At 37.1% G+C, this 63,117-nt stretch overlaps 3 protein-coding genes and 1 non-coding gene across 7 annotated transcripts; all 4 read left to right on the forward strand.

Annotated features, from left to right (window-relative positions):
- Positions 1–3,098: 3,098 nt before the first annotated feature.
- Positions 3,099–7,292, forward strand: cd83 (CD83 molecule). The gene is made up of 5 exons (XM_041988631.1): positions 3,099–3,241; positions 3,367–3,503; positions 4,256–4,481; positions 5,061–5,227; positions 5,381–7,292. The coding sequence occupies exons 1-5, from the start codon at positions 3,193–3,195 to the stop codon at positions 5,540–5,542; spliced, it is 741 nt and encodes a 246-aa protein (XP_041844565.1). The 5' UTR covers positions 3,099–3,192; the 3' UTR covers positions 5,543–7,292.
- A 3,181-nt stretch (positions 7,293–10,473) lies between these two features.
- trnas-aga lies at positions 10,474–10,555 on the forward strand. The gene has a single exon. It is a non-coding gene; the product is annotated as a tRNA-Ser (tRNA).
- Positions 10,556–11,437: 882 nt separating this feature from the next.
- On the forward strand, positions 11,438–27,237 carry cfap418 (cilia and flagella associated protein 418). The gene is made up of 6 exons (XM_041989276.1): positions 11,438–11,651; positions 12,259–12,361; positions 13,164–13,228; positions 13,626–13,691; positions 13,942–14,037; positions 24,911–27,237. The coding sequence occupies exons 1-6, from the start codon at positions 11,509–11,511 to the stop codon at positions 25,068–25,070; spliced, it is 633 nt and encodes a 210-aa protein (XP_041845210.1). The 5' UTR covers positions 11,438–11,508; the 3' UTR covers positions 25,071–27,237.
- Positions 27,238–43,469: 16,232 nt separating this feature from the next.
- Positions 43,470–49,954, forward strand: wdr73 (WD repeat domain 73). Of its 4 annotated transcripts, none has more exons than XM_041989281.1 (8): positions 43,470–43,634; positions 44,249–44,316; positions 44,778–44,863; positions 44,958–45,046; positions 46,286–46,353; positions 47,124–47,294; positions 47,412–47,777; positions 48,404–49,954. In XM_041989281.1, exons 1-8 carry the CDS (start codon positions 43,567–43,569, stop codon positions 48,670–48,672), a joined length of 1,185 nt encoding a protein of 394 aa, XP_041845215.1. In that variant the 5' UTR covers positions 43,470–43,566; the 3' UTR covers positions 48,673–49,954. The 4 variants fall into 4 exon arrangements, with proteins under 4 accessions (XP_041845215.1, XP_041845216.1, XP_041845217.1 ...); XM_041989282.1 differs by having other exon boundaries at positions 48,407–49,954; XM_041989283.1 differs by having other exon boundaries at positions 43,471–43,634; positions 47,130–47,294; positions 48,404–49,953.
- The last annotated feature ends 13,163 nt before the right edge of the window (positions 49,955–63,117 follow it).

Consider the following 63,117-nt stretch of genomic DNA (forward strand, 5'->3'; position numbering starts at 1 on the left):
CATCCACATCAAAAGCTGTCCAATGATGAGAGTCAGCACCTGCAATCCAACACAACCTACAGTGGAAAAAAAAAAAACAACAAAATCCACTCAGAGCAGTTCTGGTGCCTCCATTTTTTAATGACTGACTGAATTCATTTCAGCCTCATCTATGTAGACGAATGTTAACACAGCTTTTCTCTTCAGGCTCAACAACTACGGTACAGCCATGAAATTTTACTGTGACTGCATTGTTGGAATAAAATGTTAAAAACTAACATTAACATTGTTAGCTTGCACAATGTTCCATCTGCTTGACTTTATTGGTAAACATAATTGTTAAAACAGTTCAATCAAAGGAAAGATTACTGTCATTATCACTTCAGAGCTTTAGAAAATAAACCAACGTAGTCAGTAGATTTAAAAGTAAATTTCCTCTTGACATTACAATCTAAGTTCAAAAAGAGCTTGGATCTATAATCAATATGTAATTTTTACTTTTTTAATGACATAAGACATACGCTGTGAACGGCTCAGCCACGTCGTAGGCTGTAGTTCAGTCACAAATCAGACTACAATTAAGTTAAGTTGACTTACACCGACTTCCAGGTTTCCCCCCAGAGGATTGGCACTGATTGCAGAGGTAGCGGATTATCGTCTCTTCTGGCCCATTCTTTGCCTGTTAACAGATCAAACCCAACAGTTTATACGATATGACTTAAACGCCATCTATAAAAGGAGTTAATGCTGTTACATATTCCACAAGAACACAGAACTTTCTTCTTGTTCTCAAGCTGCCAAGAACAAAATAACATCATTTTTTCTGGTTTGGGTGTTCTTGCAGCTTTTTTTTTTTGGATAAATTAGCAGAGCAGAATTTTTTTTATTTTTTCTCGTGTGGTGTCCAAGAACAATTGTATGATTAGTCGGAAATGTGAAAGTGGGCATGGTTCATGCAAAAAAAAAAAAAAAACGTGAAGCTCAAAGTTGTCTTTTTTGCTTTTCTACTTATGTGAAAGATTTAACAAAGTGGAATGGATGGTTTGAGTAACAGCTGGTCAAGGTAGTGAGAAAGTATGAAAAGCTATACAATACGTATCATATAAATACAAGGATACCCCACCCTGCCATTGATTAAGTTTCTTGTAAAGCACGACCGGGCCAAAACTAGCTTTGTTCTTGTTCCTGCCACCTCACGAACAACAACAAAGTTCTCTGTTCTCGTGTAACAAACTTTAGACTGATAAGAAAATGGAAGACATACAGTGCTGCATATGATGGTCACATTGACTGGCAGGCAAGAATCTAGGACAATCCAGACACCATCGAACTGCTTGCAAGGAGACACACATTTTCTTGTGTCATCCTTAGTGTATGCAAAAGTCTGCAAAAATCAAAAGCACAAAAAAACTCTATTAAACAGCTGATCAATTTACTGCTACCTTAAAACGTCATTCTAGACTTATAAACCAAACAAAACTCCTAGATTTGATCTATGAGGAGCCATGAAATTGCTGTGAAGCTGAGATACAGTGCATGTTAGTATAAACTTGAAGGCATAATTACCATGTCGTTTCTGCTCCAAAAGTGTTCACATGTTGGATCAAACTCTATTCTTGCACTGCCACAACAGGAACAGGAAGAGGTCTTCTCCTTCACCTCAAAGGCGCTACATACAGACATCACCAAGACTGAAAATACAAAGAAGAAGAAATGGAAAAACGTGTGATTTGTCCAAATTCACTAACCCCCTTCATCAGCTTCATTTTTATTTCATTATTGGGGATTTCGGCAACAAACTCACCATTTGGTGGGGGGAAATGAGATTACTGCAACACCCTTTGTATCTCTTTCAAATGCATTCTCATTTAAATGATTAATTATTTTACAGTAATAATATAGTATTATTCTTGGGGATGTACAGACATATTGGCCTAAAATCAGTGTCAGCCAATATTTAAAAAGGATAGTATTACCTGATGGTTTTTTTATATTTCTGATATCCCATTTGTGTAGCATTAACTTTGCCCTTAAACTGACAAGAATAATTTACAATTAGTTTTATTGTGCAAAAAGAATAAAAAGTTGAACCATGTAAGCACAGGGAAGTCTGGTAACTGGTTTTTTAACTATTTATTTTCTTTTTGTTTTCTAATAAAAGGGTTTGGTTTTATGTGAAAGATTCTAAAAAATGTTGTAAATACATTTGTATGAATGCATTTCTGCTCAAATATGATAAATAACAGACATATTTATTTATTTATGGTTGTAGTAGTCTTGTAAAACAAGCAAAAATCCGTCTTTGCATCCTGTAGTTTTAGTTTTAGTTTTTTGTTTTTTTTTTTGCTTTCTTTGTTGTTTACACTTTTGTTTGTTTGTTGTTAATATTTTTGTTTGAACTAACCACGTGTAGGCCAATTAGACATAATATTTACACTGCTCGTGCGGGAATTTCCTAACCAGTTACTCTCTTTCCTTTCACTTTCTGGAAATTACGTCATGGGGGAAACACGGGGAATCCCTGGACATGCTGCTTTCGCTTTATAAGCCTATTATTTACCAAAACGATTAGTCTAAAAAGATTATATTACTAAAATTATGTTCAATGTCGCATTTTAAATACGCAACTGTAACCGAAATTTAGTTTTTTTTTAGTTAGCTGAAACCATGAATACAAATTCATGGAAAAAAGTAAAAACAAACAAACAAAAAGTAAAAGTAAGAGTTGATTTTTTTTAAGCTTTTGTGCCCTTACATCATCTACTAGGAGAATAAAACACAAATATCACAAAATAGTGAAGGATTGTTACAACAGCCTATTTTTGCCCACGATGAGTCAAGCACAAAATAACACAAAGTGTGTAAAGATTATGACATCATAAAAAACATGCGACAGTGCCTTAGCCATGCCATAACCATAACCTTAATTATTTGAATACTCACTCAAAGCTGTCAAATATTTAAAATCAGGTCGCATAGCTACTTCCCGTAAATGTAGTAGCTACTATCGATAGATAACTGTTTCCCTGGCTAGCCAAATCCACGACGTCACGTGCCACCTCCTCTGGTAGGTCTACGTCATCGCGCATGTGCTAATGGGGAAAAAAAAACAACTTTCAGTTCCTGATGTAGGCTACTATAAATTCCCTTCCATCGTTCGCTTTCGTTCTGTTACTCCATTTGGGTTTCTGTGTGCCGCCCTTGTGCATCAACATGACGATGACTCCTGATCTGTTGAGCCTCGCTTTGCTGTTTTCACTCAGTAAGTTGTTGCAAGTCACGTTTGTTATTTTAAACTTTTAAGAGACGTGGAGCTGCTTGTGTTCCTGTGATTTGAAGTTGAGCAAATACGATTCAAACTAAAACCTAGCTATTCTCGTGTCTCAGGCGTGAGTCTCGCGGTGGGCAGGGCTGTCAGCGCGGACATGGAGAAGGTTGAAGCCCTCTCGGGTTGGAACTGTACTCTAAAGTGCAGCGCTACATACAAGCCCGGAGTCCACTACTCTGCAATCAGCTGGTACAAGGTAAAGATCACTGCGTTTACTTAATGTCTTATCTGGTCTCTGACTGACTGACTGCAATCACTTTCTGTTTGCTGGATCGCATTTCAAAGACAACATGGTATAAAGGATGTAATAAATGATATGTTCATACAGTGTAAGATCATAGCGTGTTCGAGGTATTTATAAAGTATTTTGGAATATTAAGGTGTAAAAAGAAAAATCAGTGCCTCAAGACTTGTGTTTCCTGTTAAGAGCAGTAGCAATATCAATGACAATTATTTCAAAGGAGCCATCTTCTATTACTTTGATGCCATAAAAGAGTCAGAATCTGTATCATTATCATTAAATAGAACCTAACCTTTACTTATATGTATTGGAGCTTTTAAAATGTCCACACAAAACTTGTTCAGTGCAGTGATTACATTTTGTGTCCATTCTGAATTTGATCCTGCAATCCAAACGTAAAAAAATAGAAAAGTTATTGCAAAACTGGATCAGAAAAATGCAGCAAATCTGAGAAACAGTGACAAAGTTTTAACTTATTGATGTAAGAAACAGGGAAATATAATCTTTTTGTCTCTTTCCCAAATAATTAATTTGTTTGGGCACTGAAATGAACAATATACATATAATTTATAATATATTGTTTAAAAATGAAGACAATATTAACAGAGCTGCTAATAAAATAAATAATGATATTAGATAAAGTAGTAATAACACTGATGTCAGATTTTTGTGTCGTTTCTTATAACCTGTTACTGATGGTTTTGCAGCTCAGGGAGAATTCGGGTCGTCCTCGCAGTGGCCTTTTGCGTAGTGACCTGAATGGCACGACTCTTAGGTACTCAGGCGTGGACAGAGAGATGGAACTGCTGGAGGATTCCCACGACATCTTCCTGCCTAATGTGACCTGCAAGGACAGCGGCGTGTACTTGTGTCACCTGGCTGCACCTGTAGGAGAACAGAACCAGGAGGGGCGGGTTCTTCTCACTTTAACAGGTAAATGTTCATCCTTGGTGTCTTCTATTTCACAATCAGCTCTTATTTACATTCCTCAAGCAGATTTTCCTAACTTCCCATGCTCTCCAAGGCATCTGTGGCTTAAACCAGGGAACTTCCAGACTTATTTTGAGTATTGACTTTAGAAGAACATCAGTCTTTGCCACAAAACTCAGGATGATGTGCTTTTTAACCATCAAGAATCAGCTCAGCTTTTCATTAAGACATCAAAGATCAACCCCAAGCAGTGCTAGAAGGAAAATCAGAGAGTCAACACTCAGTCGGATATTGTTATTTGAAAAGTTAAAAGGGTTTGTGGTGAGAATTCTGCAGAATAAATAGTCCTGGAGCATCAAATGATAGTTGCTTTTCATGTTTTCTTTCTGGTCAGGAGGTCTTTCTTTCATGTAGATGTCTTTCTTCTCTCTGCATGACAGATTAACTGCCTGAACAACAATGCATGTGATATATTGTCATTATTCAAGAGAAGAACCTCTTTGCATGAGAACATTCAAAATAAGATGAGTTTTATCAAACTGAATAAAAGAAGGTAACACTGATCTTTGTTTCCATCTCCAGATTGTCCAGCTCACCCCACAGATCTTCCCATTGAAGCCAAAGATAATCTTATTGACCTCCATGATTTTCCAGTTGACTCCACAAAAGATCAGAGCAGAGATATTGAGTTGGTTGTCACTGCTGCAGCAATTTTAATGGTGGCACTCATCATAGGCATCATTAGCTATGTAAGTAATGGAATTTACTTTAAACACACTGTTATATATGTAATATTGTGATTTTAGGACATGAAATTATGAATAGATTTATGATTATACCTTAAAGATTTTGTTTACATATTTAATTTCTAATTTAGATGTTTTTCTGCATCCCCATCACAGACATGCACAAAGAACACTTTCAAAGAGAGCAAACAACAACAACATACAACAAAAAAAGAAATTTTATTGGATGCCCCACTCAAGCCGCTTGAGAAGAAGGACTTGAAGTTGATCTACACTTTGGGTCCAAAAACAAACACTGTGAAGCAGGTCATTGTTTGAAGACAGTCTCATGAGGAAAACAAAGTATCCTGCTGCCAAGAGAGTCCCTACTCAGTGGTCTGAAGAGTGGGGTTCGGGACATGGAGCTGGCCTGGCTGGCTACTCGGTCTGGGGCTTCCCTTGACACGAGGTTGAAGGTGCTTCTGGGAAAGACTGGAAGCTCATGAGAGTGAGCTTGTACTACTTGGATAACTTACATTGCGTGTAACTATGAACTGAAAATCACTTGGTCTGACTGCTTCTGCACTGCACTGAATATTTTGTCAAAGTTCTCACAGCACTTTATTGCTTTTGTTTGTATCAGTAGCTAAGGCTTGCTTTGGAAAACTGAATAGGTAACAAAAGATGAGGGCATCCATATGCATGACCTGCTGCATGGTCTAAATGAAGATGTTTAAGTGGTGTAATTATAATCCTGTGGGCTTAGAATGGGTGGGTTTTACTGATGAAGTAGAAGTTGTGTTATCAGAATAATATTTTAACTCAGCTTAGTTTTTAGACACCCTGTGATGGACTGGCAGCCTGTCCAGTGTGTACTCTTGCCCTCGCCTAGCAGCCACTAGGACGGGCTCCAGTGCCCTGCATTGGAACAAGCAGGTATAGACAACAGATGGATATTTTTAGGTGTTTTATGTTTTCAAGTTCAGCATTTCCTTTTTAAAAAATTTCTTTTCCCCTTTTTAGAGGGAATTTAAAGAGACCAAATCCCTAAGCTGGTCCACACACTTTGAAATGTGGCTCCTAATTCATTTATCTAATGTGTTGAAGAAAGCCTGTGAAAACACATGAGTGCAAAGACCTCGATTGCCCTTTGAAAATAGGAACTGAGAGATGATGACTTGTTCATACGCCTCTGCTCAGGTTACTTTTCTAACCTTCATTTGAATGTGGGAAAGTTACGGGGCTGGGTTTGTACGGTCTGGGCTTTTTTTTTTACACTGAGCACTTCTCTTTTTAAAATGATGACCACATTTTATGTCACATGCTTTGAAGTTTGAAGTTACTAAGCAATGTGAACATGTCCAGCTTTTAATTTGACCATTTCTTGCTATAAGGGTGAAAAAATAAATCATCTATATGTAAAGTACTAATAGAGGAGGAAGTTATAAGTGTAATTTAAGAGCTAAGTATCGCTGTGGCTGCCATTCTATGAAACCAAGCAGGAAAAGGAAGTCTTATTTGAATGCTTAATCAGAAATGTTTCTGAAGGTGTGTTCATGTACTCTGCTTTCTTCACTTGGAACACACTTTAAAAAGAAATTAAGCTCTTTTTAAAAAATTTTTAGCCTCCATTAGTTTAAAACTCCTGTCGCAGACATGTTGATGGGAGTTTTTTGCTGCATGATATGCTTTAAATTCATGAATAGTGTTTGTTGTAATATTATTTTAATGTCTTAATGTGTGTTTTAATGTTGTTAGATATTAATATGTTGTCCTGTATAACCTATTGCTGCCATGTTGGCCAGGCCTTGCTCACAAGAGGTCATTTGAGTACAAAAGTAAACAAATGTTAAATAAAATAAGCTAGCAATAAAATATAGCCTCTTATTAGTTTTGGTGCCATTCTAAAACTTACAAACAACTCAAAATGTGAAAATTTTTAGAAAACTAACCTCCAGTCATCTGTCAGAGTTTATTTTTTGTTGTGTGTATTTGATGTGCATAATAAATCTTACAAATAAATTATATTTGTTAAAAGTTTTATGTAACTGTGTGTAATGCAACTTAATAAATAAATGACCACCTTTAATTGAGTACGGATTTGTGTCTTATCCTCAGCAAGTTTGTCAACATCAAAGTTTATTTCTTTATTCCTTGTAGCCCATAATACAAAGTTGTAAAATACAGCTGTTTTAATCTGAAGAAAGGAATAATTGACAGTTAAAAAACAGAGTTTCATTAAAATACTGGGTGACTAGCTGTTTCTCAGTGGTGGTGTCAGCTTCCAGGATGATAAAGCATCAATTCACACATCAGAAAGGGTTAAAACTAGAACAAAGAACACAACAGTGTTGAAAGATTCTTGGATTCCCACAATCATCAGAGGACTTCTGGGAACAGGGTATCTTTACAAAGGATTCTTGCACATTTAGACTGATAAAGTTGGAGATAAAACTATCAACCTTCCAAATAAAGAACGACCTCCACCTCCTGAGTTAAAGCTGTCCAACACTGGATGCTAAAATTATTCTTCAGAGTGCTGTTATTATTTTGTTGAGCCTATGAACACACAAGTTTAAAGAGGACCTTCAGCACTTTTAAGGAGTTTTGGGTGAAAACTGATGTAATGGTGGCACAAACACACCCAAATCAGGACCAGAAATACTTTATTAATTCCAAAGGTAAGTTACTGTACAGGGCTCAAGATAGTGAATGAATATAGTGAAATACGACAAGAAATTAATAGAAAATAGAAGGTGAAGTTGTCCAGGACATTGTGGACATGGGTATGAAGGACTGTCCAGTACAGCTCTGAACTTAAAAACATCCTTCTCTGACACCATGATCAGGGTCCAGCTCAATTTTACTGACTTTTTGGATGCATTTAAATCTGTTGGTATCAACCACTTCAGTCTTTTGTCCCAGCATACAACCATATAAAGACGGGCACTGGCCACCTTAGAGTCATAGCATACCTTATCACTGGGTCGCCCCAGAAATAGCGTCTGGGTTTTTGGAGAATGCAATGATTTGTGGTTGTTTGCATGTTAAAAGTCCAATTTAATGTTAATAAAAACTCTCAATTATTTATAAATCTGCAGTGTAAGGGTCCTACATTTCCCAGAATGCATGACAGCGCTTGAACGGTTGTAATTTGTACTTACATCTTGCAATTCAAACACAACTCTGTTTATTGTCTTTTTTTGTTTTTTTATCTAATGTTTTTTGTTTTGTTGTGTCTTTCAGTTTTGAGTTTTGTTTAAAATGTGTGACCATATTTGCCCACGCTTCTTGCGTGTTCGTGCATGAGATGCATTTAACCATGCCAGGGACTTGCGGTGAAGTTTATGGTTGGTGAGGCACTGATTTATAATTGTACAATTGTAAGAACTGAAAAGAGCATCTTATTTCAATATTCATTCAACAGCATGCAACTACTGGTAATTCTTCATATCCTATCAGCATTCCTCTTTCAATTACACTCACACACCCACTATTACTAACTCTTCAGTGAGAAAAGTAGCTACTGGCTGTCCTAAAAGTCGCTAGAAGTCGCTAAATGACATCATCTAATGTGCATAATAGCCTGGTACATAGTAATGGAGGCTGCTGTGGAGAGGAATGTCATGGGAAAGGCAAAAATGGACGAAAAGACAAGCTAAAAATGTTTAAAAAGGCAAAACTAATAAAAATAAAACAAATTCTTTGGTTAATATTTTTCTTTTATTCTAGTTTAATTTTATGAAGTGTGGGTTGTTTTTTAATTAGGAGGCTGCAACATTTCACAACACTTGTTTTCCCCAGGAGAAAGGAGAGGGGCCCGCACAGCAGCACCCACTCCTCATTGAGAAGAATAAAATAACAAACTACTTTCATATACACTCACACACCGTGTTGGTGTGTGAGTGCGCCCCCTTGAGTTGAGGCAGAGTACTGTTTGCCTCACCTGCTGACTTTTCTCTGCACTTTATTGTACGATAAAAGGGAATATTTCTCTCACAAATACATTAAATACATTACACAGACTGTAGAGAGTCATGGTGTATAACAAATATTTCTGTAAAGTTCATATTGGCGATATGCTGAGGAACAGAAAACGGCACGTGTCATGCAACCCAGTTTGTATTGGATGGCACAGTCAGAGCTGAGGCACAGCTCGCCCGTTTCTGCACTGGATTTGATCGGGAAATACTCAAATTTGACAATTTTTACTTAATAAACTGTCAAAAACGTGTTAGAGCCATACGGAAAATGCATTTTGAACTCAGATCAGTGGAAAATATGAATATTTATTGTAAGTTTAATAATAAGAAATACTTTTACTGTGTAGTTTTCCAGTAATTAATTGTCAAAGTCCTTTATAGATAACTAAAGGAAGCATTATCGGCTAAATCTGAAGTGCAATAAAATTAATTTCTTCCAAAAGTAGTCCACAAAACCATTACTGCTATACTAAGTATGCCATCAACAATTTGCAAAAAATATTATGAAGTATTTTTACTATGTACTGTTGGCTTAATTAATTCTCAAAAACCCTTATTGATGGCTTTTATTACTATCCATAAGGGAATTTCACAATGAATTACTCCAAAAGTACAAAATAACTGTATATCATTGTACTTTTTCAAGTAGATGACTATTGTACTTAGTACAACAGTATAGGCTTTGGGCACTATGGAAATTAATTTCTAAAACTGCACAGTAAAAGTGTTTCATATTATTTGTGCAAGAAACTTTAAATTGAGACAAAATTGTATCTACAAAGGACTTTGGCATTGAATTACTGAAAAACTATACAGTATAGCTGATAATATTTGTGCAAGTAATAAAGTACTTAGTCTTGTAACACATATAGAGCTACTTACGGAATAAATTTGTTTAAATTAATTTCATTTATTTATTTATTTTAATATCACTTAGACAAAATTGCTAGTTATTGCTCTCTGAAAGAGACTGCAAGACAAGACAGACAGCGACAGAAAGAGAAATGCTTTATTGTAAAATCAGGAAGTAAGCGGTTGCTTTTCCCACAAAGTTGAGAATAAAAGCGCACTTGAAATACAGCGGCGGCTGTCCACAGATACGAGATAGGCGACTGGCTTGACCGCAGTCAATATAGTCTAATGTGTGGCAGCTCAGCGCATCTCTTCATATTTTACACAGTCAGAAATGACCCTATAATTTAAACAAACAGCACAACCAATTCCTGATTTCGAAAAATGCCGGATGATGCCCTTCAAAATAAGGACTTTGGATATTTATGAATATCAGTTGTCGTGGCCGAGTGGTTAAGGCGATGGACTAGAAATCCATTGGGGTCTCCCCGCGCAGGTTCGAATCCTGCCGACAACGAATTTATCTTTTTCTATTTATTTCTCATTTATTTAACAATTAAACCTACACATTAGCACCTCCATGTTATCATTATAGTGATTTCTGGAATGTTATCCTAATGTGTTAAAATAAATGACAGTACATCCTGTCTCATTTTCAAACTAAAATTCTAGGACTTTATTGTGAGAAGGATTTTCCCCATCTGTAAAAACAAAACTGTACCAGCACTATCATATTGCGATATATTGCTGTCTCTCCAGAGCTAAGGCCAGTGGTGTAAGTTTTAATTTGTAGCCTACTGAATTTTTCTAAGTACATTCTGTTTATAAAAGTCAATATGATGTCACAAGGTATGACAGTGATATAGTCAACAGTTAGTATAAGCCATTTACTGACAAATTTTGGTTGATCATACCATAATCAAGTCACTTGTGGCTTTCTACTATTTGTATTACTCAATAATGCCAGATAATATTGAGTTTGGTATGTTTAAATAATTTAATGAGCCAGTCAAAAACAATAGTACAAATATTTAATCTATTTTATGGTCAGCTGATCCATGAGACAAAAGAGACTGCTGTATCATTTGCAAAATGCTTTTGTCAATTCATCATTTACTAGTTATCTTGTGAAGATGAAATATTAAGAACTGTATTTAGTATATTTCCATAGTTTGTTTAAAGCATTATATTGAGTACTGTGTGTTATTTTCTCATGTTTCTTCTTTCTTGCCAGTTATCATAATTTTTTTTATTAGTAATCATTAAAACATTCTTGGAGTTGGCTTTGTTTTTGCCTTGTTCAGTGTTTTTTTTAAAAAAAGAGATTAGTTTAATTTCGACGTTGAAGTTGGGTTGGTGCGTCATTTCCGCTCTGCTACTTAGCAACAGTAAACGCTCTGATTAGCAATGGAAGCTTGCGTGTGTGCCTGCTAGACCCAGAACTAGGCAGAAAAATACCAACGGTCTGTAATGGCCGATGATGATCTGGACGAACTGTTGGATGAAGTTGAGAAAAAGTTTTGTCGCAACGTTTCCGTGGCATGTTCCCCTCGCGCCGACTCGAGTGAGGCTATAAAATGCGGTAAAGGCAAAGATGAACGAAGAAAACACAGGTAAAACTGGCTAGCAAGAATTAGCTATGAGCTAGTAAATGTTGCATAGCTTTAATCACGTCTAATGTTGTCACTTCTGCTACAAGTTAGCGTAAGCTGATGAATGTAAGTAAACTCAGCTTTAATTCTGAATAACAGCGGGTCTGTTGTTAAGATTATAATTATAAATTCACTAAGTTTACTTTGAGCATAAATTTGATCATTGTTGTTGATATAAAAACTAACTTTATTAGTATATTGTTGTACTCATTAATTGTTGGTAGATGGGTAACCAGTAATAACAGGCCAGAAACAGATAAAATCCCTTTAAACAAGACCTGGTGCCAGAATTTTAGAAAAAAAAGATTGATGCAATGTTGTCATTGTCCTAATTCAAGAAATGTTACTAGGTATAAAACATGTTGATAAACAGTATAAACATTCTCATTTGGATTTATTATAATGACAAATGTTGCTGTTTCTCAGTTACAGTGGCTCCTCCTTGGGGCAAAAATCTTGTTAATTTTATTATTCGGGGGATTCATTAAAAAAGCACAGCAAGCCACTATAAGACTAAAATCAATGTTTGCAAACTGCCCTAAAGCACTCATTTTTATTTCTCCCTCAGTGCTACAAAACCTGAGCAGCCGATAAGCAGCATCTCAGAGGATATTGATGCCCTGCTGGAAGAATTACTTGAGGATGATTACAGCGATTCCCCCCAGTCAAAGGTGAAGTGGCACAACTTAGTGCACTTTGCTGCAGTACTGCAAAGAGAATTAGGAGTTACAAGAAGGAAAAGCATAAAGTAAAACTTTTTAAAGGAATGGCACTCCTCTGTGTTCTCTGTAGCTGTTGTAAGAGGAAAAACTTGAGTAAATCCAATTTACTGCCATATTAGTTTATTAAAGAAAAGTCGTTGACAAGCTAGGTAATCTAATACTTCTTTCAAGAACTGACCCTGTTTGATAAAAAAATTATATATATATATATATATATATATATATATATATATATATATATTTTTTTTTTTTTTTTTTTTTTTTTTTTTACAAAAATCCATTTTATGAATTATTTTACAGATTGTTTCAGCCCAGTAAAGTAGTGGAGGTTCTTAGCATATGAAATCCATCTATGTACAGGTATGTATAATACCAAGCAGATTGAGACCAGGTGTAGGTTCTAAATTGAAGCCCTTATCGACAGTCCCATGGCAGTACCACAAAGTTGTAATTTGCATAAACAAATTACATTTTTTTCTTTCATGAATTTTGAGACAGACATCATTATCAAGCAGTTGCCTAATCTCCTCTAAGTCTAAACGTGCATGTGAATAACAAACAGAATAATACACATGATGAAAATAATACACAGGCACCACCCAGGCTTGTTTATTTGACAAAATTCCTGTCTGTGTTCTGTTTGGATGTGTGCTGAACAAAAAGAACAACAGGTTATAAATTAAATATTCATGGTTTTATATAGGAAATTTCATATTTCAGTGTACTTAAACTCTTAAATAATTCATTCCAGACTGAAAAGTTTTCTAAAGAAGCAGAAGGTGAGAAGAAGCTCTCATTTCAGTCTGGAGGAAGAAAGTAAGTTATTTTGTCTTTTCACAGTTTATGAGTGGACAATATGAATGTTTGTAATAATCACAGGGTATAATCAGAGGGAGGAAAGTGTTTTTAACCTTTTGTTGTAGCTTTTCCATTGTTAAGAAATATTCAGCCAAGCAAGTCCACTTATTAATGCTTTGGTAATTAAAGCAGAATATTTATGATATTTACTCAGTTGTTGCTGGACAGTTAATACAAACAAGAAAGTCTGTGCCTTGGTTCAATATATATAAATCAAGTAGGAACTGTGTCATTTTTTGTCATTTCTCTCAGATTTTGACATGAAAGTGGCAATGTACCTGTTGCTATGGAAACTCTGATTTCCTTGCACTTTTTTTTGATTTGGGAGACGATCTGCACTCTGCTCTGCATCCAGGTGCTGTCCTGTTTTTGTTGGCGGGAGTTCAGTCACATATGGCGTTGGAACAGCCACATCCAAGAGGTGGGAAAATAGCTTCATGCTGATAGCGTCGTCTATGTTCATGTATTTCTTGGTTTAATAAGATACTGACATTCAGTATTCTCAACATTATTGGTTTATTTGGGTCATGCAGAGTTTGCTTGTTAAGTATTAATGACTGTTGAATGATCGCTAAAGTACAGATGAATTTCATGACTGAAAACCTTTTTTTTGTTATTGTTTGTTTGTTTTGTTTATAAAAAAAAAACATACTGACCATGTGTATCAATAGGTCATGCGACCACCTGAGATGTATATCTTGTGACTTCCGGGTGCTGACGTTTGATGATTATGAGTGGGATGCGTCCTGTGATTACCTGTTCTTCAGGTTAGTTTAAAAGCTTCATGTTATGCTGTTCTGAAAGTGATATACATCCCAGATTATTGTTTTTGTTCTGTACAGTTATTTTTAGTTTTATTCTTTTGTTGTTAAATCAAACTGTTGAGGCCATTTGTGACAAAAACAAGAAAAGTTGCTGCTTTGCTCTTCTTCCCATAAAGAAATATTCTTCAGTCTTTTTGAAGCCATAGTAGCATTAATGCCACCCTCTTTATAAAACTCCATTGCTGCCCAAGCCTAAAAGCCAGGCAGTACTTAAACACCCTGCAGAATGGATTCTCATGCTCATGATCTCTGATCTGTGATGAGATTCATGCTGTTCCTGATCCAATGACGGCAGCAATATGGGCCTGGCTCCTCAACATGATGCAGCCGCATCCAATACATTACTTTTCTCATTTTCACTAGAGCATGACAAACAGTTAATGCAAGCATTTAAAAAAAAAATGTATTAGTATTAGTTTTTATTACCATTATCTTGCATTTAGTCTAAAAATAGCTCAGCTTGGTGGTAAAATGTTTTCTTGTCTCTATATAGTGTTTAGGTGTCTCATAAGGCAGATGCTAGACCACAGTTTAATTTCTGACTACATGACCGATATGACTATGTTGTTTTAAGGTATACTTTTTTTTATTTAAATTCCCACGTAGACCTGAGCTGGATCATACAGCATGGTTTGAATCGTTCTCTTTAAGAAGACAGGGTTCTCTGTTGGTATTTACTAAGAAAATATCAATATTTCTTAAAAGAGTATATCTATAAAAGCCTTTTATGTCTTGTACTATGTTGCTGAAACCTTTAAATATCTCATTACAAAATCTGCTCCTGAATAAACTATATCAAATGATGTGCAGTGACAGAAATAATTTAGTAACGTAAATCAGTATGTCTGGAAAAGTTTGGGTCGTTTCAGATTATGTTTTATTAAATATGGCCAGGAGGGGGCAGTATTTAGCCATGGAGCTGTTTCTGTCTTTATCTTCATAGTTCTGTCTTTCCCCAATATTCACCCAACTGCAGAATCTTAAAGAAGTAAAGATAAGTAAAAATGAGTTGAACATGTTTGTAAATCATGCAAGAACCTCATTAAACCGCTCGCATTCAGGTCAAACCATGACAGCAGAGAGATTTTCCTCCCAATGGTAACAATTCTGCATCTGCAGATCAGTGTGACTTGAATATAAATAAGCAGAATAATTGTTATTTTACACCAACTTGCATCTACTTCCTCGTTAAAATCCAATTTAAGAGTCTAAACTTGAGACACACTCTGTAGATACGTTGATTTTCTTCCCCTATGAAATATAAATCTTTACATAATATTGCATTTTTCCTCTTCTTGTCTCCTGTCTTTTGATCTTTTCTTGACAATGCTCACCTTTGAGGGAATATTGATTACCCAATCTTTCCTTTTCTTTTTATACTAACCCCAAAACATACTACTTAGTTCTGTGAAGCAAAAAGCAACTCGACAGTGAGATTTTAGGAAAAAAAATCACCATGTTTAATTAATAATAAGCAATAGCGGGAAAAAAGACAGCAAACTGAATACTTGATTTGTTCATTAACAAGTAATAAAATTCACACATCTCTTAACATCCTGAACTGTCTCTGAACTTGCAGAAACATGAGTTGGATAGCTTTGATTTGTTTACCTCTCAAAGTTTTGTGATCAGTAGCAGGTTATAACTCAGTGTAAACAGTTTACTACAAAGCTCCTTTTTCAGATTAAGAATGAATCCTTTGAGCAGAGTCAAGTCAACCCTGAAAAAGTATTGATGTTCCCTACCTAGCCTCACGTTTTCATCCAATTATGATAATAAAATTAAATGAAAGAAATTAACTCACTAATTTAACTAATTTGATTGCTTGCGCTGTATAAAATCATCCAGAGATCACTACACAAAGTCATCACGATGACTTTCATTTCACTTTCCAATTATACCGATAATAGCCTAATTTTGTGCTCATGTGCAGCAGCTGGAGGGAAAAGACGCTGCTTCATTTGTGACAGCTACTGTGCCTGACAGCCACAGCAGAACACAAACACACAGATGATGAAGGCGTGTGCAGGTGCGTCGAGATTTTGATTGAACACTCAGCTGGGTTTTGTCTTTGGTCTTCCTCTGAGAGGGTCATTCACTTTGTGCTTGTCAACACACCAACTGATAATACACCACAAAGGACTCAGACACATGTCACAGAGGTTTAGTGGACCTTTATATCAGAGTTTATTCAGTTCAAAAGCAGTTCAAAAACTTTTAAACACAGTAAGTTATAGATTAATTTAAAAGAAAGTAGATTATTGAAAGGTAGGGGGGTGGAGCCTACCCCAGCAGCTATTAGGCAAGATGGCGGTTTACACCCTGGACAGATTGCCTGTCCATCACAGGACCAATGCACAGATAAAAACCACTCACACTCGGAGTGGGAGAATTAAGAATCAACAATTAACCTAACATGCACATTTTCATATTTGGAGTGTGAAAGGAAGTATCTGGTGAGAATCCACTCATGCAGGAAAAACATGCAAACTCCACACAGCAAGGCCCTAGCTGATGTTCGAACCGGAAACCCTCTTCCTATGAAGCAACGGTGCTCTAATGTTATGTAGAAAATAGTAAAACATCCCAACTTCTCTTTCTCTCAGTTTTTTATCTCCTTCAGCGTCAATCATGAACACATGACACTTGTCAACAAGAGTTAACACAGACCCAAAATAGGAAAAAAATATACACACATTAAACAGCCAAAGCCTCTCACGCAGTGAAACTGAGAGGAGGAACCACCTGCTGATACTAAGAGACATGATGGACCCATTAAACCAGTCTGCAGAGTGGCTGCCAGCTCACTCTCAGTCCTGCTGAGTTTGGCAGGCTCTCCGTCTAGTCAAAAATAATGCGAATGAATCATCAAATACCATCTTTTCCTGTTGTAGTTATCTGGAGGGTTTTCTCTGTGAATGAGTAGTTACCACACAGCTTCTGATGATGGGAGCCAGTCATTTTGTTTTATTTTCACCAGCTCTGCAGCATCTATTTGGTCTTGGTTTTAGGATCATGTTTTAGCTCCAGCAGCAAGCATCTGTTGATGTTGGTTTCAAGATCAACTGATGTATTTTTTTCTATTGCTGATACTGATCTTGATTCTCATGACCAATGTCTAATGCAGATTTATTTTATGTACAGCAGCTTCCCATGTTAGATTATTTAACAATAGTTATTATTATAATTATTAACTTGATAAATATTATTTATCAAGTTAAAATACTGTTGAATTTATATTTAAACAAGAATCTGTTGCATTGAAGGTCCATTATTTCATCTCATAACTAATTAAGAAGTTGCATTTAATCATCAGACGGATGAAGTAGAGTAAAAATTTTGGGTGGGACTGCCCTCTTCTCAGATTGTGTGGGGATATAAAGAAGTGCATTATCAGTTCAGTGTGTAGCATGTTTGAAACATTTGGAAGCAGTGTGAGTGTTTCCATGGTTTCCTAAAGTGGCTGCTGTCAAAAGATTCATCATAATTAGATGCAGATTGTTATGTTAATAGTTATGTTCCCTGTGATTGATAGTTACGTTTCTCAGTTATTCTTAAATTATATAAAGCGTCACTGACTTTCTTCTTTGCCACCACTTTAATTGGCACTGGTATTTATTTATTTATTTAGTTAGTTAGTTAGTTAGTTAGTTAGTTAGTTAGTCTGTCTTGTGATGGTCTATCAGCCTCATGGGATTATTTTGATGCAATACCACAAGTGAGCACTGGGACAAACTGGTACCAGGTCTTAGCAATGAAACTGTATGCAACTCCCTTAAAGCATCCATGGAAAGGGGCTGTCTTGTTTATTTGAAACAAACTATGGACACAGTATTCAGGGGGTCAGATTTTAACTTCAGCATCAGAACCTAGATAAGGCCGGGGAATAAAGATGTCACAGACACTGATAGTCCTATGCAGTGTGTGCAGCAGAGGAGAATCTTTAGTGTGGAGTAAAAAGAAAATCAGCACGGTGTTTAGTTTACCTTAAAATTCTTTTTTTTTTTGCCTGAAAATGTGTAAATCAATAATAGACTACAACTGTGCATCACAGCCAGTGGTTAATTAAACTCCTCACTAGCTATCCTTACCTTCCATTTCCAAGGGTCGTGTTGTATTGTAACAAAATTTGTCCTCAAACATAAAATATTACATTATTTGCTTTGCTCAGATCACACCTCCTTTTCCACCTCCACACAACTGTCCGGTCACACCTCAGAAGTTACAGAACAGATCTGACGCAGGCAGGAACCAATGCTGCTTGACATCTAAACGTGGTTCAGAGGATGGATACTGCCACTTATTCTGTGTTACTACTCTCACATGAAAGTTTTTCTTTTTTTTCTTTCCAGTTTCTGTGGCCAGACAACAAAACAAGTTTTAAATGGTGGTTTGATTGCAGCTCATGCCAGCCTACATTGCAATTAAATCATTGTCTGAGAAAAAAAATGCCAGTTATTACTGTGCTGTGTGTATTATAGATACACCCAAAGGGTTGTCTTCCAAAAGTATGAACAAAAAACATCTGCTGTCATATAAAAGAAATGAAAATGAAAGGGAACTACCTTTTCAATTTGCAAGAAATAGTCTTGAAATGCAGATGAAAACACTTATGTTTTCAAATGTACCCTGTGGAAACACAACTCCAATTGTAGCAAAGTAGGGATGCTGTATAAAATCTAGATTAAAGCAGAAAACCATCATTTTCCAAACTTGCAAAACAATGTTTTATATCCACCAAAACAAACAAAAAAAATGTCAAATGTGGAGTTTGACATTTTACTTTATACCATTTATAGTTTTATTGTGCTGCAATTCCCTCGTCTTTTAACAACAGTCTGAAAACGTCTGGGAATTGGGGAAACCAGTTGTTTTCTTGGAAGTTTTCTTCAGATGTTTTTACATATCCCTTTTCAAGGTAGGACCAATGCACTTCTGAGGTTGGCAAGGGAGATAGTGATAGATGTGAAATATGCCACTTTGATGTGTGCTTGCTTACATAAAGGTGGAATAGCGAAGCTGACCACTGTTATCACTGGTGCTGTCATTGCACAGTGCAACCTGAGGGGCAAAAGATCAGAGGCATTAATATTGATCTTCTACCATGTCCCATCCACTTAAAGTCTTCAGATCTGTTGATCTTTTGGTGATATCATGTACTGTAGATCAGTGGTTACAAAATCTTTGAGCATCGACCCTCAAGATAGCATATGTTGGTCTTTATGACCCCTAGTTTGATAAAGGCTGCTGTAGATGATGGAATATGCCGTCTTTACAGTTTTACATTGAAGAACCTCACTCTGACACTTTTTTCTGGATTTTTTAACTTTGCCCATCTTTACTTTGGAGATACTCTGCCTCTCCAAGGTGCTGTTTTTATACTCAGTAATTTTTCGTATCTGTTGACAATTTCCCTGATTAGTTTCAGTATGTTCCTCCAGCTATTACACTTTAGTACTGCTTACTTTTCCAGCCTTTTGTTGCGTCGTCCCAGCTTTTCTGACATGTGTTGCTGTATTTAAATTCAAGTTGAGCTTAAATTTTTAATGAAATAGTAAAACATTTCACATTCAACATGTTTTTTTTTTTTTATAATTATAAAATAAGCAAATTACTGCTAATTATCTTTATTTTAAAGAATGGCTCTAACTAGAGCATAAAAAGTTTTAGTTTTAAAAAAATCCAGTTAAAATTTTTTTTTTTTTTTTTTTTGTTTTTTTTGTTTTTGTTTGTTTTTTAAAGAAGTCCTAAAAAATGCTTGAGAAGGGTAACAAAATTTCAGAATAACCTGACCGCGAGTAAACTTTTCACACAAACTAAAAACATACACATCAAAACCATTGACATTTTACCACATAGAATTTTTCCTCTACAAGTGTGCAATTTATTTTTAGTGTAATTTTAAGTTCAGAGCACTTTAAAACACTCAGGAGCACTCAAGATGATGAGTTTGCCCTTCATGTTACGTCAGCAACATCACCCAGAACGTTCCTGTGGCAGTAGAGCTCTGACCCTCCTGCTTCAAATATTAAAACAAATAAACCAATCAGACAGAAGGTGCTAAAAATATGTGTTTACTGGTACAGCTTCTACTGTATGTGAAGCCAGGGACAGAAATTTGACAGAGATTGCATCCTTTAATGCCGGCTTCTGCTATTTGAGGGAAATCAATGATTAAATCTCTTGATACAGATTTAGCTAAAGGTCAAGCTGCTGAGCTGTAATCAGAGATCTCACAACAAGTAGGTCACTGGTTCAAACCTCAGCTGGGTAGAGGGGTTCTAACTGTGGCCTTTCTGTATGGAGTTTGCTTGGGTTCCTTTGGGGTACTCAGGCTTCCTCCCATTGCCCAAAGACATGTATGTTAGGTTAATCATGGGACAATATAAGGTCACACTAATGTCTGTAGTAACAGATAATAGGACAAACCTATATCCTTGCTCAAATTAGTCTTCAGCCTAATCACTATTCTGCTCCATGTTTGTTCCATGAGTGGTACTCAAACTTTTTGAGCCCAAGATAACATACGTTGATGTTTGCGACCCAAGCTCCATGAGATGACTTGGTGATTAATTGTGTGATATATCAGATGGTCATCCTGCAGTATCTAAATGTAAGGCTGGAAAACTTTCAGAATCTTCATAAATAAGGAGGATAAAGCTACTTTTGGTGGTTCACCACTGTGAGTTGACACCTACATGCTCAAAACCAGCTTCTCTTGCAGCAATAATGTCATATTCAGATTTTTATTCTATTCTATTCTTCAGTCATTTGGCAGACACTCTTCTCCAAAGTGACTTACATCTGAGAGTAAGAACACAACCAAGAATTTAAACAAGATGGGACATAATTAAGTGGTATTCAGACTGCTGTGAGTCCAGTTGGACCCAGGTGCTGTCGTGTAGTGCTACAGGCAGTGCTTTTTTTCCTCCTCTCTATAATAGTCCTTTGTTTAATTACAAGATCACGATTTCATCACACAATACCATCTTGGGCGTAAGTGCACGCACCTTATTCAGTGCTGAGTTGAGCCAAAGAGCTGGACAAATCTTTCTAACTAGCAAATCAGCAACCGAGGCAACATGGTCCTTGAAGGTCAGCTGGTTGTCTACCATGACACCAAGATTCCTGGTAGAAGACGTAGGCACAAGCGTGATAGAGTTGAGCTGCACGCTTATCTGTGGAGGTAAGGAAGGATTGGCTGGACAGACAATTAGCTCGGTCTTGGACAGATTTAGCTGAAGTTGGCGATCCTTCATCCATGCGGAGATATCAGCAAGGCATGCTGATAGTCGCATTGAAACGGTTGTGTCGGTTTTTAATATGGCATATGTGCTAACGTCGTTTATGCGTTAATGTGTTAAAAATTAAAATGCTAATTTCCGAGTTTTATCTTTTAATTAATGGTTTAATTTTGACAGCCCAGGTGAAAATCCCGAACATATTTTATAAATGTATGCTATATATACTTTTTTTTTTTACAATCATCTCACTTTGAGGTGAAAGACTTTTCCCCTCCTGAATCTTTTTAGCTACATAAGAACAAGGTGGTCCCGAACCGTATCTGTCTGAGCCATTAGTGCTGTTACAGATCACATTACAGTTTCGACTGCTAAGACACATTTCTCAAAAGCATCTCTCCTATTCTCCAAACTGAACACAAAACCCAGTTTTCAAGCTGCATTCACAAAACCTCAGGCTCTTCTTGCAAAATCAAACTTTTACCTCAAAACAGTTCAATCCGTGCCCAAAACTGAACTGTTGTCAAATCATCAAAATTAAACACGACTAAGCAGTCACTAAACACTACCTAGAAAACTTAAAACACAATGCTTGGGAGATAAAGCTGTAGAAATAAATGTTTATTGTTCACTGTAGGCTAAATTATTGTTGCAAAACAAATAACCTGTGCACTTAGCACTTGTATACAGTAAGCCCACGTAAAAATAAACATATACAAATTAGAAGTGCATTACTCAGCCACAGCATCATTTCTCTGTGCTGTGTCAGGCCACAGGACTTCATCCACATCACAGGCCACGTTTTGTCCGGCCAGGCAGTGGGGGGGAAAAAAAGACCCCTGGCATGCCGTATCCAGGCTTGGCATGCCTCCACACTTATTTCACCACAGGCTAGTTCCATGTCTTGCAGGAGATTTACCCTGGTGTAAGGTTGGTGTTCATATACCTTCCACCGCCATGAAGAGAAGGATTCTTCAGTGGGGTTCAGGAAAGGGGAGTACTGTGGAACGCAAAGATTGACAAAACCTTGGTTCATACTGAACCACTCTATCCTGGAGGACTCTAAAAAACTCCCATTGTCCCAAACAACAAGATAGATGTGATGCTCATCCTGTTGCCCTAACAGAGCATCCTGCATGTGATTGAGGAAAATAAGCAGGTGAGAGTTGTAGGACCCCAGGTTCGCATGATGGTGGACAACCCCGTGATTGCTGATGGCAGCACACAATGTGACATAGCCACCACAATGCCCAGGGACACCAACTAAGGCCAGGGCCAATCACACTTCAGCCTCAACTTGTCTTTTTGGTGTAAACCCAGCTTCATCCATGTAGATGTATTCATGGAGTCTTTCCATTGCATCCAGTTGAGAAACTCTGTAGAAATAGTTTTGTAAGTAATACAGAAAAAGTGATTTTAGGCCACTAAAGTAAATTACTACTTACAGTAATCAACATTGAATGTGTCTGGATATATACCTACATGTACATACTGGAATTTCTGTTCTTTGACTCTGAGCTGCGATCAAAGGGTACTCTGTACAGCTATTTCATGCGCAGTGTGTCGCACTTGAGGACACGATCAACAGGAGAGATGCCGACACTGTTGATAGCCTCGAACGTTACATGGTCCTCAATGATCTTCTGCTGAATTTCACACAGTTTAATGTTGTTCTCATGCACCATATTGACAATTAGGGTTTCTTTGTGTGGAGAACATACCTATCCTCCCAGCGCTATGAGGCAGTCTTTTAAGTCTACAAAAAGAGAACATGCAGACAAACATGGAATATTTGGCCCATAAACAGTTAGACTAGCGCTCCATTACAATACTACAGTACACTGGCACAGTGATGTACTGAAATATATATTTACCTACAGTATACTGTGGTACAGTATATAGTATAGTCATACAGTAATTGCGGTCAACATTTACACACCGTAATGTCAACTTGTTCTCTTCGCATTATAGTGGACACAGTTAATCTACTGATGTTTGGTTGTACCCTTCCTTCATGTTTCCCACATGCTCATACCATAGCCAAGAACATCATCAATCACAGTAGCTCTGATTTCATAAGATAATACTGTTCTTTGTCTTCACTGACCTCTTCTCACATAAACTCTCAGATTTCTATCCATCGTAGTGCCTCACAAACCAGTGCTTTCTGAAGTGTCTTATATATGTTCCCTCACATCATTAGCCACAAGTGTGATCAATTTTGAGTTGTTGTGCTCAACTGGCGACAACTGTGCTTTAATTGTGTTTGACTTTTGCCACCTGTGCTCAACATCATGCAACACAGGTGCATCACAGTGAAAATGTGTTGGCAAGTTGAGTCTAAACACATGAAAAGTGCCGAAAGAGAGACTGATTCAATCAGTGGATTCAGGCAACGGAGCATTTGGTTCAGACAATAAGGTTTAGTGTTTTAGCAACTGAGACTAACTGTAAGATACAATGTGGGAGAATTGCCCATTTTAGGAAGAATATTAAGAGGAAAGAGATACCAAATGCTATGTATGTTTCTCAAGACTGTTTTTTATTCAAATTTAAGACTCTGTCTGTCTTAACTAGGTTGTGAATACTTTATTTTGGGAATAGATGATTAAAGCTGAATTAAATATCTTAGGAAGCAGAAGCCTGCTTACACTGAGTACTTTATGGAGAAGACCTGTGCACCTGCTCATACATGCAGTTAACGAATCAACCAATCATGTGGCAGCAGGGCAGTGCATACAATCCTGCAAATAAAGGTCCAGAGTTTCAGCTAATGTTTGACAATGTGTTTGGCTCAGAATAGAGCACTATCAGAATTAATCCAAGTTTAATCAACAGTTCAGACAAGTTGTGGTGCCACAGAGAAGAAATTATTTTCTGGACAGACTTTTGTTCAGTTTTTAATGCCACAAGCTAAATTTGTTAAAGATTTTTAGAGATAAAGTTTGCTAAACTTCTACTAAACTTAATTTCTGGCAGATTAAAATAGCACTTCAGTAGAATATTTAAATATTAAATGGCTTGTTGACTTGTTAAAATGCACATTAATGTGGAATACAGATGAAAACAGATGTTTCCTCTATGTCATCATTCAAATATCCTGATTTAAATGGTTTGCATTGATAATCTTACCTTCATTAATGGGTTGTGAACATTTATTTTAGTATTTTCTGACATTCATAGCCAAACAGTTTTGCATTGCTAAATCAGTAGTTTATTAATAATCTAAATGGTCTGCTCCAGCTCTTTAATAGTATGTAAATGATTTGTTTCTGATTGATGTGGATTAGCTGTAATTTTTGTAATGAAATATTTCCATTCATAGTGAAGGTTATCAAAGGACAAGACTGTTTCTTTTCTCTCCACAGCTCAGAAAGTCTCCACAGTCTCCTTTCAGCAGAATTTTAATTACCAGCCAGCACATATTATTAAATCTGTTATTGAATTTGAAATGAAAGAATTAATTTGGTGTCCCCCAGTAAAGAGTTGTCTCTGAAAGTTGAAAATGCTAAGGTCATGTCCTCAATAATGATTAAGCATTTTCTCTCATCCTTTCTCTTCCTGTCTGTTGGCAGGAACAACATGCCAGACCGGCAGAAGCTCAGGACCAAGCTGAAGAAGAGGAGAGGATTGCGGGCGTACGCCTGCCAGTGTAGCTGGTTGTCCACATTAGAGCCAGCTCACCTCAAGGATCGACCTCAGCTCAGATGGGTCTGTGGCAAACATCAGGACTGATGTTCATTCCTCACAACTACCAACACACTCTTCACTGATGGTTCAAAAGAAAAATGCTACACTCTTGTTCATTTTTCTGTTTAGTTTAGGTTGTTTGGGGATTTTTTTTCCACTTTAAATCTAACAGAGACATCCTGAATACTCAAATTTTATTTTTCTGTGGAACACTAAAGCTGATAGAAATGGTCCCGATGCTCACTGAATGGTTTAAGTAATTAAACTGTGTTTGGTTTTGGGATCAACATGATGTATTGTGGATGAGGCACTCTCCTTCAATTTCAGAAGAGTGGTGTCCCATTTATTTACTAAAGTATCACAGACTTGTAGAATTGATTATGTGACTGAAGCTGTTCTAATCGCATTATGTGCTTTAGGCTCATAAGAAGTAAATATAACACCCGACATCATACATTATTTTGTGAACCGAAAGTGATCATATTTGGACACTATAGTGGAGCTGGAAAGTGATAAATGAGACTAAATGTTTATGAGAGAGACTTAATGGCTGACATTTTGCTGGGAAGTTGTTTTTTTTCTTGTCTTTTCCTTAGTACTCTTTGCGATGTGTGTATTTTTGATTGATAACTGGTCTAATAACCCTGCTTCTGTGTATATCATGTCATGATAGCTTTAAGTTTTATAGTTGAAGTGCACAGTTTCACATTCATCAAAAACAATTTAATATAAAGTGTCGTCTGTAAAGTGTCATCAGCTTAAACAGGCGGGGCTGTCAGAAGCAGCAGGGTGTCAGGAAGAAAACATTTGCATACTGAGACAGAATGAGGATTCGGGTGGGATATGTATGTCAATATTTTATCCTAACTGTTATCTTCTTTATCTCAGTGAACTAGAGGATCTGAGGGAAACTCGTTTCAATTCAGTCTACAGCTCTGTGTTTGTCAGATTACTTAGTCACAAGCCTCTTTCACATATTGGATTCGCCTTCACAGTAGAAAAAGATTTCTTCATTAACTTGCCTCTGTGTCGTCTTGAAGTTCACACATGCCAAACAAAGACGGGTCAGTCCGGCATCACTGTCCTGACACACATCGAGTTGCTGCATCAGCTAAGTGACGCAGCACTGTTGGTTAGAGCGGCGAAATCTGCGATGCCATCTTGGTGTGTGTAAGCACACAGAAGAGGAGGCTCTTATGCTTCTGTTACAGTCTCTTTTGCTGGCTCAAAGATGCATCAGTGGTAGATCAACTTTGACTCTTTGTTCTGCCTCTTTACTTTCACACATGGCACATATGCATGCAGGTGCATCAGTTCTGGCTTAAGAAGGCATAAAAACCACTTGTATTTTCTCAGCTTTGTTTCAGCTCCTCATTGTCTGTCACTTAGATCACTTTAAAATTTGTCTTATCTCAAACAAAATATTTTTATCCCTCATATTTCTAAACTAAGTGCCACTTCAAGGCCTCTGAAGCTCCAAAATCCTGGTGCAGTCAGTTTGGCTTCAGAAAACAAATAGCAGTATCATTTTGAAAGAAAAAAAGTAGTCAGAGATTAAACCTTGTGTTTACTCTTCTTGTTTTGTTTGTTGTTTCTAACAGCTGTTAACAGAATAATGGGACTTTTAAGCTGCTAAATGCTCTAGTCTGTTCACCATTTTTTCACTTCCTGCATCTATTTGATGCCTGATGATGAGGCAGGTGGTCTGCTGTGGCTTTCTGAAGGTTTTTGTCTGAAAACAGCTGCACACAGAGGCTGAAAACAACACCACCAGAGCAGTGAGCGTAAAGTCGAAACACTAGATAAACAGACAATATCAATCAGTCCTACATCCTATAAATCTGCGCAAAAGCTGAGCCGAGCAGCATATTCAGCAGTTAATAATCAGCTAATTAATTATCATCAATTATACAATATTCATGGTGACATAATTCCGATCTATTTAGAAAACAAAACATTAGATGTTCTTGTTACTTGTCTATGTATGTATCATTGTACAGTTTGTCAATCAGTTATGCATAAAATAAATAATACCTGCAGTCTGAAATGAAAACTTTTATGTTTCTAAGCTGTACTTGTTTTATAAACCAGCAAAATTCTAATATTTATTCAGTGTTGTATGTCTTCATGTTTTACTTTGATTAATGTCTCATATGCAGATATCATCAGTAGTTTGCGTGGTAATTGCATTAAATCATTTACTAGCTCCCAATCACGCCCCTCCAAGTCTCATTGTTCAAAAATGGTTGGCACTCTAAACTGCTGTTCGGTACATAAGCACAAACAACAGTCAGGACCCCTTCCCTCACCCGATGGTGGAGGGAGGCTACCCAGATTTCTCTCCAGGTTGGAAATAAGGTCCTGCCCTAAGTGGAGAAGTTCAAGTATCTCAAGGTCTTGTTCACAAGTGAGAGAAGGATGGAGCGGGAGATTGACAGGCAGATCGGTGCGGTGTCTGCAGTGATACGAACTCTGCATGCTGGCAAATGTGGTTAGTCTGGGCTTCCCTGCTTAGGCAGCTGCCCCTGCTACCAGACCCTGGATAAGTGGCAAGAAAAGGGATGGATGGCATTTACTAGCTCAATAGCTAATATAACAACTTAAAGTTTTAGTGTTAATCACCCAACTCATCCTGTTACTATTTCTGTGTTTTGATCCTGTGACATGACAGACCTGCAGTTTCCTGCCCTCCAGATCTTCAGTGTCGGTTTTTGAAGTGATTAAGTCATGTCACAGTTGGATGAGATTAGATTTTACTGATAAGCTTCTATGATCAGTGAGTTTAAAAGCTTGTACTAGCTTTCGAGCATCACTCATAACAGATTGATTGTACTACAGGTCATTTAAAGAGGCACTACTGAACCTAAGGACGGCTAATTTGGTCCGTCTTACGTCCCACCTCTTCTTTGAGCTCTGTCCAGCCAGTAAATCTAGTCTAACGCTGAATCTAGTCTAATCTCTTGCTCTGTCACTTTCTCTCTTTTCTTTTCCTCGCTTCCTCCAGTAATGTTCTCTTCGGTTTATTTTCTGAATCTGCCATGTTGCTAGAGTGTAACACAATGCCATAAAACAAAATAACAGTGGCCCTTTATTTTTCTATGAAGGCTAAAGAACGTGCATAACATATTTGCACAGGAGATGTGTAAACAAGACTCATCCATATATAAATATTTAGTAAATGGACTGTACTTATATAGTGCTTTTCTAGTCGTTTTGTCCACTCAAAGTGCTTTTACATTCATACAGCACTTCCTGGAAATTATCTATAAATTCTATATATTTTTTTACGTGGAGTTTAGTATCTTGCCAAAGGATACTTCGACAAATAGTCTGGGATCGAACCACCAACCTTCCAACTGACTAACAACCGTATTGTGTCAGCACAACAGTTGAGCTCTTTGGCTTAGACACATTTGGTGTTAAATTTGGATTTCTTGAAGGCAAAACATATTTTTGAACCTTAAATCTTACAAAAAGCTTGTGATGTCACATTCTGAACAAAAATAAAATGTGTTCATGTTCTTCAACCACAGTGTATTGACAGGATGAAATCAAAATGAGCTACAAAAGCTATGAATATTGAAACATTCGGTCTACTTTATGGAGCCCTTCTGCTGCAAATGAAGTATCACAGGATAATGCATTCTTTAGTTATGCAACATATCATACATCATTAATCATTTGTAGACATGAGAGACCTTTACTCATATAGTTTGTCTTTTCCAGAAAACAAGAGAAGTGCATCACAGCCAGCATGTGTCTGTCTGTAGTGCCTAGCACACACTGTTTTGAAGAAACAAACCTGCTGTCGAGTACTTATTCATTCAGTTTTTACTTGCTGTCTTTCAGAGAGAAATAAAGATTTAATCAACATTTATAAGTAATGGCCAAGCTGTGAGGAGAGACAAACAGTGGTGCTAAATTATCTACATCCCACCTGATGTACTGTATGTAAATGCTCACACCATTGGTGTGTGAAATGCCCCCTTTCCCAGCATCAGCAATCACCAGTGTATTCAGAAGCTAATGTCTGATTTTGCATTTACTTATTTTTTTTATATATAGCACGATGCCAACAGTGTGTTTCACGTATGGCCACTGCTGTGTCATACTTATACCATCAGACACAATGAGTCAGAAAATTGTCCAAAATTCACAATCGGAATGACCTCATTTTGACTGGGAACTTTTAAACAGAGATTTTAGATTTATTAATCAGAAAACCTTTTAAAAGCTCTTCTCTGTGGAACAAACAAGCTTTTTTTAAATTTTTTTTTATCAGTGCAGATGTGAGAAATAAGAGGAAAACATGAGCTTTGTGAAAGGTGTTTCAATTCAAGCCATGATGGAAAACCATTTGTTTAAAATGAACCTTTCTCCAACATTAGTTATTAAGACATTAACATCTTAGTCTGTCGAAGGGATTGCATTCAGTCATTGTTTACTTTTATCTTAAAGTAGCACTATATACGTTTCTTGTCTTAAAAATATGTGTTGAGTCGTTTTGATCACACAGTGACACTTTTTTTTTTATCTATACTCCTGAAGTAGTTGTTGCCCAGCAATGTCCCGAGGCTAAGAAAGCACACTTCACAACTTTTTCTCCTGGGACTTTACAGCTGACTTCCGCTTTATGCACCGCCTCAAGCATCAGCAGCTGGATATCAACACTTTGGCCTTTTTTAACATGCACCATGGATGATTCATTAAAGAAACACAAGAGGACATTATTGGAGGAAGAGAGATAAAGAAAGAGTGAAAGGGAGTGAACAAGAGATAAGACAAGTCAAGATAAGACTGTCGTTTACTGACTGGATTAAGTTCAGATTACAGGCAGGATGCAAGATGGATGCAAAATTAGCCATGTAGGGGACGCGTCACTGAGATGTGCCAAAGTTTAGAAATGCTTCTATAATATCCCTCATGGATTTATTCAGACATGCCTTCCATGGTAATAAAGACAGAGATGCTGCACACATATTTGCAATAAATATAGGATTCATAAAAAGAGGTGTAACACCAAAGCCACAGTAATGTCAGCAGTTTATCATGAGATGGCAAATCTCCATAAGAACTTATATTAATATGCAAAATTTACCATTGTTGCATGAAGCATAGTGATGGTGGATGGACATGAAGTAGCTTCTAGCCATCTTTTTAAGCTAACTGAAAAATCATGTTGCACCTGTGGTAAAGAAAAAGAAATTATCTTTTGCTTCATCGTCTCCACCATCACTTCTATTTTTGTTATGATAGACTGTTGTCCTTCATATTCAGAACTGTGCATATATCTGCAGCAAGTGGGTGGAAAGCTCAGGAATATTTGCTGACACCTTCATATATTGTCTTACCTGCTGATGATCCAGAGACTTAACAAGGGTTACATGCAGCTGCTTCAGAACGTCACTGGAATATTTCAGGCTCCAGTGCACATATAAAAGCAGTTTTAATAGTTTTCAGATTATTACTCAAAGACGGAAATATTCATGCTTGGGCAAATTTAATACCTTTTTCGTTTCTTCTAAATGTGTTTTTTTTAATCTCATTAGAGAATTTCCCTAGCTTCAGATAATCCACTCTACAGAGCTGGAACCAAGCGTGCCATATTCATTTCAGAAGCTAGACGCACTCAGACTGCAGGCATCCTCCAAGCTATTGTAATTTTGCCAATGATTGTGGGCTTTATTTAGGCCTGGTACACACATAACAATTTTTTTTAATCTTATGAGATTTTTTATCTGGTCGAGACCTCACACATGAAGAAAGAAAAAAAAAATCAGTTTTGATTGTATTGTGTGTGGTGTGCGCCGATAATGTAACACACACATAACACGATGCTGTCCCGCAACTGTTCTACAATCTAGTCCTCCGAGCCGGACAAATGTCGAAACGTAGAAGAAGAACCATAGCAATGACCGGCAAAAAACAAAGAAGAGGAAACACAGCATGGAAGAGGAAATATAGGACGAGGGAATGATGGTGGTCTTGGGACTACTGTTTACAGAAAAAGCCAGAACTGAAAACAATAACAGACTGGAGACAACGTGAACACAGACTTTATTTACTTCCTTGTTCCCCAGCCAGTTCGCTCTCTGATTAGCTACATTCCGTGCCACATCACCATCCGCACAGTCACAATGCACGAGTCGTCTGCGTTCCTCAGACATCGGCTCTGAAATATTGAACATGTTCAATGTTCCTGACTGTCGGCTACGACCCATTTCAGAGTAAAAAGTTCTGGATGCAGGTGGTGGTCCAAACATAAAATGTGTGTGTAATCACAGCAAGCAATGGTGGATCAACATGGGATGGAGCAGAGGAATAATGATGCAATCCACTTGTCTCTGAATTCCATGCAGCCGAGAATATGTGACGTCATTACCAGATAGTTGGCTGGTTAGCTCAGTTGGCTGAGCATCAGTCTCCCATGTGGGAGACCAGAATTCAGATCCCCCAGGGACGAATATTAACACCACCCATTTGGGTCCTTAGTTCAAGACCTTTAATGCTACTGCCTAACCACTGTAAGTCGCTTTGGATAAAAGCGTCAGCTAAACGACTGTAATGCAATGTAGTTGGTGTACCAGTTGTGCAAATTCAGGAACATTCAGGCCAATTCTTAAAAATAACCAACATCTACAAGGGGCATATAAAACTAGAAAATCACAAACCCATTTTATAAATGAACTCCATGACAACAGCAGCCAAATTTGGTGATAATGATTAATAAACCACACATATTGATGCTTTTTTTTTTTTTTTTTTTTTTTTTTTTTTTACAAACAAGCCTGCCATTACAGCGTAATTATCAATAACAAGTTGCTGTTGTTTACATTAAAAAATTAACAGACACAAAATATATTATAAAGAATTTTAATAAAGACAACCTTGGACTACAAGTGGTACTGGGCACAGCCATCTTTAAATCTGAAATCTCAGGGTCCTCTAAAACTTATGAGTTCGCCATATGGAAAAACAAGATCAGTTTGTCATTTCCAGCAAAAAGGCATGAATGCCATGCCTTAAAGGTGCAGTGTGTAAAATATACTGAGCAGTAAAGGTGGGCATAGAAATGACTTGTTCTTTTTCTTTTTCCTCTTGTGGTTGTTGTTATTCTTCTTCTGTTGCATCTTTTTCTTCTTCTTCTTCTTCTTCTTATTATTATTATTATTATTATGTCTTTTTAATTATTTTTTTTCTTTTGTATGTCTGGATTTCATTATTTACCATCACTCTGTGGGTACAGCTGGGGTGAAAGCCCGATTCAAGTTTCCCCTAGGGAGACAAAGTTAATCCGGAATCTTGAATTTTGACTTCAAATGCTAAGCATAGTTTTCATGGACAGTTGCCGTCAGTGGCCAAAATTCTTCCAGATATAACCATGTTTTGGATGCACTGGCCTCAGGTCGGTAATGCCTACAGGTAATTACTCCAGCATTGTGTATGTGTACTGTCTTCTGTTATGTGCCTATTAAGGCATTAATGTAGCTCTATCACCTATCAAAGCCGGTATAATTAATCTGAAGAGGGCTCTCACTTCACACACACAGTTGATTTTTCATTCGGACACTGTAGTACATACATTACTTTTAAGTCACCTTTAAGTCTGGGTCTTACATTAAATCAGAACTTTGCACAAACAACAATACATCTGCTGTTTTTATGTATTGTTTTCTTTGTCACTCAGTGACAGTGTGCATAGTCTGTGCATAGTCTGCTGTGACACAGCTGTCAGCTTCATACAGTGGAATTATTTGTAATAAAACTAGTAAATATGACCAACTTTAAAACAGTTTGGAAATTTTATGAAAAAACAAGTGTAATAAAAAATTTACATTTTTTTCTTTTACGTGCATAAATGTAAATAAACCTAAGTCTCTTCATTAATCGCCAGTTAGGTTATGATCTGTATTTTATTTATTTCTCTTTCTGTTATTACTTTATTCTATTATTTTTAAAGCTTGAGATGTGTAGGACCCCAGACGACCTGGCCATCCTCAAAAATACAATGGGGGACGGGATTGCTGGTTGCGGTGTCCTGGTTATATACTCAGCCATGCTGCCGGATCTATCCCGAATCAGTCAGCAGATTGTGGCTCACTTTCTTTTCCTTTATATATGTTCTTTGACCAAGGGCAAGTACTTGTTTATATCGTGTTATTATCTGTTTATGTTCAAACGTAATAAAGACCAAAAGCAAAGAGTGACTCGTCTTAAAGAGATACATTAAGTGATGGTTAAAAAAGATGAAAAGATTGTTTAGCAAACCTGTTTTTGCTTGCACTGTTATAGAGGGAGAGGTGGACATAACATTTGAGGACATCATGGTGTTCGTGACTGGAGCTGACTGCCTTCCAGCACTGAGCCTTAAGCAGCAATGCTGTATTGAGTTTTATGGTCAGGAGCCAGGGAGCCGCCATCCCAGATGCATCAACATGCAGCATGCCACTTGTCCTCCCTAGAGGCATTGCAGAGGCAGGGGACTTTAAAGGGCTCGTGACCACGACCATAAAGGACTCAATAGGCTTTGGGAAGGTGTGAGTTGTGAGATAGGGACACATTTATATATATATATACAAAACATGTGCCTGTGGATAAAAGTATTTTTCAACAAATAAGCCACAGTAACTGTTTTTGTGTTTGTGTACAGATGGATGAATGAATAGAGCTACAGTATATATGTACATGTATCAAAAATATCAATGTTGTTTGCAACTGTGTGTATTCTAAACACTTAATTAAACTTTGTTCATGTTCATTGCAAATGGGGCTGTGTATTGACTTTACTGCTAACATTTTCTCCAAGCTGACAGAGACTAAGTACACTCTGAAATATTAACTGATATTTCTTATGGATACTTGTAGTCCAGTCTGCCAGTATGCACTATCACAGGAAATCAAGGTAAAATAAGTGTTTTGACTAATCAAAACAACATCAATTAATTCAACTGCAGTTTAGATCTGAGCACTCTCTGGTGACAAAAACTTGAAGTGGCTGTGGGGATTCTGATAAATCAGCTTTGGCATTGTATTACTCAGAGTTAGTAACAAAAGCCGGGCATGAAAGAGTGTGGCAACACAGCTTGGATTAATTTTTCAGCCACCATAATGTAGGAGCAGCAGCCACAACCGGCTCCCATGCTGCACCCTTCTAATGTAAGACTTAAGCTCCACAAGATCTACATGCAGAAGGGAACCCAGGTGAGTGCCAGGAGGGTTCTCAGAGACTGCTCCAGAGTTAGCTGTAGCGTTTTCTAATATCTTCTACTAATCTGTATTGCAGGGCTATGTCCCCACCTGTCTAAATACCTCTGTCATATTGGCACCCCTAAATGATTACAGGCCAGAGGCATTAAACTTCACGAAATGTTTCATGAGAGTGCTGCAAAATAAAATGGAAAAAAAAAACTTTTTTGATCCCTTTATTGAAACCTTTATTTAACTTGTTAAAGCAGGTCACACAACAGTAAAATGTGCAAATAAAATTTGGAAGACTGGAATAATGAACACTGTCTTTCCAGCCATCCTGGATCTCTTCAGGTCAAACATGTCAACTGATGATGCTATCAGTTTTGCACACTGCTCTTTGAGTTGTCCCTGCTAGTTATACAACACAATATGTGCCTGTGGATAAAAGTATTTTTCAACAAATAAGCCTCAGTAACTGTTAAGATGGGCCCTTGTCATTGCTCCACCCTGATCCTGACCACAGCGGCACCACAGAGTTGTGTGCTGATCCACTTCTTTTTCTGGCTGTACAAACATTACACTATTGCTATCGTCACACTTGAAAATGACGTGACAATACTAATGTTTTATTTACGGTGATTTGAGGCATGACTCGTGTAGTCAAGACAGGTTGAACTGTCAAAGCGGTTAATCACAGTGGTTTTGCAAGAGAGAGGAGGGTTGCTCTTCAGTAGCAGCAATTATCATTGATTTGTTGAGCTTGATAGCCTTAGGCTAACCATTACAATACAGTACGCTTTATAGTGTCTTGTTTGCATGCATCCTGCCCAGTGTGTGATACAATCAAGCCAGATCAATCACCAATACATGGTGCAAACTGCAGTTGAGATGTGAGCGCAATCTGGTGGCCAAAATAGGTTCTATGAGTTTTACTTCAAGTGGCCGTGGGATTTCTGATATATCAGCTTTGGCACAGCATTTCTTTGTGTGAGTTTTTATTGGACACTGTGTTGAAACCTGGGCACGGTAGAGTCTGTGACAAGTCATAAGAACACAAGATGGTGTGTTGTTTTGTTTGACAGGTTTGCTGTGCATCCTGCCTAGTGTGTGATATGATCAATCGCTTTTAATAGACAGAGGGAAACATCCGAGCTAGGAAGTATACGCATCATACAAATAGACTGAACCCAACCTCTGCCTTTGTAGTCACTTTGTAATGGCCTTGACACACTGGAGATGATGGTGCTCCTTCCCCATTCATTTCCTATGGAACTTGAGTGATAAGGTGAAAATCACTGCCGTCCTCCAGCCAGGCGACAGGCGACGTTCGTGCATGTGAAATGTTGCGCTCGTTCACATAGACACCAGAAAATAGAAAAATGTTCAATTTTTGTCGCTGTCACGTGGCACTACAACTAATCATAGAGGGGCTTCATTTACTGACCAATGAGAGCAGGTTAGACAGTTTAATCTGCAAACACTTTGAACAAGCAGGATCAGATCATTTTAGCTGTGTCTGACTTTCCCACACTTTACGATGCTTCACACAAAGATTATAGAGATGTAAATAAAAAGGCAGCCGTGTGGTGCCAGGGTGAATTTGTCCAAACGTAGGTTCTGGATTTATCTGGGTCAGCCTTGAAGTCCGCCATCAAATGATAATATGTACCATTCGGCTTTCTTGTTTGTAAACTCAGATGAACCCTGGGTTTTCTTTCTCTTTTGTACATTAACATGAACAGCAAGATTTCTGTCAATTCCTGCAAGATCTTCTGACTCTTCATCTGTCATACATTAGGTGTGTCCCAATTCAGGGTCTGCACACTTCGAAGGCCACTTAACATTCGTGAAATGGGACAGCCTACCTAGCCAACGAGAAATTCCCATAGTGCTCCAGTGCCCTGCTGCATAGCAACTGCAGATGTTACCACTATCGTTAGTTATAACCCAGTTAGTACATTTGTCCCACTAATTTTTCCTTTTTCAGAAAAAAATGACAAAAAAAAAAAAAAAAAAAAAAGGAACCGGAAATTTGACTTTTCTTTCTTTTCATTTATCTTTATTTTGAGAACGAAAACATGTCGAGGAGGCGAACCAGACGAGCTCTCCTTAGGCTGAAAGCGCAGCCTGTCCAGGTACATTAACTTCAGTGGAAAATAATACTGGTGAAACCCGTGTAATTAAATTAATTTGTTGTAATGATAAAGGCCACATCTAATACTATACCAGCTTCTCTGCCAATGTTGACAAACGTAACAGACCCTCATTTATTATTAAAACATTGGGACTTTTTTGTCTCTTTTGGTAATTTTTTGCTCAACTTTTGGCCACCATTTTTGTTGTGTTGCCCCCAATGGTATGATTTTATGTAAGAAAGTGATCTTTTGAAGAACTTTGATATTCCCATTTCAATTTTATTCAGAGGTCAACAGGTCACTGGGGACAAATTTACTATCCTTTCGGGTCATTGGAGAACAAAAAAGTCCCCTCTATTAAAGTCCCCTGCTATTAAAAAAACTATGGAATAATATTTTTTACCACTTTGTTTTGCTCTGATCTTTGAACCATCTTCAGACCTAATCAAAAATGCCAAATATTGAATTATTCGAATTATTTTTAACACTTTAAATGCCTATTTTCCAACAGAAAGTCACTTTTTTTCATTAAACTAAAATTTCGTTTTTTTCTATATAATAGTGTGAGGATCCTGAACCATTAGTTTATATTGCGTGCATCAGAAGTTATTAGAATATTGTGGGGAGTTTGTGTAATTAAAAAATAGAAAGTGATTTTGAGCCTGTCATGAGAAACAAGTTTCACCCATGTGTGTCTATATTTATGAATTGTGTGAGTATAAAATGTGTGCGCTTTGAACTGAGACTCAGACTCTTCATGGATTGTGTGTGCTGTGCTGAGTCTCCGGATATATCTGCTCTTGCTCATGTATGGTTTAATAAATACTTAGTGGCTGAAGATATTGTGTAGTTTCCTTCCTTCCAAATCAACAAACTCGGTGGGGTCTCCAGAGAGAATAAAGAGGTGAAGTCTGGAATCCTGACAGTAGATTTTTAGTGGTTGGGGACCTAATGTAAAGATCAGTCTTAGCTACTAAAAATAACAAAATCGGTTTTGCTGCATTTTTTTTTTTTTTTTTTTGGCAGGGTCAGATTCATGACTTACTATCCTTTCGGGTTGTCGGAGGACAAAAAAGTCCCCTTCCATGATGTTTTAATCAAGTTCAGCCCTAATCAAAAATACCAAATATTAAATCATTTAAATTATTTTTAACTCTTTAAATGCCAATTTTCCAACACAAAGTGTTCACACAAATTTAAAACAGAAAAGGAGAGTTTTTTCACATATAATAGATTTTAGGTGGTTGAGGATTGAGGTCTTAGATATACTAAAATTGATTACCAAAATTGATTTAGCTGCACTTTTAGTTTTTTTTTTTTCTTTTGGCAGAGTCAGATTGATGATGTACTATCTCATCAGACAACAAATTCCCATTGACTTCCATTAATACCACACTTTTTAAATACCTCAACCATAACACAATATAACCATGCATTTTCTAATGTCATGGTTTTATTTGAAAGAAAAATAGTAAAATTTGTCATTTTAACTATTCATCGTGACGTGGTGCCATTTTCCAATCATAGGCCAATGCTTAAAGGACATGTCATTTCTCAATGGTAAAACCATTATAAAAACACTCTAATAATTGTCCCTTTCTATGAAACTATTTTTAAACCAGCATCAAATTTCTCAAATACAACATTTATTTTGCACTTCACAACATTTTTTAACCCACAATCAATACTGAAAATCAAAAGAACATTGGAAACACCAAAAAACACAATGATAGTTAACTCCTTCCAACAAGACTTACAGTACAAAATTTGTTGCTCTTTGCAGGTGAATTTTTTACACCTGATGCAGCACTTGGCAACTTTTCTTCATTTCCTTGTACACAAGCAGCACTTCCCCTCTTTTATGTGGAGTTACTGGCTGTGGCATCAATGTCAGGAACATCTGTAGTGGTGGCTGTCGAGGCCTGTAATCCAGCAGCACCATAGAGAAAGCAGCCGGTTCATTGGGAAGGTGCTTTCTCCTCATGATTTGTGCAGACACCAAGGGTTTCCCCTACTCCTCCAAGAAAATTCTTCTCCTGTATGGCTTACCTTGGTACCAGGAGGGATCCAGAGCGGTAGAGAGGACGAATAAGTTGAAGGCAGAAACAGTGATCATGTTATAGAAGAGGACCTGAGCCAGTGAAGAGTTCTCCCCCTGCAGGTATTGGTTGACACAACCTACAGAAAGGTTATGAGAAATTAAGAAAAATAAAATCACTAGATACCTGAAAAGCACAAAAACTATGAAAATAAATAATCTAAGCATGGCATTGATGCATGAAGTAATAAATCTGTAAAAGCTCATACCTTATCCAGGTTCAGTGCCACCTTTGCAACAGTTGTATTCTCCGATGATCACATCTTCTCTCACTGCTGTCTCTTTGTGTTTGCAGAGAAGGACCTCCTCAACCATGCAACATATTTTGTGGGGCAGACATGAAAACGAAAAGCAATGTTCATAACGTTTTCTTTTTAGTTGTGTCATAAAAAGAGCAGTTTTGAAGTTGAAAATAAAATGCAGTTTGGATGATATATTATTCATTTTATTTATGAGTCAAATAAAGCACCTATGACCTTGAAATGAAAAAGCCTTTCTGCTAATACATTTTAATTTTCAAATTTGACATTTTAAATTTAATTTTGGTACCTATTTGCTGGGGCATGTTTGGAAAATTAAATCTTAAATGTCATTTTCTTTATCATTTTAATTAAGTTACCAAATGAGCAGTCTTGGAGAAGAAAATGAAAATGCAGTTTGTATTATTTATTATTCATTTTATTTATGAGTCAAAAAATGCAGCTATATTCTGAAAATGAAAAAGCATTTCTGTTAATCCATTTTAAATTGAAATAAGGTACAGAATCGCTTCCATACACAAGCTTCAAATATTCAAGGCTTAAAAAAAAGATAGAGAGCTTTAGCACTGTTCAATAAACTTGTACTTTTTTGTTTCCTAAAGAATATTCCAAGATGAAATGAGAAACAAAATTCCAGAAAGCAAAAACTTGATGTTTCTCGGCAATGTGCACGCGCACGTGTGTGTGTGTGTGTGTAAAGAGAGGAAATACAAGGAAAACCACAATCCTCTATATACCAGTTAATAACAAAAAATAGTGTTTTTAAATATGTGTCATATTGAAAACAAGAACACAACTTAAGTTTTTAAAGCAACACAAATCTTCTACACCACAGAGCAGTAGTAAACAATCGTATGCAGCAGTTTACATTATACTTGTAATATTATTGGTCTTTTGAATAAAACAAAGTACTACATCCAAAGTGAACTCAGCTGTAGGAATGGAGGCAGTGTTTGAACGAGTAAACTTTATAGTGACAATAAATATTCCTTTAACTATTTAGTATTATTTTATTCTTATATCCCTAATTTATTTTTAAGCACATGAGGAATAAGAGTTAATTCTCCACAGATGAGGCTGGACATTCAACTTCAAGGCCCACGATTGCATTATGCAGCATAATTTGACAAGCCGCATGTGCAAAACACAATAGTAGGTGGGCCTGATGTGTTTGTCTTGACAATCTGTTATAAAATCAGACCAGCCATCATTTAGTCAGTTTAATTAGCCAGTGCCCATGCTGTCACTTGAAACGTTGCAAAAACTCTTAACTATCCTCAGCAAGCTGCACAATGGACTCAAAATTCAATTCAGTGATGTAGGATACATGCTGTGAATAAGGAGCAAGACCACTGGCACCTTAATTTAAACCTGAATGCTACTTTTTAGAGCACAACAGTGCTGCTTTTTTCAGACTGTCTTAAATAAATGTAAAATCTTTTTTTTCCTTCTAAAATTTATTAGGTTTTTCTAATTTTGTCTGTTCCATCTACATTTGCTGTAAAGTTTCTTGATGGAAATAAACAAACCATTACAAGACGTCCTCTTTTTTGCTATGCTTCCCTCACTCATTCCAGGTAGCTTTGCTGTCTGTCCTTGATTCACAGAAGGCTCTGGTTTACAGATTGAGTCCCACCTGCGTTCTGTTCATCTGTATATGTACAACCCAGACTGTTTTGTTCTTTGACAGACCATTTTCTTGCCACCTGTTTATTCCACTTGTGTTCTGATCCTGTCAGTAAGATTTATTTTTTAAGATTTATGTTCTTCTAGAACCCTGTAGCTCCTTTTGTCTTGTACCCTCAATAAATTTCTTATTTAAATGTTTTATTTAGCTGTTGTCCTGAGTTTTCCTGCTTTTAGGCCCCCAGTAAATAAGCAAAGGCCTTGAAAATAAGCGCAATCATTAACATGTTTGTTCTGTCGAGCATGGCTGTTTGTTGCGATGAACATGAAATGATCTACATGCTTAAACCTAAAAAACAGAGTTTAACACTACACAGATGAAGACATGAGTGTGTCACCACATAGACCACTACTAATACTCTTACACTACTGTCAAGCTAAGAAATGACTTTAACTCTGTTAAAGCCTGTAAACAGAAACATAAACAACAAAAACATAAAACACATCCATCCATGGACAGCTTTCACTCATTATCCATAAATGTTCATAGCATAACACCTTTTCTTTAAAACAGCATAGCTACTCCCCCAAACTGTTTGTCCCCTGTTTTCACATCTTCAAGGACATTTTGTAAGATTACAGCACACAGAATGACTATACTTCTTGTGCACAGATGTGCTGACTGCAGCTGCTCTTCCATGTCCAAACTTGCAGCAGCGTTGCTGCAAAGGGTAGATGAGTCATGTGTGTCACATTAACTGTATGTCTCTAGATTGTAAATCTGGTGTGGCAGCAGTACACATGCTACAAACTGCAGTAATATTGAAATATTACTGGGGTTTAATTAATTGTGACAAAACAAAATACAATGATACAGTGCTTAGAATCTGGAAGTTTTATGATTACTTTTTGAAAACTGAAATTATTCCTCATCATGATGGTATGGTCAGCGTCCTGTGTTCTTGCAATTCATGAATAATTTAAGTATCTTTTAAGTTTTAAACTTCCAGTTTCAGTTAATTTAGTTTAGCTCCATCTGGAGGAGAAATTGTCTACCTAACAGGATCAAGTCAGAATTTCAAGTAAGACTCAAAGATGGAAGTCTGAAGTATTTAAAATCTGTCTGTTGAGTTGATTTAATGCACTACAGCAGCACTGTATACATTCACGCACATTTTCATGTTGTCATCCAGACTTATAGCTGGATTCTGTTTCTGAAACAAGACAGAGACATAAATATGACTCAGATTCTCGCCTGTCCATCAGCAGGAAGAACAGAATGACAGGACTACTGAAGAGGTGGAGGAAGAGGAGGAAAACAACAGCTGCAGTGATGGAGTGCTGCATGGCGTGGGTAGGATATTATCACCAATCTGTCCGGAAGAAGACCCAGGGCCAAGAAAAGCCGCATTGGTTGTTGATGTGTTGCATTCTTCAGAACAAACCATGGAAGTAAAGCTGATGCCAAATGATTTTAAATTTTCAAATTAATCTCAGGCTCATTTCATTATGCAGTAAAAAAATGTAAATTTTCTCTGACAAAAGGATGCTGAGCAGATGCAGTTGTACCTATTGAATATTCGCATGATATTAGCACAGTTAGTTGAAGTCATTAAACATTAAATCCTTTTGTTTCTGCATGCTAACAAACATTTCCAAATATATTGATTATTGTGTTTCTAATCCTGTCTATTTAACATGTTTTTAAAAGGTGAGGAGTGCAAAACTGTCCTCTGCGTGAATGGTAGGTTATCTGAACTTGGTTTAACTTTTTCTGTGGTTTATTTCCAAACACAGCTGAGATTTTCATCCAATTAAAACAGCAAGTGGATCTGTTCATTCTTTGTCAGTTCCTTAAGTTTCTGCACCAGCAGGTCACACAGTATATAACACATGTTGATAACTGTAAATGACACAGCAGCCTAAACAGATTGTTTTTAGCTTCATTACATCTTGTTTAAATGATACCATCACAACCACACTCCTCTACACAAATCAGTGTTTGGTAAGTATACCTAACTGTCTGTTGCTGTGGCGATAATGGATAACTGGCATTTGTTACAACCACAGGTCAAGACCTTTCTGTGCACTTTTTCCAGCATTTAGATTTACTCTTTAAATCCATGATAGTGCAAACATGGTGATAACAAGCACTAGAAACAACTCTGAAAAGCTGCTGACTGAATAAAATATAGAGGCTTGAGGAAACTTTGTTTTTCGTTTCACTGGTCCATTATCCTGTTATCACAAAAACAAACAAACAAAAAAAAAACTACATGTGTAATAACTTGTGGTGCAAATGGCATTTTAAGATGAAAAATCAAATTGAGTGCGTTTCTACATCCATTGAAGCTGGGAGTAAAGAACAGGCTGAGCACAGTTTTATGATGAGTTAGGTCTATGTATATGCATGGCTGTTTCAGGCTACTGAAAAGAATATATTTATAGATAACTCTGTAAAGACAATTTGTGCACACATATGAATTTGCTTTCAATTTTATGCATTTTGCTTTTAGAGTCAGTAATCTCATATTTTGTATAATTTTATATAATTTAAAACTGAAAGTAGATATATAAAAATATTCCCTAAGGAAGGCAACTGGAGAGAATCATCTATTGCGCTGAGATGCATTGTGTAACCCCCCTCAATGTCAGCGGGGTCTATCAAATCTGTTTCTTTGATGAGAATCAAATTATCCGCACTGCCAATGTTGTAAGATGATGTAAAATCTGATTACTTTTACATGTTATGAAAATTGCACGTTATCAGTTGTCTCAAAATGTCTGTAGAAATTGCATCCTGTGGATGAAATTGATGGGAAAAAAGAAGAAATAAAGAGAGAGAAAACATCACATTTTTTAGTTAAAGTTTTTGTCTCTGAAAATGTGGTTTTACTTTCCCCAGCTGGTCTTTGGTTTGAAAATGTTAAACCAGCTGAGTTAAGTTATTCAGAAGGGAGGGGGGATTGCATATCCTTTCCTTTTAAATGGAATATGACTAACTTTTAATAAAATAAATTTTGACTACAAATTATTATCTATAATGTTTGTTAAATCTCTACATGTACAGCCTGAGCCACACTTGAAGTGAGTGACAGTAGGACATTCAACCAGTTTGACATCCACGCCAGCAGGTGGCGCTGTCGCCTGACAACAACAGTCTGTATGAACGCAAGCAGCCGATCAAAGCTAAGAGCGAAGCAGCTACATCATGCTTGCAGTAACTTTAAGTGATGGGGGAGATGGAGGACACAGACTTTGATGATGTTTTAGATGACTGGTTTATCGAGTCCCTGAAATTGTGAGGAAATTTTCTTCTTTTTGTTAAACCGTAATGTTTATCATGCTAACTGCTAGCAAGTTAGGCTAGCCATTCACTTCGTACCAACTTTAGTCATTTTAATTATCAGCTAATTTAGATTTTACGTTAAAGATTTCTACACCTCATTTAATAGACCTGCTTTAGCTTGTTCTTATTACATCCTGCAATTTAAGCTGCTCCGTCTTAAACCACGTTGAGTGACCAAACTGGAAGACTTTTAAAGTTCCCTACCCTGAATTTAAGCATCTAGTTTAATCTGCATGCAATAATACGATTAAATAATGCATGTTTATTCATGTATTGTTTCGTGAGCCAGAGAAATGGGCTGATATAAATTTTTAAAGTTGATCTGATGGCTAACACTGAAAATCATAACTGCAAGGAGAATAGACGGATAAATATTTTACTGTTAGAGGTAAATTAAATGTGGGCTGCCTCTCATTTACATGCATCACATCACACTCCTACAAAAAGACATCAACCAAAAAGCTAAATATGTTAAACAGCAACACAGATTAAGTAAACAGATAAAAGAAAAACTGTTTTCTTACCCCTGTTAAATGGATCTGGAAAAATCTGTCTGATTTCTGCAGGTATAAAGATCTTCACGTATATCAGCTGGAACATCCCACCCAGGTCATTGAGTGGACGTCAGAGAGGAGTGAGTGTATTTCCAGTGACACCAGCCTCAGGCCAAGTGCTTTTATTCGTTATTTGATGATCATGTCAAGTTCTTCGTGTGTTTTCAACCTTTGTGTGTATCAAAAAGATTAATCCACGAGTCACTGGTCTATATCAAGACACACTCTACAGCATACAAAATTTGGCACAAAATTTAATAAAATTTGTGTTTGGTTGTCTTTTTTCTCCTTTTAATGATACCAATTGGTGTTTTGTTATACATAGTTGGAAAGCCTGAATAATCAGCTTTTTAATTAAGTGTAACTTGTAGGTATGGTGCTTCTGTGGAATAATTAACAGCTTATGTCTTTTGGTATTATTAAAAGGGAGAAAAAATCAGCAAAACACAAATTACTTTTTGTGCTCAGTTTATTCATTATGTTACGCACTTCATACATTTATATGTGTACCTACGTTCATAAATGTTTGTTGTGTTTGCAGCTGTTTGTGTTGCGGGCTACTCTTCTTCTAAAAATGACATTTTGGAGCTCCGATTGCCGCTGAAGCTTTTTGCTGATGAAAATAAGGTAAAAGTCGCAACACTGGAGCAGCCACTTTGTTAAAATGAATCAAATGGTCCCGATGTCACTGAGCTTTCTCTGTGTCTGTGGATGAGTTCAGGGTCTCTGTGCAGAACGAGATTTTAAAGTTGTCTGCGGTGGGTTCACAGAAGGCCCCGTTCGCTGCCTCAGATACATCCCAGGAACCAGGTGAACTGAAACACGCGGCTATCTAAACTCTGTGATATATTTTTATAACAGAAACCCTTTTCTTAAAGTCTTTGAGTCATAAATTTAAAACCAAATTAATGTACAACAAAATAAGTTGAAAAGCACAGACTTAATAGCAGAAAATATAACCATTTTTATGTACAGCGCACATTTGCAAGTTTGGATAAGCTTAAAAGCAGCATGCGTTTACACATTAAATGCTTCTTAAACCTTCTGTTTGTACTTGAACTATTTACTTTTTTTTATTTTGTCCCTTATTGGGTGTCTGAACCTGAAAGCATCAACGTTTAGGAGGTTTTACAATCTTTCTGCACTTGCTGGTCGAACGTGTCATAGCAAACTTTCTCTGCATACACTGCAGATGGCTGGACGTGTTGCAGAAATCACATTATCTCCCTTGCTAACATTCCAGAGATTTTATAAGGGGGGCAGTTTGCACATACGGCTGCATCAGAGTATCCTCAGGAGTTTAGTGCATGTGTGAAAATGACTTCTGACACCAAAACTCTCCTAATATAAAAGTTGAACAAAGGACACCACATTGACCCAGAGCTTTATGTATAGTTTTGCTAAATGCCAGCTGGATCATAACTGTATTATTTGTTCCTATGCAGGCTTATTTGAGTCAGGATAACCACACATTGCAGAATGTCATATTCAGTCTCCTTTGAATACATATATTTTCATAACCCTCATGCATCTCTGTGAATATTTTTCTCCATTTGGGCACATTTCTCCTCTTCATCTGGCCTTCATTTTGGTTGTGTTACTGCAGTTATTTGCAACAAAATCTCTCTATACAAATTTTTAAATTCAACTTTTTTTTTCTTAGAATAATGTGAAAAATGCAATCAAGGACAAAAATGTTCCCCTCCAAATAAAGCGCTATAAAAATTTTAAAGATGAATATTTTTATGCTTTTTTTTTTTTACTAAAAAAGTTTTCTTTAACAATTTCACTTCTACTCAAAACTACCAAACATTCAAATATTTAGAGGATTTTAACCAATTTTTGTTTTAGTCAAATATATTCTAGTTTTTATTTTGCTGTCAGCTTAAATTAGGAAGTAATCCTGCTACTTAAATCCAGTAGTTTGTAGTTTTTCCTTTAGTTAAATCTCTTTGTCTTCATCAGTAAAAAATGACCTGACTGATATCAGTGAGGTATCGGTGGCAGCTCGAAGCTGTGGAAATATTTACCATCCAGTTGTTCTTTCAGGTGTGTCGTCACCAATGATGGACAGAGCTCGGACCTGCAGGTGTGGGACCTCGGAGGAGACGACACTGGTAAGTTTTATTTCCCTGAATCTCCGTGTGATGTAATGTATGAGTGTGTTGAAAAGAATTTTTCAAGAGGAAAAAAAATAACTCACTGATCTAATAACATTAGATGGTAATTCAGAAAAATGTTAGAAACACTACATAATGCATTTTTAAACATGACTTGGACACTTACATAGTTTTTTAAGTTGCCTTTTATTGAAACAGTACCATACATGAGAAATCACACGATCAAATGTTTACGGTCATATCTGCTCCACTGGTCTGTAGGCAAGAATAACCATCAAGAAGACTTTTGTAAATGAAGTAACTGGGCTTATTTTTTAATGTCAGGCCTAAATGTCACATAATCATAATGTCTGAAACTGTGAGGAATATTTACACAGTTGCCGTTAAAAGATGAAAACAACAGTGAATGTCTAGTTTATAAAAAAAAGTTTGTTGTTGTAATTATTAAAAAGTATAAATTAGGTATAAAAAGTATAAATAAAAGTCATATAACCTGTGGTGTAAATAATTTTAAAAGCAAAAAGGAGTAAATGCGTTCAGTCCTGCCTAAAGGTGCTTAACTCAACGGAAGCTGCAACGTATAGAAATAGTTTTGGTCAAGATAATGTTTTATATTAATTCTTGTGATGCTTATAAATTGGGTATAATTTATCTTTTAAACATGAGTATTTTTTCCCCTTTCTTCCGGTATAATAATCTATTTACATTGCCGCTAACTGGCTTTATACTGGATCTTTTCTTTTTGTCTGCTGTGACCTGTCGTCCAGCGGCAGACGTGATCAGGAGAACAGGAAGCATTAAAGGAAAGAGGAGAGCTTCAGAGACGGGCAGCAGGATAGCAGCTCGACTCTCGTCAGCTCCTCAAGTCCTTCATGGAGCTCACAGCAGCGACGTCCAGCTGACTCAGCTGACTTCGGGACAGACTCTCTATAAACTAGGTATCCATTCACTGATCATCACTGATCACCCTTATGTTCATAGAAATTGTTTTAGTAGAAAAGCAGGGTGAAAAATAATGTAACTTTGTGGATTTTTGGGTCATTTTGTTCCAACAGAGACTGACTCAGCAGATCCTCTGAGCTCCTTACAGTTTGTGGGTGACACAGTTTTCCTCGCTGGCTGCTGTAATGGGAGTGTTTACATGGCAGACACTCGGACATCTGCTGCTCCTCAGCTTTCACCTCCACCAGCATCTTCGGGTGAATCGGTCCACTGGTGGATGGACGTCTCTGCAGGTCCACAGCTGTCCAGCTGCAGGGTTGTGAGACTGTCTTCCTCTGGACAGGCGGTGATTTCAGACATGAGGAATCTGGGAGGAGCTGTATGTCAGGCTCAGCTGGATGTCCAAACATGTTGCTGCAAACCGGATGATGTCAGAGTGTCGTGGGCTCCAGCGCTGGAGGACTGCGTCTCAGTGTCAGGTCAGTCTGTAAATCAATAAATAAATAAAATAAAAAAACAGGATGTTTGGCGAGACATCCATTCTTATACCAAAGTCAGAAATGTGGACACATGGTGCACTAACAGTGAAATTAGTTTTACATCATCAAAACAAAGTGAGCAGGAAAAAGAAAAATTAGCTGCTGTTAAAGTTTTCCTTTAAGATTCAGATTTGGGCAAAGTTCATAATTTTTCAGTCTGTTGTAAACAGCCATCAGAGTTTTTACAGGTTCCCAGAAATGTTCATTAGTCCAGATACCCAGACCTCAAAAGGTCAAGTTCATACTGAAAGAGTTTCAGTGTCATCAGGACAGGTCACCATGGACTACACAACATACTTTTCTTGTGTTGTTGAATTTTTAAGTCCTTTGAGGTGTTTAGATCTGGAGCTAATGTGTTCCAGGTGATCTAGTAAAGAGTAGACAGTACCAAGTACATCCACATAGAGTTTGAACAAGAGTTTTTTTGTATGCAGTAGAAATGCAGAACAAGACATGGAGCATGTGCATAAACTGCAAATCTGACATTTACCTTTAACCTTAAAGATGTAACAGTTACTGATTTGATCAATGAAGTGCTTATTTTAAAGTTCTCGCCCTCCTCTCAGCAGGTTTCAGTGGAGTTGTTGAGATCTACGACACGTCTGTCTGGAGGACGGAGCTGCAGGAAGCTCAGCCGCTCTTTCAGCATCGTGGCCACGTGGTTGCATCACAGCAGACCGATGGCTCTGTCCCCGTCTTTGTCACCTCTCACGTCTGGCATCCTGAGCGGCCGAGGACGCTGCTGTCTGCAGCCTCAGATGGATCATTTCACGTCTGGGACTGGGTAGACCCAGATGGATCAGCTGCTGGCAGACCAACACCAGACACAGACTGAGAATCCTTTTTCATTAGGAACGATGTTTATGAAATAAACTTGTGATATTTGAGAAAAGATAACTGGATAATTTTTTGATGGAAACACTGAACATTTTCAGATGTGATGACACAAGAAAACAGTCTTAAAAAGAAGAGACTCTAAAAGTTAATTAATTACAAATAAATTGCTGTTAGATTAAACTCAGCTGTTGTTGGTAATTGCTCATTTAAAAACAGATTAATGTACCACAGCACACATTTCTCATCAGAATTAAGTTTGTCCACTTACTAACTAGCTGGTTAACTTTAACATAGTTATTAGGTAATCACAAATTTAATAAGACATTTAAAGGTCCCATATTATACATTTTTTCAACAATTTCATGTGGGTGTCAAAGAAAGTGTTTTACCCCAAATTCAGCCTTGGTCCTTAATTTCAGCCCTTCCAAAAGCAGCTCCAGTGAGCTCTGCTGAGAACGGGCTGTTTCTGTGTCTGAACCTTTAAAAGTTCACGAGTGGTAATATAGGACCTTTAAAATTACTTCCATCACTGTGCATGTGGAAGAGGTCAGAGGCAGCATGATCTGGATGACATGACATTTTTACGTCGCCATAAAAAAACGCTTGGTCACCTGGAGCTGCTGTCAGCTTCACTAGAAGGTTCAGATCTGAAACTCTCCCAGCTTTTGTGTGATGTTGGTGGACCATAAATCTCTTGAACTGCTGTTATACTCTTCTTCCTCCATGTTATTTTCTCCCCACACCTGCATCTCTATAACATTTTTAAAAGCAGGTGTTTAAATCAGCAAATACCAGGATTCATTCTGTAGCACATATACATATATATATATATACATATATATATATATTTGTATATAAATCTTAGCCACAGAGACTTTTAGATCATCTGGGTCAAGTTTGCGTTTCATCCCGAGTTAAAACCAATCAAGGAGAATCAGCGTTAAGTTGTTAAGTTTCTAATATCTGAAATAAACTATCAGAAAACCTGAAGTTTGCTCCAAACCTTTGTTCTTTTAAAATCCCGTCTGATAACTCTTGTTTATCGCTGCTTTAAACAAAGACTTGTTTTTTTCTAACATTTTCTCACACGTCCATTGACAGTTACAATGATGATACGTTTCTTATTGATTTTTGTCTCTATCATGTATAACCCACTATAACTGATTCTGTTTAAAAAGAATAAAACGGTTTGTTTTAATTCTATCTTTAATGTTTCTTTTGCACCTTGCTTTTAATGTTTTATGTAAAGCATTGAGTTGTCTTGTACATGAAATGTGTTGTAAAAATAAACCTGCCTTGCCTTCTAGTTGACAGCCAAGTTCAGGGTCCAGTCTAGTCTGTTCACCTTTGTATTCCTCCCCCTCTTCTCCCAGGTAACACAGTAAACAGTAAACATATTTTTAAAACAACATTTTTGGAAAAACACATTAACACCTGAATACTGAAGCGCTACACTATGGTTTCTATAAACATACTTCTGTATTTTAAGGCAATAAATAACTCATTAACAGGAATGAGCCTACCAGACATCTTCTGCTTAATGTAGTTTATTAGTTAATCTTGTTTACAACAACAAGCAAAGAGTTTTTTGTTTTATTTTTATTATTGGGCCTGGAAGTTCATGAATGCTTCACAATCTAGCATCTACCGAACCGATAACTGATGTCTCTTTGTTTAGGAAGGGTGTTGCAATCCCAGAAATTTGTTGCCGAACCATGATTACATGGCTTTATATTGATGATGACTAGTTCTTGTTACCAGACCTAAAAACCTAGCAAAGAATTATTAATGACTTTTGTAGCATTTCCTGCTACTGAACAAACCCCCAGGACTTCATGATGATATGACGATAATGCTACCAACCATACCGTTACAGCTGCTGAGCATCGACACTCCCCTCAACAGGCAGTAACAAGACATATGTGTCTTCTCCCCTCCAGAGACTGCTCAAGTAACTGGAATTCAAGCTGGAAAAATGTAATTTCATACTTTACTGCTTCCTTTCTCACCTCTTATCATTAGACTCACCTTCAACACTAATGTCACCAAATAATGACAAACTGCTGCTGTGCCCCAGACTGAACTCCAATTTTCTTCTGCACCGCATTGTTCTCCATCCATGCATTATTCACCGTTGTCACAGCTCAAATGTCTTTATATAAAAACACAACAACAAAGGAAACTGCTGTTAGTGGCACAAACTGACGCAACCTCCAAACTTTCTGGATCGCTGTGGTGAGGTTATGTGAAAAAGTTGTGAGCAGCTGTTGTCAGACCTGCAGAAAACAATTGTTGATGCTAAAAACTACTCAGAATCAGACCATTAAAATAACCCACTTTCTACTATGTACAACACAGCCCAGTGTGTTACAAACCAGTTTTAGAGCATACTAAAGACTCTGGGTGGTGATTTCTAGAAACCTCACTATTCAGTTATGATTTAGAGGTCTGAGATGTGACAATAAAATGATTAGTGATGCATCCTGATGTAAAAAAGTGGTCTACACTGAATTTCTGTGAATTAACACAGATATCTGCATATTCTGAATTGAGAACGGTTCTAACCAGCATCCTTCTCTTGTGTGTAATGAGCAATATGATCACCAAATTACCCCTCTCGTGTGGAGCACAAAATCATCCATATGCTAACTCTGCTAACTGATCCAGAGGGTACCAGCCATATTTCTTGCTCAGCCAGCTTGTGCATGTTTGAATATTTCACCTTCACTTGTACAATAGTTACAATCCACAAGTTGTTTAATGACTATCTTCCTATTGCTTCGACTTGATGATGATGAAATCAGTGGGAAGAAATGCTGTCCCTGTCACAGTACAATCTCAACTCTTATCAGTTTGCCTAAAGTGGACGGTGCAGCAGTGAAGATGCAGTTGCTACCCTCATCCACCTTGTTTCTAAACATTTGGACACAAGAAAATCATAAGCCAGACATTTTCCTGATAATGTCAACAGTGCAGTGATTTTTTTCTCCTTTTTTAAAATTGTCTTGTCAAGCATCATGACAGCAGAATGAAATAAGGCTCCTCTTGATACCTTTTTCTTATTTTAAATGTTTTTTTTTATTTTGCTGAATTTGCATATTAATGTCAGACCTGACGGGGACAAAAGAAAGGAGAGTAAACAGAAGAGTACAAAGTGGACAGAGGAGAAAAATATAAGAAAGGGGCATCTGTAAAGATGACAACCAATGATTGTGCAAACAGCACAGGGACTGCTTTCTTTTACACATAACAAACTGAAAACTCATGAGTGCAAATTACAAAAAAAAAAAAAAAAAAATATTCCTTTAATGACCGGTGTGAGGGTGTCATTTTTCTGCCTTCTGCTCAAAACTGTCTAAACAGGAAAAAAAAGATATAAAAATAAATAATAAATGTCCTTTGAGGAATGAAAGTAACTCAACTGAGGAAAAAGGAAAGAGGGAAGCATGAAGCTGTAATGTATGAAGGGTGACAATTAAGCAAGGCTGTGAGAGATTGATGGAAACAGACTGAGGAGACATGTTGCAGTAAAAATGGATTTTATTTACTTTTCTTATTTATTCTGTATTCACTCTTTTGAGCTTCCATTTTATATCTGCACAGTTTGAAAACTAATTATTGATGATTTTCTACTTGTTCCAACTTCTCACATTTAGCAAATTACCACATTTTTTGCTTAATATTTTGGAGTAGGGGAAAAAATCTACAGCAATATATAAAAAGAAAACAAAGATAAAAAAAGAGGAGGGTCCAGATGAATTAAACTCAGTGGAGATATGAATAAGATTGATTTTGCACTGTACCACTGTTGTCAGATATTTAAGGTCATGCTCCAGTATGGTTCTCATTCATAAATTAAAATAATCATGATTTAACACTAGAAGTCCCAGAGAGGGGTCAATGGACCTTTCTACCTTTACAACCCAGAGATGGGTCGATTGACCAGTAGGATTTTAGCTAAAATCCTGTCTTAAGCTGCGAACAGCTTCTTTTGTTTGTAGACGAGTCAATTACTGGCACACCCCAGGAGGGCGCATACTTAGGGGAGACACTGTAGACTCTTGAAACCGGACTGTCAACTTTTGCCCAAAGCTTGGCTTGAGACACTGCTTGGTCCCCTGAGTATGAGATTGGAGTAGACCTCAAACAGATTCAGAAAGGTTTTCCTGCATTCTAGTATATTTCAAATAATTAAAAATATATTTGATATGATATATGATATATACCTCCTCAACACATTTGTGTGCTTTTAGAAGAAAAAAAAAAGATAATCATTGTGGGCCTTCAATAAAAAAGCAAACAATTTAGAATGATATGACAAAATGATGAATTCATATTTTTTTTAAAAATCACTTTAAAAGGTCCAGCTCTCCTCTTTTCATACAAATGAAAAAATACAAATTTTTCAGAATTTTTGACCAATTTTTCAAACTTTCTAACCCAATGTTCATGTACCTTATGTCCAAAAAGCCCAAGCAATGAACAATTTTGAATATTTAAAATGAACATTTTTTGATTGTGGTGGTACAGGCAGGGTCTGTGAGTAAAATGTCCAGAAGCATTAGTGTCTAAGTCAAGAGGGCATAAATGTCAACATGACAAAGATATAAAAGAACAACTGTGAATTTTTTCCAATGCTTTTTATTTTTGTCATAAAAAAAACAACAAAACAGTTAAAATAATGCAAGTAATGAAACAATTTCACAAATATTTACACAAGGCTACAGTGGCATGCCCTTGTGTGAATGGCTTTTCTGCTCTTTCAGCAGTCCGTCTGTGCTAAGTCCAAACATGCTTGGCACTTCCATGGTATCTCCATCCTGCATTTGCCACATGTGTATTTGTAGCAGTCAACACATCTTACAGTTGCGCAATTGTTCTTGCATCGATGGTTGACCTGACATTTTGCCCTTTTCCCAGGGCTAGGTGTGGCAGGTTGCTGCTGAAGCAGTTGCTCCTTATGTGCCTTCTTCTGACTCACATGAGAGTTGGCCAACTCTTTCGCGAGCTCAACCAGGAAGTCCACTCTTCTCTCCTGCACTCCGGTGCATTCCTTATGAAGAACATGAGCGTTCCGTGCCGCCATGTCGATCATGTTGTAGAACACGGCGACTGGCCATCTCCGTGTTCCTGCACGCACGCTGTACTCCCGCACCATCTGGTCCATCACATCCACACCACACTTTGTGGTGTTGTATTGTGTGACAGTGTTTGGCTTCCTTTTGGTGGTATTCTCAGTCTCAACCACATTGTGCATGCTGCTGAGAAGATAGACAGTCTTTTTCCGTTTCGGCGCATATACTGTGAGTGTTGCACCAGTGGTGGAAAACACTCGAGTGGTGAATTTAGCGTGGTCCTTCTGTCTAGTTGACTGAGGAATTTCCCGGCGAATCTTGTTGACTGTGCCAAGGATGGTGGTTTTCCGGCTAAGCAGTCGTTGTGCAAGGGACAGCGATGTAAAAAAATTGTCTGTTGTTACAGTTCTGCCCTTATCCATGAACGGCTCCATCAGCCTCATCACTACACTCTCAGAGAGTCTCTCTCCACTGGGACGACTGGGGTCCTTGCCAAGATATGGCAGGATATTGCAAATGTACTTTGATTTCAAGTCACAAGCCAGCCAAAACTTAATGCCAAATTTGTCCGGTTTTGTTGCAATGTACTGCAGAAAACTGCAGCGAGTCTTTGTCGGGAAAAGCTGTGCATCAATAGTGATGTGTCGACCAGGGTTATAAGATCTGATGCAGTTATTGACAAAAGATTCCCACAGATTAGAAATTGCAGCAAACTTATTTGTCTCCACTCGCTCACTGCGTGTGAACATGTTATCAAAGCGTAGGTGTTGCATGATGTTTTGGAAGCGGTTTCGGGCCATAGTAGCAATGATTCGTGGGTTTCCCAGCTCTGCTGACCAATTGTCACGTAGTGATGGAACTTTCTTCAAGATAATAATTGCAATAAATGCCATTAGTTCTGGGAGGTTCATGAACCAATCTGCCTGCTCCTTTTGCCGTGCATGCTGAATGGTCCATTCTTGAATGCTACGAAGCATTTCAAGTGTTATAAAACAGAAGAAGCTTTGAAGATGAGTCCGGATACTTCTTCTGGCCTTAGCAGTTGGCTCTCCATCTGTGCCGTATGGTTCTATTGGGGTGAAATTGAGACATGTCCCCAGCTGTTCTTCATGCCACACTGTGCCATCTTTAGCCATCTCTGTCCTCTCACTTCCCAACCGAGCCCTCTTTTCTGGCAGTGGAGCAGTCTCATCATCTGCAAGGTAAACAATTTCACAATTTCAGAGGACGAAAATAGGATGTTTTGGAAATAAGATTAAAAAAATCCTTTATTTGTACCAAAATGGAGAAATTCCAGTGTTGCAACTCACAGTACAGGACAAAGCAGAAAGAAAGAAATTTGTCATACCAAAAAGTTCAATAATAGTTTCAAATCTTACCTGAAGACTGCTCAGAGTCAGAGTCCGAATCCAGCTGAATTTGTATCTCTTCTCCATCTGAGTCACAAGGGTTTGTATCGCTGAGGATCAGGTCCAATGCCTGCTGAGTTGTAAGCCGCCTCTGCATTTTGCTTCCTTTTATTTGTTGGAGGTGAAGCTAGCTACTATTTATCCCCCTCAGCCCACCATCCCCCACTGCCACAGAATTTACCAGACGTTTCAAGGTAACAAGGAGGGGCTGGATGCAATGGGTGCATTCCTCAGGTAATGGCTGCATTTACAAATGAAGAGATGCTAATTTTTGCCAGCAGAGTCGTCAGTTTGGACTAAAGGTCTTTCGACCCTTCTCTGGGACTTTAGGGAGATATCAAAATTCCTGGGACTTCTAGTGTTAATTTTAATTTCAGTTCATTCCTGATCCATGAATGAGTCCCTATTTAATAATGCCCATAAATGAAAAAAAGTTTATTTTATTTTAAGGCTTTATCAGCTTGTAAAAATAAAAATGATGTTGATAGAAATGTCTCCTTCTTTGCTTTACTTTGGAAAAGGACTGAAAAACCAAGTGTAACACTACGGATCAGGCGAATTCTGATTTATTTTCCTCTAGAGAAACTAACTAAGGGACTGGAGGCCATTTCCAGCTGTTGTGAAACGTATGGACCTGTCGGAGGATGAAAACTCTGTTTTTTAAACCTTTATTTATGTTGAATAAGAAATCAACTTTGGGGAAATACGGACACTTGGTTTATCAAACTATTTACTTACTGGCTGTGATGTGAAATGTGGGAGATGGTTTATGATGATAATGCTCTAAAACTTCTGTTTTTTATGTTTAATAATTTTGCAATGAGAAAATGCAACAAATACTTTTTTTTTGTTTTATTGTTTGCTTGTAGATATTGTGCATATGTGGTGTACAGGGTTAATACTGAAGCATATTCTTGAGTTCATGTAGAAACAAACTGACACATACTTCAATCTGAAATGCTTCCTGAAGAATAAATAAAACTCTGGGATTTTTTGGGAATGTCCTGCAACTTTGATGTGAACAGTTCTTTGTGTTAAACCTCAGAAAAACAAGGTTTTAGTCTTTTCTTTGATGCTAAAAGACTCTCTCACTCTCTCTGTGGTCACCTCTAAGCCCGTTGTTTCCTGCTTTACCACCTGGTATTTACCTAAAATGATATGTTCACTGTAGCTTCAATTAAAATGAAAAACCTGTGGTTTTGCCAAGCATGAAGTGGATGACTGACAACTCTCTCAACACCTTTTAGTCGAGCTATTGTTTTGTCTCAGTTTCAGCACTTTATTATTTTACATTGGGTGTTCTCCTCCTACTTGCACTGACTGAACCAGGAGGATTTTTGTTATATTCTTACGTTTAACCATGCTTGTGAAGCAAACCAAGCAAAGTATGTCAAAAATCTTGTGAGAAAACTTTTGATTGTGTGCATTTTGGAAATGAGGCTTTCTAAATGACACAAGAGAATATAATTATGTTGACTGGCAGAACAGCGAGCTGCAAGACTGAACTCTCTTGTGGCCTGATGGCTTGACAACCATTGTGACAGATCTTCACAGAGCAGTCATAATGAGTCACACTTATTCTCTGATCTGAGAGGCCTCTAGAAGCAAACACACAAATCCCATCATCGGGACATGTTTGAATGGAAATCTGCTCTTATTCAGAACACAGGTAAAATAGAAATAATTAAAATATAATATAATATAATATAATATAATATAATATAATATAATATAATATAATATAATATAATATAATATAATATATATTTATATATATATATATATATATATATGGAAAAAAAAGACAGATGTGTCATTGTGGAGCATTTTGTAAATTATTAAATAAACAAGTTGCAGTGCAAAAATAAATCGAATAGATTTCACCTCCTACAAGTTAATCACCAGCATGTTACGCTTAAGTAAAAGGTAAATGCTCTGTAGCTCAGTTAAATTATGGTAACATTCATCTAACATGACAGTGAAATTAAATGTTATCCTGTCATTTGCAGTTTTGTAATTAAGTATGACTGATTGGGTTAACGGTGCAGTGTGGCGAGTTCATTTATTGAACCTTTACATTATACAAATGAGAAGTATTTATGTCTCTAACAGCAGCTAAAAGGCAGCTGGAAGTCTAAAGCGAGCTACATGGGTATTTTACTTCTTGTGTTTCAAAAATCTCTACTTAGGTTGAAATGAAATATTCAAAGCTATTTTTATAATGTAGTTTACAGAAATAAGGCCTTTTAAGTCCAGATAGAATTTCTGTAGCATTCTCCATCCATTTTAATGAAAAGTTAATGTGTAGGGTTTATTTTCTTGTTTACAGAGCAGAGGAGATTTAGTTGGAATGAGACTTCTTGGTTAATTTACTTGGTTTTATATTATTTGGTCATGTTGGCAGCAAATAATAGAAATAAATAAGAGACTTAGAAGGAGTGTTGATGTGATTTTATATTGTAAAATGAACACATAATCATGATAATTGTAAAATCGGGATTATTTCTTGACAATAATCGTACATAAGGAGATCTATAACTGTGACATCTCTAGGTATCAGCCTGGTGGTCCTTCACCTTCTTTAGTCCGTATGATACGGTGATTGAAGCAGCGTAGGGGATGTGACTGATGTGCTGCTAAAACTCAAATTAAATGATCTTGTTTTTAATGCCAAAGCTTAATCTTTCTTTCCTGGATTTCATTTCCTGATAACAAGTAGCTCATTAGTTTAGTCCAGTCATATACTCTGATTTGTTTTTACCAAAGCATGCATGATCAAAAACATTAATATTGACTTCTGTTAGAAATGTTTCTACAATCAAAAAGATGAAACGGTACAAAAGTAAGGAGGAGCAGATTAATACATTTAATTTAGCATTGGCCTACTGATTATAAGATTCAAGATCTTTATTGTCATTAGGCAAGCATAACTAAGTTTTGAGTAGTCGCTCAGCTTAAGTACACATAAAAAAGAAAGGGGGTGTGTCACTGAAAAATGGCAAAAGTTACGTGGTGCATCTTTAAAATGCCATCACCAATAAGACAGCAGGAATTATATGCAAAGATAAGTGGTCAGTGAGGGTAATTTATGGGAGAGGGGCTTTCAGGAGCTTATGGGGGCAGTAGAGCCATGACAGTTACAAAAAACAAACAAACAAACAAAAAAAAAACAAACAAAAAAAACAGACCTGTTCATTCGAGACGTTCCGATACTGTTTCTTTCTGTCCAATAACGATTCCAATACCTGGGGTTTAGGGAATCTGTTGACACAGATATATGCAGCAATCAACTAATCAGTCAGCAGAAGACACTGAAATGGTAAAATTCAGCAAATCTAACCATATGAAATGTAGGAGCAGCGCTTTACTGCACATCACATTTAATATTATTTATGTGTTAGTGGTATCAGTCATATACCTGATACCCATAACATTGATTCTAAAAGTTGATGTACTCCTGATCTGTAATTTGCAAATGTGTGCTGTGGGAAAATGCAATGAAAAAGAAAATCGCAGAAAAATTAATTAACAGTGTGAATTCCTGCTTGATGGATAAATTCCTTCAAGTTGCAGGTGTTTGATCATAGTGAAAACTGCCAATCTTCTCCTCATGTAAGTTGTATTACCAAAGCACTGCAGTTTACTGAGATTTAATTTTCATCAAGCTCATACTTTTTGGGAAAGATCATATTGTACCCAGATTTCTCCTTTTAAAATACTTTTTTTTTCAGTCATAAGCAGCTCTCTATTTCTCCACCCATCACAGTTATATTAGCAGAACAATGGAGCTACTTCACCATCATCTCTACATTTTCTTTGGTGTTTTACAATAATTGAACGTGTTAAACTGTAACTGCAATTTTTTTGCTCCACTCTGGCTGTAAAAGTCATCAACCAACAATCATATGACATTATTTTGAGTACACACACTTTCTATGTTCTGTTACTGCACCTGTGCATAATTGTTCATGTACAAATCAGGACATCCTCAGGTTGATAAATTTCCAGAACTCTATTATTAAAGACAACAACATGCCAGGAACAGCTATGACACTGCAGAGCCCTCACGCTATGAGGCCTGTGATAGAAAACCAAAGTCTGTAAGGTATTAACGCACATCTTTTTAAAGAAAACACGCCCCAGCAATTTAGGCTTCTAAGGACACACAGAATGTGACTAATCCTACAAAACACAATGAGTGTGTGTCAGAATACATGTCCAGCCTAGTTCTGAATGAGGTTCTGATTAGACCCATTCTGCAGAGTATGCAGTGGAGAGCTGTGCTGTGCGGATGATAATAACTTCAGTTCAAACAGCCAAGGCACAAAGAGTAAAATCAACTTTGCAAATGGCGAATTCACAGAGATAAATGAAGTAGATAAAGACTCATTGTTCACCCGTAGTCATCCTCCACAAAAATTTAGAATTGCAGTTAAAATGTTTTTTTTTCTTCTTCTTTTTTTCTAACATCTGCAGGTAGATGTGAGTTTTCCTCACACCTTTTGTGAATGCTGCACGGTGGTGTAGTTAGCACAGTCACCTCACAGCGAGGAAGTTGGAGGCTCAGTTGGTGCCCTTCTGTGTAGTTTACATGTTCTCCATGGGCATGCATGAGTTCTCTCTTCAGGTTCTTTGGCATCCTCCCACAGTACAGAAACTAAATTATAAAGGTTAACTATTGTTTCTAAATTCACTGTAGGAGTGCACTTGATTTGCTGTTAGTCTCTGTGCTGGTTATCAGTTTAGTTTTTGTGGGAGTCTCATTAGGAGACCACCAGGCTGAGGTTTGGATGTGTGTCGTGTGCATGTCTCCGACCGTTTACTGACCGCTGCTGTTTAACATCACCGCTGTGGTGATGAGGGAACAGTGGCTGTTCACTCATCAGTGATTCCCAAAACACTCAGACTGCAGCAGCTGCTGTGCACCTCATACTTGTTTATGTTATTTAATTGGATCACTACGATGAACAAACCAACTTTTGAGGAAACTGATGAGGAACATTTCACTCAGCAGCTGGATCATTACCTACGATTAATCCCAACTTTTTATGTGATTAATCATGACTAAAATTTTAATAGTTTCCCAGTACTAATATATATATATATTTATATATAAACTAGACTTATAGCATTTGTTATCATTCTATCATTTTGATGATGTAAATTGAGGAAGCAAAAGCAATATTGGCTCCAAATACCAGCTAAAGAATATTGGCTTTCATCGTCTAAGGATGATGGGACAATAAATAAATAAAATAAATAAATAAAAATAGGTACCAGTCCTAAAAATATTCATAATGGTCAATCCCTAATGGGCTTTTTGAAAAAATTACTAAAAATATATATATATTTATATTTAACTGTAATGAGCAGCTGCTGAGTTAACAGACAAGATGATAAACTCTTCCCATCATAAAGCTAATGGCATCTGTAATCACCAATAAGAACTCATACCATTAAAATAATTAATAATAAATAAAATAATAACATAACATAATTAAAACTATGTTCATCAGAACAAGTCTTTACTTTTGTTGTTTCTGGTCGTTTTGTGAGGATAACTCTGCAACGAAGCTGCACAGATCCATTGAAAGGAAGCAAAAATGTGGCTGTTTATTCAAAGTTAAATTACAGATCAGGATTGAGCCTGCTGAATTTACTATACGAATGTTTTCCCTCACTGCTTGCAGGAAACAAATTGTTATAGCCCATTTCCTTTTTTGTCTTCATAAAGTTGCACCTCTGGTTTTCAATTTCAAAACCTGTTACAATGTTCAAGAAAATAATTTCCTGTTGCCCCTGAAGCTAATGAAAATGAAAGCTGGACTTTTTTTAAATATATATATAGAGACAGCTGTGTAGCAGAATTCCACCTCTTTTGTATTGTTTGTTGACATGTACAGATATCTTGATCAGGAGATGTGGAAAAATTGGCTCACACAGAGAACTTTGCAGAGTAACCCCCTTTCCTCTTCCCAGAAAAGCAGAGAAAAACACACCTGTCTTTCAGATTGCCCTCTGGAAGTCAGCTGAAGGAAAAAAGGCACTGCACGACCAGAATTTCGTGACGTCAGATTTGATGTATCTTGATCAGGACATGTGGAAAAATTGGCTTTCAGGCAAAAATGTCTCTGGACGCTGACTTGAATAATAAAAAGAAGTTTATTACAAAAGTTCAGACATCAAAACAGATTTCTGCAGCAAAATCTGGAGGTCCCAAAACCAGAACGAAGACCTAAAGACCTGATGTGTCGTTCTGTCTTATATAGGGTTTAAACAAAGAAAATTCCTCAGTCCTGTGTCCTCCAATCATAGAGTTTGCCTATAGGATGCTTATTTGCATAGAATGCATGTTCTTGTGTCAATCCAGTCTGTAGGACAGAGAACCTTATATGTTAAAAACTTGAGTGTGTACCATACAAATGCTATGCTTAGATACCTCACCACCTACATACTGTGCAACCTTATATGATGACTTTGCTGAACTGCTGTCAATAATTTGTGTTGACCCTGACTGTGTAGTTATTGCTGGTCATTTTAGCATTCATGCAGATAACCCTCAGGACAGAGGGACCAAAGAATTGTGTTGTGTTCTTGATAACTCAGCATGTAAAAGAAAAAACAGAAACAGAGGACCCTGTCTGGATCTAGTCGTCTCTAAAGGTCTGAATATTTCCAAGAATGTGGTGATAGATGTTGCTGTCTTTGAGCCCAAACAAAGGTTTTCAAAAAACGGTATATTGGTGAAAATACCACTAACGTGTTTATATTCAGGACCTTCTGGTTTGTTGTGAACCAACCAGATCCCTCAGGTCATCAGGGTCAAATCTACTTTCTGTTCCCAGAGTCTGAATCATGTAGAGGCAGGTTTCAGCTTTTATACTCCTCACATGTAGAACAAACTCCCAGAAAACTGGAGAGAACTCACGCATACACGGGGAGAACATGCAAACTCCCCACAGAAACGCCATCTCCCCCCAGCAACCTTCTTACTTCTTGCTGCAGCGCTAACCACCAACGCTGCGTCTGCACCCGCTGTGATGTTTTTAATGGTTTAGGTAAAGCATTTTGAATTACTGAATTGTACTACAGAAATATAAACTTGCCTTGCAAATTTCTTTCCTCCGCCAAAATCGTATTTGTTTTAGCATCAATATAATTTAGCTAAATTTTCTAATTTATTTAACTTTTAATGAAATTCATGTAAATTTAACTTGCAGTTGTTGAGAAATGTTATCAAATCATAATCTTAAATAGCATTAAATGCTTCCAATTTTACTCTGCATCTGGTCTTTATAGCTGCTGACAATAACTGGAGCATACAGCTTCAGTCTGACCTGGAGTTTTATTGTGCAGCTGTTGTGTAATGCAGGAATAGTATCGCTTTGAAATAACTAAGATGATTACTGCTATTATCCATCATTATCACTTACTAATGGCTACTCCTTGCTTTGATTACCTGCCACTCACAGTAGTACTGCAGACAGTTTGAACTTTAAAGGAGAGCTAAGGACCTAAGCTCAGTAAGAAAATTAATCATCTCTGCTTTTCAAAGGCAGACAGACCTAAATATCATCACATCAAGTGTGACTGTCTAAAGAACCAGACTGCGAGAGGCTGTCTTCATACTGGGGTGAAAGATGATGGATAACCAAACACTTGTGCCGATGTTTGGTTCAGATTCTGGTCTATCCTTTGTTTCTTTAAGATCACAAGCACTTATTCAGACTGTCAAATGACCCTTTTCTCTCAAGAACTGCCATTAGCAACACTTTTACTAACAGCAATGAGAGCTGAAAATGGCATACCCATTCAATTTGAAATCTTACTGAAAGTTAATTTTCACTGTTCTTACAACCTCTATTCTAAAAAAAAGTTGGGAAAATGTAACTAAAAACAGAATGCAATGATCTGCAAACTTGATGAATCTATGTTTAATTCTCAAATAGAACATAAACA

This window comes from Melanotaenia boesemani, chromosome 6 (genome assembly GCF_017639745.1).
Source record: "Melanotaenia boesemani isolate fMelBoe1 chromosome 6, fMelBoe1.pri, whole genome shotgun sequence".
Lineage (NCBI taxonomy): Eukaryota > Metazoa > Chordata > Actinopteri > Atheriniformes > Melanotaeniidae > Melanotaenia > Melanotaenia boesemani.

What these genes read in the sequence shown, in the direction of transcription:
- cd83 (XM_041988631.1), top strand. Translation starts at nt 3,193, where the DNA reads ATGACGATGACTCCTGATCTGTTGAGCCTCGCTTTGCTGTTTTCACTC. An exon ending in CTGCAATCAGCTGGTACAAG is followed by an intron (nt 3,504 to 4,255) that starts GTAAAGATCACT and finishes ATGGTTTTGCAG; the next exon opens with CTCAGGGAGAATTCGGGTCG. An exon ending in GGTTCTTCTCACTTTAACAG is followed by an intron (nt 4,482 to 5,060) that starts GTAAATGTTCAT and finishes TTCCATCTCCAG; the next exon opens with ATTGTCCAGCTCACCCCACA.
- cfap418 (XM_041989276.1), top strand. Translation starts at nt 11,509, where the DNA reads ATGGCCGATGATGATCTGGACGAACTGTTGGATGAAGTTGAGAAAAAG. An exon ending in GATGAACGAAGAAAACACAG is followed by an intron (nt 11,652 to 12,258) that starts GTAAAACTGGCT and finishes TTTCTCCCTCAG; the next exon opens with TGCTACAAAACCTGAGCAGC. An exon ending in TGTGATTACCTGTTCTTCAG is followed by an intron (nt 14,038 to 24,910) that starts GTTAGTTTAAAA and finishes GTCTGTTGGCAG; the next exon opens with GAACAACATGCCAGACCGGC.
- wdr73 (XM_041989281.1), top strand. Translation starts at nt 43,567, where the DNA reads ATGGGGGAGATGGAGGACACAGACTTTGATGATGTTTTAGATGACTGG. An exon ending in CCTCGGAGGAGACGACACTG is followed by an intron (nt 46,354 to 47,123) that starts GTAAGTTTTATT and finishes CCTGTCGTCCAG; the next exon opens with CGGCAGACGTGATCAGGAGA. An exon ending in ACAGACTCTCTATAAACTAG is followed by an intron (nt 47,295 to 47,411) that starts GTATCCATTCAC and finishes TTGTTCCAACAG; the next exon opens with AGACTGACTCAGCAGATCCT.